General features: G+C 41.9%; 4 protein-coding genes across 7 annotated transcripts in view; 1 reads left to right on the top strand and 3 right to left on the bottom strand.

The window, feature by feature from the left end:
* The first annotated feature begins 12,680 nt into the window (after positions 1-12,680).
* LOC124139063 (caldesmon-like) lies at positions 12,681-19,520 on the top strand. The gene is made up of 4 exons (XM_046506040.2): positions 12,681-12,798; positions 15,046-16,840; positions 18,177-18,460; positions 19,377-19,520. The coding sequence occupies exons 1-4, from the start codon at positions 12,750-12,752 to the stop codon at positions 19,379-19,381; spliced, it is 2,133 nt and encodes a 710-aa protein (XP_046361996.2). The 5' UTR covers positions 12,681-12,749; the 3' UTR covers positions 19,382-19,520.
* Positions 19,521-27,838: 8,318 nt separating this feature from the next.
* LOC124139062 (repetin-like) lies at positions 27,839-45,782 on the bottom strand. 2 transcript variants are annotated; one of them, XM_048394756.1, is made up of 9 exons: positions 45,687-45,782; positions 45,314-45,384; positions 40,789-40,932; positions 39,943-40,017; positions 38,775-38,843; positions 37,569-38,208; positions 37,453-37,496; positions 28,241-28,406; positions 27,839-27,955 (listed from the first exon to the last, which is right to left on the bottom strand). In XM_048394756.1, the coding sequence occupies exons 2-8, from the start codon at positions 45,372-45,374 to the stop codon at positions 28,258-28,260; spliced, it is 1,182 nt and encodes a 393-aa protein (XP_048250713.1). In that variant the 5' UTR covers positions 45,375-45,384; positions 45,687-45,782; the 3' UTR covers positions 27,839-27,955; positions 28,241-28,257. The 2 variants fall into 2 exon arrangements, with proteins under 2 accessions (XP_048250713.1, XP_046361995.2); XM_046506039.2 differs by having other exon boundaries at positions 37,453-38,208.
* Positions 45,783-48,788: 3,006 nt separating this feature from the next.
* Positions 48,789-61,774, bottom strand: LOC124139149 (putative protein TPRXL). The gene is made up of 9 exons (XM_046506181.2): positions 61,755-61,774; positions 60,561-60,660; positions 57,677-57,742; positions 56,767-56,808; positions 55,600-55,680; positions 54,446-54,547; positions 52,693-52,812; positions 50,860-51,144; positions 48,789-49,643 (listed from the first exon to the last, which is right to left on the bottom strand). Exons 2-9 carry the CDS (start codon positions 60,652-60,654, stop codon positions 49,447-49,449), a joined length of 987 nt encoding a protein of 328 aa, XP_046362137.2. The 5' UTR covers positions 60,655-60,660; positions 61,755-61,774; the 3' UTR covers positions 48,789-49,446.
* Positions 61,775-70,797: 9,023 nt separating this feature from the next.
* Positions 70,798-72,089, bottom strand: part of LOC124139148 (loricrin-like) — a 4,925-nt gene continuing 3,633 nt past the window's right edge. For 2 of the 3 annotated variants that reach the window (XM_048394753.1, XM_048394754.1), the window contains 2 exons: positions 71,137-72,031; positions 70,798-70,872 (listed from right to left, as the gene is read on the bottom strand). In XM_048394753.1, the coding sequence (XP_048250710.1) occupies positions 71,154-72,031 (878 nt within the window). In that variant the 3' untranslated portion in view covers positions 70,798-70,872; positions 71,137-71,153. The remainder of the gene's footprint in view (positions 70,873-71,136; positions 72,032-72,089) is intronic. The other variant, XM_048394755.1, reaches the window with a different exon arrangement.

Here is a 72,089-nt window from a genome sequence, read left to right as displayed (position 1 = left end):
CAGCTTGAGGTAGATCTTCAGGCGGAATGGCGGGCAATACCAAGGGCAACCACGCGCAAGTTGATCAACAGTACGCCATCAAGGCGTCCTGCATGTATTGCCCAACATGGTGGACACACCAGATATTGATCTACAAGCCTGAAATGTATTTTACAGACATCTATCGTATTACACCCTCACTATCATTTCATCATTCCCATATATTTTTAAAACACAAGAACGAGACAGATATGTCCAGTGCGAACTCTAATGAGTGAATCAAACATTCAGTCAAAATGCATTTTAATATTTAATAAATGTAAATATGAATTTCAGAAAAAATGTTATACGACGTCACGTTGCATTGTACATTTCACCAGCTTGGCCCTATCAGAGTGAGTGAGTGAGTATGGTTTTACGCCGCTTTTAGCAATATTCCAGCAATGTCACGGCGGGGGTCACCAGAAATGGGCTTCACACATTGTACCCATGTCGGGAATCGAACCCGGATCTTCGGCGTGACGAGCGAACGCTTTAACCACTAGGCTACCCGAACGCCCCTGGGCCTATCAGAGACAAAGTATGAAGATTGATGGCTCGAGAAGCAGATTATCGTGGTGAAATATCCAGGTGTTAATAGCAAGATCATATGGTTACAGCTAACATATAACCAAAGCAAGTAAAGTTCTCACACCCTGCAGCCAATTGCAATATATCCCCATACAAGTAACATATTTTAAAATGTGTTTTTTTTGTCATCTATATAATTTTATTGATATTCATTGTACTTTCAGTTTATTTACATCAACAAACCAAACAATACAATATTAACAACATTAAATAACATTGATATTGCCATGGTTTCAGGAACATATATAGATCGTAGCTTACATTCATATTCATCTTGAAGACTAATCTCATGATACAGTTTGCAGATCATTCGTCCTAGTAAAATACGAGGGGTAGCTGTAACTACGAGTGAGTGAGTGAGTGAGTTAGTGAGAGTGAGTGAGTGAGTGAGTGAGTGAGTTGGGTTTAATGCCGCTTTTAAGGGTATTACAGTTATATCGCCGCGTGTCAGCTGTGGGAGGAAACGCCGAAGTTATGCAGGTCTCAGACGTTTACCACTTAGGTGAAACCCACGAGCACGGGTTTGGTGCTGACAAACCTAGAAACATAATCGGGGCGAACCGGGATTCGAACCCACAATCATAGGTTTCTGGCGTGCCCAAGGGACGCAACTCTGAACAGCGAATCGCGGCGCCTTAGACGACTGGGCCACCCGTGCCCCCCGCCTGACTACGAAGGCGTATTTAGTTCGATACTTTCCATGCTTACATCCTAAAAGACGACTGACGCGATCGGATGGTCAGGCTCGGTGACTTGGTTGATGAAGTCATCGTATCCCAATTGAGTGAATCGATGCACATGATATCGATCACTGGATTGTCTGGTCCAGACTCGATTATTTACAGACTACCGTCATGCAGCTGGGATATTGCTGTTTGTTCTGTTTGTTTGTTTGTTGTTTAACGTCGCACTCAGCAATATTCCAGCTGTATGACGGCGGTCTGTAAATAATCGAGTCTGGACCAGACAATCCAGTGATTGACATCATGAGCATCGTCATACAGCTGGGATATAGACGTTTAATAGTCTCTATCACTTCTTAGTGTGAACCTAAGAAATGCGAAACTATATAATATGCAGTGCAGGATGTTTTCTTGGCATGTTGAAATTGATGGCAATCTTATTTATAAATCACCATGTGAATGTTGTGCACTTCTCTGTGCAACCCTTTATCAAGATGTGGACTCTGTAATCATGAAGTTGGCATATCACATTATCTTGTAATGAAGCTCTGGATGCATGAGTTGGTTAGTTTTCTCATGGAAAACTCCTAATGTATTTCAAGTGATATAATAACAACGTAGATTGTTTAGGGTCGGCAGGGGGATGTAATTTGGTATCACGTGGACAGCAACAGCCATGTCATCACGAGGATGTTTAGGATTGTGTTACGCACTATTTGACCCTTAACTGCAAATACTTCCCGAAATGTTTTTCGACTGTTTCTTTTGTCACGTGATATCAACAGGGGAATATTTGGGAGAGATAGATATAAATATGTCGTTCGGTTTGGATACAGTTCACATGAAATACATGATGTTGGTGGACACGCGGGGACTTTAGGAACAGCAAAATTAGCCATGTTCACAGTTTGGACCTTTGTGTAAACTTGGTTTACAAATCTGCAGACTCAACAAGGATAATGTGAAAAAAAAGAAGTATATTCCGAAGACAAGAAATACGTAACATGTAAAAAACAATAACACTCTTTCACTGTCGTTATCAATACAAAAAATATTTAAAATAATTAAATTAAATCTCTTTAAGAGTTATCTTAATACTTCAAAACACAACGAATTATGACGAATCCATATTCCCCCTGCACCTACCTTTTCCTCTGAAATTTTGAGGGAATACAAAAAAAATTTGATGTTGGAATTTAAAGAAAACCTTCCGACCTAATTTGGGGGACAGAAGTCTGTAAACACAAAAAGAGAGTCTGACCTTTTGGGGACATTGTTGCAATAATAAATAATTGCTGAATAAATGTTTCTCGTTATCCTTATATTCGATCACATGAATGACGTTTGGAAGTTTATTCAAAATGAAAACTCACATGAAATGAGTGCAAGATTCAACATCACGTCTCCGTGGGCTAGTGCAGAGAGCATCTACACGGAGACTAGAAGGTCGGTGTTTGGACCTTCTGGTCGCGTCAAACCAATATATGTTAAAAGATGGTACTTATTGTTTCCCCTTCTGGCGCTCGGCATTAAGTGGATGAAACATGGACTGGTCGGCTCGGAGTTATGTTATCATGTTAAACTGTGGAATGGTATCTCAGTTAGCTAGCACTGTAGAACCGGCAGAAGTCCACACTAGCTTGTATAAGCAGGCGCATACACGTGCATTCAAGGCGCTATGTACGTGAGCTAATCTTGATGGAGACGTAAAACCCTAATTTACTTGACCTGACCTTCAACATCACAAGGACTTCGCATTATCTAAATACAGTTCTTTACAATGTCTACACGCTGATAAAATCAGACTGAATTATTTTCCAGATTAACATGTTCAAACTTGGTATATATGTCAACAGATATCAAACTGTTTTATTCTCTATCTTTCAAGGCAAAATGGGCATTTCACTTCGTACAGAAAACTACATGATTATTAAAACCAGGCTAAGATCGATATTGTTATGTAGGGTTGCGACCGGGTACGAAAACTGAACTCGAGTACCCGGCAGACAATACCCGAACCGGACTCGAGTACCCGTAGTTCAATGTTGTCCCACTTGTTTGTAATGTTTTTGCTAATAAAAGGTCATCAAACATCTATTGATCTATTCTGAGGTATTATTCATCGGCTTAAGATTATGCAATCCAAACGCCCCTTGCGTTTAAGTTGATTGTTTCTTGGCTTTCGTGCTGTCGCTGCCGGCAAGAGAAATGCTCTTGTGTTTAAAACTTAGATGCTTTTTCATGGAACTCGTCGAACTACCTGCGTAGCTGATACATATGCCACAGAGACGGCATTTGGTCTTTTTCTTTGTGTCATCAAGGTCAAAATACGACCACACATTTGAACGTTTGTCCGCTTTGTCGTCCATTTTGAAGTGACTTACGAGTTACGAAAGGCAATTAGAGTTATCTCCCCTGAACGGGTACTCGAGTCCTGAAAATTGGACTAGAGTCCTAAGCTACCCGACCCGTTATCGGGTACTCGAGTACCCGTCGCAACCCTATTGTTATGTAAGCCTGACTACTTATTATTCTTAAGAACTGAGACTTCAATAAAGTTAGATCGATGATAGTGTCGTCAACGCACTCTACCACCTCAGCGCCATCACAAGACCATGACGTCGAGCATGATTTCACCAACAAGCCACGTCTCATGGCGTGATGACCACTTTGTAAATAGGAGCAGTCATGCGTCCATTGATCGTCCTGTCATCTTCAGAATTTCAGTTATCGTGATCTAACACTCCCTCGAGTGTGGCACACATTGCGCTTTTATGGAAATGAAAGGCTTTCGTGATTTAACAGTATGACTTTGTAGCAAAATTCATAAGGGATCGCCGATATGTCATAGGACATGTTGTTGTTAAAAAGGAAAATTGCTTCTACCTTGGTTAAGGTCGAAGTACGTTCATTGTCAAATTCAGAGGGAGCTGGATTTGGTGTATAGTCTGTGTGAGGTACAATGCAAACGTCAACATATCGCCTGTTCGGCTTTTCTCGCTCTCACGATAAACATTCGTGGGTGCATCAGGACTTAACACGGCAAAGCAAGGCGTTGTTTCTTTCCCAACTAGAATGCGCACAATCATTACTTCAGTTATGTTAGATTGCCTTGTTGCAATTCACACGACACTGTTTTGTTTGGCTATAAACACTGGGACCATGGTGACTGTACGTCCTCCGTGTCATGTAATATGAACAGAATGCGACTGATTAATAAGATCATAAAATTGCACATAAGATTATCTTGTACTTCTAAAAAAACCACTGTTATATACTCCAGGAAGATAATTTATGGATGTCATCTTCTTTATAATGAGGAACACAACGTTTTAATTTTGTACTTTTTAAAAACAACAACTGTTATTTACTTAAGGAAGAGAAGTTATGGATGTCAATTTCTTTATAATGAGGAACACAACGTTTTAATCTTATACTTTAAAAAAAACCCTGTTATTTACTTAAGGAAGAGAAGTTATGGATGTCAATTTCTTGATAACGAGGAACACAACGTTTTAATCTTGTACTTTTTAAAAAACAAACCCAACTGTTATTAACCTAAGGAAGAGAAGTTATGGATGTCAATTTCTTGATAACGAGGAACACAACGTTTTAATCTTGTACTTTTTAAAAAAAACCAACCAACTGTTATTAACTTAAGGAAGAGAAGTTATCGATGTCAATTTCTTGATAACGAGGAACACAACGTTTTAATCTAGTACTTTTAAAAAAACAATCCAACTGTTATTAACTTAAGGAAGAGAAGTTATCGATGTCAATTTCTTGATAACGAGGAACACAACGTTTTAATCTTGTACTTTTTAAAAAAACCAACCAACTGTTATTAACTTAAGGAAGAGAAGTTATCGATGTCAATTTCTTGATAACGAGGAACACAACGTTTTAATCTAGTACTTTTAAAAAAACAATCCAACTGTTATTAACTTAAGGAAGAGAAGTTATGGATGTCAATTTCTTGATAACGAGGAACACAACGTTTCGGAGTAAAGACTTACTCCTTCATCGAGGAGACTCAAAGGCTACTGGTGAGAACTGATACGCTTGTCAATATTGTGAAGTTTTGCTATGAACAGTATTCGGGGTTTCGATAAAGTTATTTATTCTTCGTTCCATCGTGAGTGAAGCAATTTCATAATATTACCATCAATGAACCATTTAATACAATAAGTATCTATAAACATTTGGTAAATAGACAATATCGCGAAAACTGATTATTTCAATTCACAAACATACATGCTTACATATTTTACAAAATTACAAGAACAGTCAGTATTGTATGAAATGCAACGTCGACAATCCGATCCTTGAGTCAATCAACAATGAGGGTACCGATGTTTACACGGCATCAGATGCTGATCTAGATCATCCTTGTTACGTTACGCGTGGAATGTGTACACAATACTAAGTATCTAGTATGACCTGTTACCAACGTCAAGCATGGTTGTAGTCAATAGGAAGACTGAAGCAACTCCCTGTGTATAAATGGCCTAGTCACAAGGCTATTTCTAAGCAAATGATCAGAAATGTATTCAGTCCGTTGACATTTGCTTCGCTTTTTGGGACAAAATAATTACTTTCTAGGGAGAAAGTCTTATGGTGTATACATGGGCAACCGGAAAAAAACTCATCGTTTGAGAGTTTGTAGATATACAAATAAAAAGCGATTAAAACGTTTTCATAAAATTAATCATAAGAAGTCTTATAAATCTACAAAAACGAGTGAGTGAGTTAAGTTTAAAGCCGCTTTTAACAGTATTCCAGTTATATCACGGCGTGTCAGCTCAATGTGGGAGGAAAGCCGAACTCACAAGCACGGTGCTGACAAACCTAGAAGCGAATTGCGGCGCCTCAGACGACTGGGCCACCCGTGCCCCCTCTACTATAACGAGAGTCCATTGTACGATTCCGTCCATATCATGAACATGTGCTTATGAATCAAATAATAATGATACAAGGTGTTCGCGGAAAAATGAGCGTATCCTGTCCCACCGGTGGCACCCATCACAAACACGTGCAAAGGCAAATGGTCAACACAAATGTAACACGCCGTGTCAACGCAACTTGTGACACCAGAGGCTCTGTGCAGCGTTAACACTCGATGTCAAAAGCAATTCGGACGTTTAATGCAATGTTCAATGCAATGGTGTTCATTTTTTGTTTTGTGTTTAACGCCACACTCAGCAATATTCCAGCGGTCCATAAATAATCGAGTCTGGGCCAGACAATCCAGTGATTGATATCATGAGCATCGATCCACGCAATTGGGATAGGATGACATGCATCAACCAAATCAGCAAGCCTGACCACCCGATCCCATTTGTCGCCTCTTACGACAAGTATTTTTGAAATTTGCATTTGTAGCCAACGTCACTGATATCGGGTAATACGAGCACGAATTCTAGGCATACATCAATAGGACAGCGATTTAAGAAAATAATTCGGTTCAAGGAGACTTAGTTTGAGTTTGACTTTAAATGATTCGGGCAGATGTAAGCATCACATAATTGTCTTTGATTTTCTGTTCCAATCCTAAGTATATTTGCAAACATTTACAAATATCTAGGGGCGGTCGGGTAGCCTAGTGGTTAAAGCGTTCGCTCGTCACGCCGAAGACCCGGGTTCGATTAATGCTAATCTGACACGCTGTGATATAAGTGGAATACTGTTTAAAGAGGCGTTAAACCCAACTCACCCGCTCATACGACTTGATTTGCGTAACGATTCAAAATGACAAAATATGTCCACAAGTCTGTTTAACAAGAGGGATGACTCAGCCTCTTAATAGCCAACGATCCTTTATGTTCCATCAGCTCCAGCCTGTGGTGCCTACATTTCACAACTATTAAGATAAAATAGAACATCTTCTTTCTGTGAAGATTTCAAAGAGCGTGATACTGATATTTAAAAGTTGTTTGCTCAGTGTGATCACATTCAAGGCATTAGGGAAGCATTCAAGAAGTTGTATGGGAGCCATGAATATGATATTTTAACGCTTCAGTGACAAAATGTTTGTCTGATGCATTTCCCTATTTCAACTTGTAACATATGTTCCTGTGTTTATATTATATTAACTGACTTGCCTTTGCATGTGTTTTTGACAGGTGCCATCACCGGTGCAGATTGCGCTCCCCTTTTCGCAAACACCTGCCTGGTATGTTCACTATGTGATGGAGATTCCAAATATAATATATATTATGATATAATCGGAATCGTACAGTCTCTTTTCTTTTGCATATACATCTTTAATCATAGAAGGACCGCCTCTTTGGTCTAGTGGTAGAGCGTCCGCCCGGAGAGCGGAAGGTCCGGGGTTCGATCCCCGACCGCGTCATACCAAAAGACGTTAAAAGATGGTACTTGTTGTTACCCTGTCTGGCGCTCGGCATTAAGGGGCTAAAACAAGGACTGGTCGGCTCGGAGTCAGTATACTGTGTCTGAGTGGGGTATTCATGTTAAACTGCGGCATGGTATCTCAGTGAGCTAGCACTATAAATCGGCATCAGTCCGGACTAGTACACAAGGACTGATTCACTACAGTACATATTGGGGGTTAGTTTAAACGTGTTACTGGAAAACATGTTGAAATACTTTCCCATTGTTATAGAACATGTTAAGGCTTTGACAGCATATAAATAGATGCATTGCGCAACTGAAGGCCACGCTGAAAACTTCGTCTCATGGGATAGAATGTTTTGGCATTCCTTTCACTCGCCGAGAGTCACGAGTGTCAACAAACACACATATAAAGACACGATTTCAAGACAGCTCAAACTGTTCGTCACTTGATGTGTAAGGCTCATCGTGACGAAGCACTTTAACCTCATGTGATTCAGCTCAAGTCTACTTGAATACAAAGTGATTCCTATAAAGGTTCTGACGATTAATCATCCTAGGTCGCCCGCACTCTTATAAAATAAAAGATACAAGTTATTTTAAGATTTATAACAAACAGGTGTTGATTGAAATGTAATTCCTTTTTTTTTTTTAATGAAGAAATTCATGTAAACGGTGTTACACCAAAGCTTAAGTTGAATTCCTACTCGATCCTCAGTAGATTCGCTTTGACGGACACGAATTCAAAGTTAAAACAATAGTTAAACGTAATCATAAGAAATATCTGCCAATAGCAGTCTATTGTACGACTGTACATATAACATCTGAATCACTATCAAATAGTGATGAAACCAGGTGTTCGCGAAAAGGTGAACACAACCTGGCATTCTAGCAACACATAAACGTGAATACACAACGCCAGGGGTCCAAATATAACAAATATCCTATTTGTGATAACACTTTCACAGTAAAGTATAGAACCTAGTACTGAGAAAATATGGATCGTTAATACAGGTTTATACTTAACATTGAGGTACATTAAGGTACATTCAGCAAATTACTTTCTTTAGTGAGTGAGTGAGTGAGTATGGTTTTACGCCGCTTTTAGCAATATTCCAGCAATATCACGGCGGGAGACACCAGACATGGGCTTTACACATTGTACCCATGTCGGGAATCGAACCCGGGTCTTCTGCGTGACGAGCGAACGCTTTAACCACTAGGCTACCCGACCGCCCCTACTTTCTTTAAACAGTAAGTGCAGAGATGACCAGAAGGAAAGAAACTTTTTCATTTTCTCGACGAGAAAAATATATAGATTTAGCAAGGTCATAATATCTAATAATCTCTCTTTTTATGTGTGCAACATTTGGTATATTCTTGTTTATGCTAGATCTATAAATAACTTTCTTAACCAATAATGTGATTGCATTAATAGGATTGTTGTTTAAACCTTTTGTGCCGAATACATTATTTCGATTTGAAAACTTATGATACTTGTATTAGGAGAAACCATTTTTCAAGCCATATATTAGAAACAATTTCACACTTATAGAATAAATGTTCAAAAGTTTAAGGTTCTTTTTTACAGAATTCGCATGAAGGTGAATCAGTATATCCTACTTTAAATAAGCAATTTCTAACGGGTAGTATACTTTGTGTGATTCTATACTATAGCCATTTGAGAGATCAATACTTTGGGTGCACTTATTTGAAATGATATTGCAAATTTTCCAATCGCTTTCAGTGTAGTGACAATCAAGTATTCGTTCCCATTTAGTATAGCAAGGTAATTTTACAAATTTGGAATTTAGAAGGTGATTGTAGAAGTATTTGATTCCCAAGATATTGTTAATGTGTATAAGATAGAAAGGATATACAGGGTCGCAAAAAAAACATACAAAAGTATTATATTTAATTGATGCCTATATTCCTTTATGGCTCTTTTAACAGAAATTTGTTGCTAAAGAATATTTTGTGGTGAATTCTTCATAAGTTAATAATGGTCCTGGTGCATAAGATCGTTAACTAAAAAACCACCTTTATCATACCAGCTACTATACGTAATTGGTCTCTGTTAATTCTTATTTCATCATTGTTCCATTAACACTTGGCTTGTAGTTATGCTTCTGTTAAGTATTCAAGTTTATTTTAAAAAATAAAGTCTGGCAAAGCTTTGAGCTTATCTTTCTAGAAAATATTTTGAAATGATGGAATCATAGTTTCATTAATTTATGAACTATCTGCAAGCCATAATAGCTTCGAATTGGCCACTCTGAGAACAAAAAAACTCCACTTTGGTTGACCATCATTTACCCTTTGCATCCATTTCAGCTTTTGAGATTGTATTATATCTTTAATATTTGGAACTTTATATCCACCATGTTCAGGATTCAATAGTATCTTCATGTTATATTTTATCGGGTCATCTCTTGCATAAAAAAAATGAAACATTTTTTGTCGATGCATCTATTTGAGATGCAGGGGGATTTGGAACGGTAGAAAATAAATAATTCAATTACGGAAGGAGTTATTTCAAAAAAGTATTTCTTCCATAAAGGAGTTGGGGACATGGGTGGCCCAGTCGTCTAAGGTGCCGCGATTCGCTGTGCAGAGTTGCGTCCCTTGGGCATGCCAGAAACCTATGATTGTGGGTTCGATCCCCGGTTCGCCCCGATTATGTTTCTAGGTTTGTCAGCACCATACCCGTGCTCGTGGTTTTCACCGAAGTGATAAACCTCTGAGACCTGCATCACTTCGGGCTTTCCTCCCACATTAAGCTGGCACGCCGCGATATAACTGGAATACTGTTTAAAGCGGCGTTAAACCCAACTCACTCACTCACCACTGAGTAATGCCAGGTCCAAAGTTAAAAAACATCAGGACATAAGTTAAAAATTGTCGGTCAACTGAATCAAATGCTTTCTCAAAATCAATCGAGCGAAGCAGCCCGGGAATTTGAACAGTTTCTGTATTTTCCATTAGATCATATATAAGTCTGCTAACTTCTCTAGTGAGTCGCCCCATAACAAAACCCTTTTGATCTTCATTTATTATATAAGGTAGTATGTTTTTAATTCTGTTGGAAATGGCTGCAGACCCGATTTTGTATGAGATATTAAGAAGTGATATTGGACGCCTTTTTTCAAATATTTTTTTGGGTCTATTTCAAGTTATCAAACCCAACTTCTGAGTAATTGACAACTACCCTTAATATAGGCATTATTTAAAGTTCGTAAAATAAAGGCCCCTATGTCTTTCCAAAAGAGAATTAGAAATTCCGCCGAAAAACCGTCTGGTCCATGACTTTTGGACCTGAAATTTGTCTGTTTTAAGGTTGTGTTAGTTCACACCCACATTCTGTGAGGGTCTGATGCCGGCCATTCGTGCCCAATTGGTTTCAAATGGTGAGTCGACGGCTTTCGATCAGTATTTATTCATAGCAATAAAGAATTGGGAGGTGTCAGGTATTGGAATTGATAGAATATTCACCCTACACAAGTTTCATGTGAACTTCTTGTGGATGATTTTCGATTTTACTTTAGAAACAGCGATACAAGGAGAGCGGTGCTGTACGGAGTTCTGTCCCTGTTTCTGACACTCGTGATATTAATTGAACTTGAAATATTTAAGCATCGACACAATGGCCTGTTATCTAGACTACCAATTATCGGACTGTCATTTATGTGGAAGCCTCAATGGCTGAGTGGGTTGGATCGCTGACTTTGTGTGCTGGCGATTAGGTGCCTCACTCTGGCTGTGTGGGTTAGAATCCCGCATGGGACTCAACCTCAAAAAGCACTAGAATCTGTACTTTACAAAGAAAGTGTTGATCGCTTTCTAAATGGCATTGTATATTCCTAGCTTTCAAACATGGGAGCCACGCCAATTTACACTTGTCGGAGGGGTACATAAAGTACGTGATCAAGACAATCGGACAATCTCTGTTTCTTTCCTAAACTATCCTATTGTTGGTTCATTTGCTTGATTGTTTCTTGTTTAACGCCGCACTCAGCAATATTCAGCTATATGTTAATAATCTGGACCAATAGTCTGAACCAGACAATCCAGTGATTGACATCATGAGCATCGATCTACGCAATTGGAATATGACGACATGCATCAACCAAGTCAGCGAGCCTGACCACTCCATCCCGTAAGTCGCCCCTTACGACAAGCATAGTCGCCACTTATGACAAGCATGGCTTTTTCCTGAAGGCCAAACCAGGATCTTCACTGGTCGGTTCACTATGAATAACATCAAAGGGGGCACCATGGACAGGCTTTAAGCATTGTACCATTGTGTGGAATTGAACACGGATGATGAGCGAAGGTTGTTACCACGAAGCTACTAGACCGCTCCTGGTGATCCTATCTCAATCTGTTGTGTTCCTTACACACCTGAGGGCGGTGGGGTAGCCTTGTGGTTAATCGTTAACTCGTCACATCGAAGGTCCGGCTCCCAACATGGGTACAATGTGTGAAGCCCATTTATGGTGTACCATAATAGTGCATGATATGCTGGAATATTGCTAAAGCGGCGTAAACCACACTCATTCACCCGCACAACTCCTTGTCAATAGTGATATCGATATGGTGGATCACATTTTGACGATTTTGTAATCATTTGAAATGAAATATATAGTACATTCATTATTAAAATAATGACATGCTAATATCAAGACAAGCTATTTGTGTTCGTTTTTAATTCATTTCAAAAGCAGTATGAACGCCTATAGAAAATGCTATGACCGTACGTATGCTCTGTTATACACATGCTAGGTATATTTGAGCAAGGCATAAAATACCCCCATTGACGTTGTCGAAATATTAAATATCAGTGCACGATACACAAATAAACATGGCCTGCCTGAAGAGGCCCCGGTTACCCTGCCCTTGTGTTCTATAGCGTCAGTGGTCCTCATGGTTGATAAAGTAGGGGACGGATTAAACGTTCCTGTCTTGCTGTGCGTTCCCTGCTGGCGTCCTAAATGGACAAGGCTTCGTCACGAAATTAAATCAGCCAATAGTTTTGCAGGTTGTCAGAACGGGTAGCCCTCGTTATATTTACCCTCGGCAAATGAGATCTCTATTTAAACTGTGATGCAACCACATTTACCAGCAGATCTGCCGAAGGGTCCCACCTCACCAGGTAAGTCTTGCTTTCGGTTGGGTAGAGTGACGTCTGTTTTATGAAAGGTGGTTATATTAATTGCATATTTTAGTTTACCCGTCGGGATGGGAACAAGATAGGAACGGACTTTGACTGCACATGAAACAATGAATTTTCAGTATCGTTTTAATGCCTTTAAGGGGAATACATGACATATATAACTTACCCATTTTTTGCCACTTTTCAAACGTTACAAAATTATATCATTGGAACTATACACAAGGAAAAATAATCACGCACTGAGCAGAAACTTTACATAAAGTTGTCGACATCTGTACACTAAATGTTTAAATAAAGCTTACAAGCTATGATCATGGTGTGTATTCTGCATGTTAAACCTTACCCGAACTAGTCTCCGTTACTAAGCATGACTTAGGCTAAATGTTAAACCTTACCCGAACTAGTCTCCGTTACTGAGCATGACTTAGGCTGAATGTTCAACGTTACCCAAGCTAGTCTCCGTTACTGAGCATGACTTAGACTGAATGTTCAACCTTACCCGAGCGAGTCTCCGTTACTAAGCATGACTTAGGCTGAACGTTCAACGTTACCCGAGCTAGTCTCCGTTACTAAGCATGACTTAGGCTGAATGTTCAACGTTACCCGAGCTAGTCTCCGTTACTGAGCATGACTTAGGCTGAATGTTCAACGTTACCCGAGCTAGTCTCCGTTACTAAGCATGACTTAGGCTGAACGTTCAACGTTACCCGAGCTAGTCTCCGTTACTAAGCATGACTTAGGCTGAACGTTCAACGTTACCCGAGCTAGTCTCCGTTACTAAGCATGACTTAGGCTAAACGTTCAACGTTACCCGAGCTAGTCTCCGTTACTAAGCATGACTTAGGCTGAATGTTCAACGTTGCTCGAGCTAGTCTCCGTTACTGAGCATGACTTAGGCTGAATGTTCAACGTTACCCGAGCTAGTCTCCGTTACTAAGCATGACTTAGGCTGAATGTTCAACGTTGCTCGAGCTAGTCTCCGTTACTGAGCATGACTTAGGCTGAATGTTCAACGTTGCCCGAGCTAGTCTCCGTTACTAAGCATGATATTGGCTGAATGTTCAACGTTGCCCGAGCTAGTCTCCGTTACTGAGCATGACATTGGCTGAATGTTCAACGTTGCCCGAGCTAGTCTCCGTTACTGAGCATGACATTGGCTGAATGTTCAACGTTGCTCGAGCTAGTATCCGTTACTGAGCATGACATTCGCTGAATGTTCAACGTTACCCGAGCTAGTCTCCGTTACTGAGCATGACATTGGCTGAATGTTCAACGTTACCCGAGCTAGTATCCGTTACTGAGCATGACATTGGCTGAATGTTCAACGTTGCTCGAGCTAGTCTCCGTTACTAAGCATGACTTAGGCTGAACGTTCAACGTTACCCGAGCTAGTCTCCGTTACTGAGCATGACATTGGCTGAATGTTCAACGTTACCCGAGCTAGTATCCGTTACTGAGCATGACATTCGCTGAATGTTCAACGTTGCTCGAGCTTGTCTCCGTTACTGAGCATGACATTGGCTGAATGTTTAACGTTGCTCGAGCTAGTCTCCGTTACTAAGCATGACATTGGCTGAATGTTCAACGTTGCTCGAGCTAGTCTCCGTTACTAAGCATGACTTAGGCTGAACGTTCAACGTTACCCGAGCTAGTATCCGTTACTGAGCATGACATTGGCTGAATGTTCAACGTTACCCGAGCTAGTATCCGTTACTGAGCATGACATTGGCTGAATGTTCAACGTTGCTCGAGCTTGTCTCCGTTACTGAGATGAATGCTCATCAGTACTTTGCATGTTACGTTTGCTTACTTTGAATGCTCAACGATATTCAAGCTCCGATTCTGTTATTGCATTTAAACTCTTTATTTTCTTCATCGTCAACGAATGATTATAATTAATCCGAACACTCCAGTCTACCAGAGAGTGCTTGGTGTTCGTTTACTAGTTCCCATTGACTTACTCTCTAATCCTCCATACAACTTTTTCTTGTTTCACTCCTATTTGTAATATTGTGACCACACTGTGTCACAGTTTATGTATAGCAAATGTTGTAATTGAAGTAAAATCATTCTAAGTTGCTGGTATATACTGAACAAAACCACTAGGGATTATGAATATTTTTGTGTGAAGACTGAGCACACAGTTTCATGAAAACATCCCACATACTATTTTTGATTCCAAACTTTTTGTTCAGTATAATAAGTGTCTATTCGTTTCTCTTCCAGATATCAAGATGTTGAAATTTTCGATATTGCTGTGTCTCTTGTCTCTGTCATTTGCTGATCCTTCATCCGGGGAAGATGAAGGCATGTCTCTTGAACAGAAGATGGAGGCATACAAGGCGTTCAAAGCATTCGGCATGTTTGCTGAGAAGGCCAAGGATCTGAAGGAAAAGAAAGAAACGGAGAAGAAGATTGAGGCCTTTAAAACCTTTGCTGCTTTCAAGAAGTTCTCAATGAAGATGGCTGGAATGAAAGGCGAAGGTGAAGGTGAAGGCAAAGGCGAAGGCGAAGGCGAACGCGAAGGCGAACGCGAAGGCGAACGCGAAGGCAGGGGCGAAATGAGCTTTGAAAAGAAGAAGGAAGCTTTTGAAACGTTTGTTAAATTCAAAATGTTCTTTGGGAAAATGAAAGAATCAAAGGAAAAAAAAGAAATGGAGGAGAAGAAAGAGGCTTTCAAGAAGTTCCTAGCCTTTGCTAAGAAGATGCATGGGGAGGATAAGGATGAGGAGGGGCAAATGGGTGAGAACAGAGGAGAGGGAGAGGAAAGGGAGATGTTGGAGAAATTCCACAAGTTCATTGCTCACATGAAGGAAAAGAAGGAGGCTGCGAAGATGGAAAAAGAACACGATGAAGAATTTGACCAAAACACAGAGGGAATGGACTTTGAGCAGAAGGCTAAGGCCTTCAAAATGTTCGTTGCTTTCAAGAGGTTTGCTGAGAAAATGAAGGAAGATAAAGAACATGAGGCATTTGAGGAAAAAAAGAAGGCTTTTGAGATGTTTTGCAGATTCGTCCAGTTCGTCAAGATGGCAAAGAAGGCAAAGGAGATGGGCGGTGAAATGGAAGAGAAGGAAATGGGACATGAAGAAAAGAAGGCTCAGTTTGAGAAGTTTGAGAAGTTTGTGAAGTTCATGAAAGCGATGAAGGCTAAAGGCATGGAAGGCGCCGAGGACATGGAATTCGAAAAGAGGACAGAGGGGATGGACTTTGAGAAGAAGGCCAAGGCTTTCAAAATATTTGTTGCTTTCAAGAAATTTGCTGAGAAAATGAAGGAGGAAAAAGAGCGTGAGGCATTTGAAGAGAAGAAGAAAGCCTTTGAGAAATTTGTAGCTTTCCATAAGTTTGTCAAGACGTCCAAAATGGGAAATAGCGGAGAACAAAAGGAAGATGATGGAGGGATGGACATGGATGAGAAGAAAGCAATGTTCTTCAAATTCGTCAAGTTCGTCAAAGCAATGAAGGCCAAGAAAGCCAACCAGGAACAAGAAGAGCAACATGACAAGGAATTGGAGAAGGATACCAAGGAACTCAGCTTTGAGCAGAAGGCAAAGGCATTCAAAATGTTCGTTTCCTTCAAGGCGTTTGCCAGCAAGATGAAGGCAGCAAAGGAAGAGGAAGAAATGCAACAGAAGAAGAAAGCGTTCATGATGTTCGCCAAGTTCGCCAAATTCGTCAAGACGATGAAGCAGATGAAGAGTCAGATGCAGGGTGAAGATAGGATGGACCAGGACAACAAGGGTATGGACTGGGAAGAAAAAGCCAAGGCCCTCGAGAAGTTCAAGAAATTCAACGAATTCATGAAGTACGCTGAGACGAAAAACTCTGATGACGAGGAGGGGCAACAGATGTATGCCATGTGGCAGAAGAAGATGGCGGTCCTCAAAGGGATGGACAAGCAGAGGAAGATGATGGAATTCGTTCAGGAATTTGAGAAGAAGAAGCACGAAGTCGCTTTCAAGATCTCTCACGAGTTCGTCCAGCTGTGCCAGTGTGCTGAAGTCAGTGACCAGATGTCCATGTAAGTTTAGCAATACGCGCGCGCGTGTACGTATGTGATCGTCAGCTTGCGTTTTTGTGTGTGTATTTGTAATGTGTGATATCTTAAAGATTAACGGGCGGTACGGTAGCCTAGTGGGTAAAGCGTTGGTCAACTCCACCGAAGGTTCGGGTTCGATTGTGTGAAGCCCATTGTTGGTGTCCCCCGCCGTGATATGGCTTGAACAATGCTAAACGTGATGCAATACAAAACTGACTGATGTACAAAGACTCAGGCATTAGATTTCTTCGCTGAAAAAAATAATTCTTTCATAGTGTAAGTTTCAAGGATGTGACTGTCTCTCGTTACTATCACCCGAACGGTATACACATAGATTGTATGACTCACCCCTATCAGGTTCTGAGATAAGCAAATCCTTTTAGAAGATACACTTTAAATTTGGATTTGACCAGAATGTTACAATCTTTATCAAAACGTCACTAGGCTGAACAGTCGCCGAAACACGACAAACGTGAGGTCGAAAACACAACTATGACATCCATGTGATATACATCGTCATCGAATAACTAATTCTTGCTTGTTTCATTTTAAGCCACCATCAAACATGCGTGTATTCTTCCTTTTGCCTTTATGTTCAGTGCCCTGTCTAGGACCGCCTCCGTGGTCTAGTGGTAGAGCGTCCGCCCGGAGAGCGGAAGGTCCGGAGTTCGATCCCGGCCGCGTCATACCAAAATACGTTAAAATATGGTACTTGTTGTTACCCTGTCTGGAGCTCGGCATTAAAGGGCTAAAACAAGGACTTGTCGGCTTGGAGTCAGTATACTGTGTCTGAGTGGGGTATTCATGTTAAACTGGGGCATGGTATCTCAGTGAGCTAGCACTATAAATCGGCATCGGCCCGGTCTAGTACAAGCAGACACACACACAGACACGTGCATGCACGTCGCTATATAAGTGCAATAATCTTGGACGCGACGTTAAACCCCATTTCACCTCACTTCAGTGCCCTGTGTTTTTGTAACATAAACCCTAGACAATTTCTGCTCGAAATTTATCTTTAACCTTTGAAAGATTACCATGTGTTGACTTGTACCATATGTTCCCGTGTTTCTTCAGATAAATAATTGACTTGCCTTTGCGTGTGTTTGTGACGGGTACCAACATTGCGGCAGGATACGCTCACCTTTTCGTGAACACCTGGTTTATTTACTGTTTCATAGTGATTCATAAACACATGCTCATTATATAGTCGGAATCGTACAATCGTCTCTGCTTTATACACAGATTTCTATCTTGTCGCTTTATCATTATTATTATTATTATTGATAATTTTTATAATCTTTGATAATATTACCAGGATGATGGGACAACAACAGAGCAACAACGTGTCTACGAACGGCACAGATTTAATGGCTGGAATGGGCAATGGGACCGACACATATGACACGGTGTTCAACAACATGGACGCAGTCAAATTAGCAGAGAAACTCAAGTCCATGAGTAAGGAACAGAAGGTGAAGGTCTTCATGGCTGGGCTCATCAAGTCTGTTTGTGGAGGAGCTAAGGTCTTTGTGGCACAGGCCAAAAGATTTCAGGAACACTACATGAGCAATGAGACTTCGTCCAGATCTCCCACCACGGGTAAGTAACACGCTATGTTCCGTGTGCCTATGCCTATTTAAAACGACAGTGACATTTTAAAAATGTATAAACTACAGTAAAGTACGGTTATAACGAACGCAAAGGGACTACTAATATAGTAAGCATTATCATTGCAAGCAAGAACACGACGAAAAGAGTATGAAATGCCAACCCTGCAGAGAACCTTCCCTATTGTTCAGATGACGTGATGTTATCAAATTGTGACTTCATTAACAATGGCTAACGTCGTCGTCATACCAAAAGACGTTAAAAGATGGTACTTGTTGTTACCCTATCTGGCGCTCGGCATTAAGGGGATAAAACAAGGACTGGTCGGCTCGGAGTCAGTATACTGTGTCTGAGTGGGGTATTCATGTTAAAACTGCGGCATGGTATCTCAGTGAGCTAGCACTATAAATCGGCATCAGTACGGACTAGTACAAGCAGCCACACAAACACATACTCGTACATGCACGTCGCTATATAAGTGCAATAATCTTGGACGCGACGTTAAACCCAATTTCACCTTACCTCACCTCAACAATGAAGTAATGTCACGTCATATCGCTTCAACTGACCAATCAGCATTGAGCATCGCTAAAATGCACGTGCAAATTTCGGACACATTATATTACACTATATAATATTAATAATATTAAGGCTATGATTAATGAATAATATGTATTCTTGAAAGTGGATTAAAGAAAACCTTAATGGTTTACATCTATCTATCTATAGATATACTACACAAAAACGTTAAAGAACGTCCGACAGATACCATGCCACAACTAAAGCAATAGGAAAGACTAAAGTGTTCTTTAACGTCTTTTGAGTGGTATATTTGGCCACGATCACATTGTGGCACTTCTAATAAGACAAAGTGGTGATTATATTTTATTGTATACTTTTCTTTCAGACTGATGGGTTTACCCAACCTCAACATCTTTTTACAACAAGACCGACGACGGTGACCCAGCTTGTCTGTTACACACACCATGCTGACGACTGTCTCGAAGATATCTTATGATGCTAATTTTTTAATAAAAAGTATACATCATCAGATGGCACTTTGGTTATTAATTTCCACTCAAATGCACACATGTTGGTTTCGTCTCATTAAGGATTAGGGGGCAGAGGTGGCCCAGTCGATTCGCTGTGCAGAGTTGCGTCCCTTGGGCACGCCAGGAACCTATGATTGTGGGTTCGAATCCCGGTTCGCCCCGATGAGCCTTGGGCACGCCAGAAATCTATGAGTTCGAATCCCGGTTCGCCCCGATTATGTTTCTAGGTTTGTCAGCACCATACCCGTGCTCGTGGGTTTCAGCGAAGGGGTAAACGTCTGAGACCTGCATCACTTAGGGCTTTCCTAACACATTAAGCTGACACGCCGTGATATAAAAGGATTATTGTTAAAAGCGGCGTTAAACCCAACTCACTCACTCATTAAGGAATGTCCAGCTACATCAATTCTCGACACTGTCGGGGTACAATCAGACAACCACTCCTTATTTTAAGCGCCTTTTACGACCAGTATGGTTTCTGGAAAACTCTTCAGATAAGACAATTCTCACAATGATAAGAAGCTTGAAAAAACACGTAACGCGGTATGGTAATGACACAACGGAAATGGATAAATGAAGGTGAGGTGAGGTGAAATTGGGTTGAAAGTGGCATCCATGATTATTGCGCTATAAAGCGACGTGCATGCTGTTCTAGTCCGGACTGATGCCTATTTATAGTGCTAGCCCACTGAGATTCCATGCCGCAGTTTAACATGAGCACCCCACTCAGACACAGAAAACTGATTCCGAGCCGACCAGTCCTTGTTTTTAGCCCCTTAATGCCGAGTGCCAGGTCGGGTAACAACAATTACAATTTTTCAACGTCTTTTCGTATGACGCGGCCCGGGATTGAACCCGGGGCCTTCCGCTCTCCAGGCGGACGCTCTACCAATAGACCTTGGAGGCGGTCAATGAATGAATGAGAATAATAAAACTGTATTTATTTATCCCCGTTGGTGTATCTACCTCATACTTGTTACATATACACATGTAACCCATCAAAAGACATTTACATATACATTCATTATTTTTCTAGCTTTTGTAGAAGTTTGGTACAGTTACCCTTTCCTTGAGATAACTTGAAACTCTTTAGTGAGTGAGTGAGTATGGTTTTACGCCGCTTTTAGCAACATTCCAGCAATATCACAGGGGGACACCAGAAATGGGTTTCACACATTGTACCCATGTCGGGAATCGAACCCGGGTCTTTGGCGTGACAAGCGAAAGCTTTAACCACTAGGCTACCCGACCGCCCCTCGAAACTCTTGAACCTCACAATAAAAACCCAGTCCCGGTTCCATTTCTTTCAACTCTTACAAACAAAGAGTCCATTATTGTGGCCTAATCTTTGTAAATTTAGTAACGGGTTTCAAAGGTACCATTGCTTTTCTCCCTAAATTTTAATAACATTACGTGGGGAGTTTCATACTAAAATCACTGTTTATAAATTTAAAAAAATGGATAACAATTTGCAACACAGAAATTACAACCATTTCGTTGTTGTCCTGTCCAGAAGATTCGCGTCATTTCTGTCTTTACTTCGGTAGTGAAGATCTACCGTGTTTGTATTTCACTTAGACGTTTAATGAACTACAGCCCGTCATGAAAAACCTTGACACGCCAGAGCAACCACTGCAGTCCTGGAACTAATTATAAACAGTTACTTAAGTCGTGTAGCTAAACATAAACAGTTACTTAAGTCGTGTAGCTAAACATGAACAGTTACTTAAGTCGTGTAGCTAAACATGAACAGTTACTTAAGTCGTGTAGCTAAACATGAACAGTTACTTAAGTCGTGTAGCTAAACATGAACAGTTACTTAAGTCATGTAACTAAACATAAACAGTTACTTAAGTCGTGTAGCTAAACATAAACAGTTACTTAAGTCGTGTAGATACATAAACAGTTACTTAAGTCGTGTAGCTAAACATGAACAGTTACTTAAGTCATGTAACTGAACATAAACAGTTACTTAAGTCGTGTAGCTAAACATAAACAGTTACTTAAGTCGTGTAGCTAAACATAAACAGTTACTTAAGTCGTGTAGATACATAAACAGTTACTTAAGTCGTGTAGCTAAACATGAACAGTTACTTAAGTCATGTAACTGAACATAAACAGTTACTTAAGTCGTGTAGCTAAACATAAACAGTTACCTAAGTCGTGTATATACATAAACAGTTACTTAAGTCATGTAGCTAAACATGAACAGTTACTTAAGTCGTGTAGCTAAACATAAACAGTTACTTAAGTCGTGGAGCTAAACATGAACAGTTACTTAAGTCGTGTAGCTAAACATGAACAGTTACTTAAGTCGTGTAGGTAAACATGAACAGTTACTTAAGTCGTGTAGCTTAACATAAACAGTTACTTAAGTCGTGTAGCTAAACATAAACAGTTACCTAAGTCGTGTAGCTAAACATAAACAGTTACTTAAGTCGTGTAGATACATAAACAGTTACTTAAGTCATGTAGCTAAACATGAACAGTTACTTAAGTCGTGTAGCTAAACATAAACAGTTACTTAAGTCGTGTTGCTAAACTTAAACAGTTACTTAAGTCGTGGAGCTAAACATGAACAGTTACTTAAGTCATGTAGCTAAACATGAACAGTTACTTAAGTCGCGGAGCTAAACATGAACAGTTACTTAAGTCGTGTAGCTAAACATGAACAGTTACTTAAGTCGTGTAGGTAAACATGAATAGTTACTTAAGTCGTGTAGCTTAACATAAACAGTTACTTAAGTCGTGTAGCTAAACATAAACAGTTACTTAAGTCGTGTAGATACATAAACAGTTACTTAAGTCATGTAGCTAAACATGAACAGTTACTTAAGTCATGTAGCTAAACATAAACAGTTACTTAAGTCGTGTTGCTAAACTTAAACAGTTACTTAAGTCGTGTTGCTAAACATGAACAGTTACTTAAGTCATGTAGCTAAACATGAACAGTTACTTAAGTCGTATAGGTAAACATAAACAGTTACTTAAGTCGTGTAGCTAAACATGAACAGTTACTTAAGTCGTGTAGCTTAACATAAACAGTTACTTAAGTCGTGTAGCTAAACATAAACAGTTACTTAAGTCGTGTAGCTTAACATAAACCGTTACTTAAGTCGTGTAACTAAACATAAACAGTTACCTTAGGTATACTCAACATAAACAGTCAAATAAGTCATGTAACTAATTATATACAGTTACTTTAGTCACGACCAAAGTTTGAACAGTTACTAAAGTCATGGGACTGATTTGTAAACAGTTACGTTAGTCATGGACTAATAATGAACAGTTACTTTAGTCACGAACTAATAATAAACATTTACTAAAGGCATGTAACCGATATTAACAGTTACTTTAGTCACGAACTAATTATTAACAGTTAGTTTATTCGCGAACTAAATATCAACATTTACTGAAGTCATGGAACTAATTATATGATTATTATGTCAGAAAACATTTTATACTACAGTATCCAGAACATATCTCCATTCTGTTATAATAACTACCCTGAGTCTATTCGCCATGACAGCTTCATCTCGAATCGAATGACAACACAAAATTAGTGTCCAATATATTGTTTCTTGGTGATTGAAACAAGCTGCGATGTCACCGTCACTACGCTCGTCTTGTCTTGTCTTGTCGAGTACAGTGGGGCCCCCTGTGTAAGGTACATACACCTCTCGTTCGGTAAATGTAGGTGTTAGGTGGATACACTTCCGAGGTTAAATAAACATTTCGCATGTGCAACAGCTACATTCCACCTGCACGACGGAGGCCTGTAAATAATAGCGATTTTAGCAATATTCAAGAAATATGACAGCGGGGGACACAAGAAATGGGGTTTGAACACACATGGGGATTCGAACCTGGGCCTCGGCGGTCTATAAATAATAGAGTCCGTAACAGACAAACTATTGACTGATATAGTGGACTACGTTCCACGCCGTCGGGCACGAAGGCACACAATCAGAAAAGTCACAGAATCTGACCATTCGATCCATTAAAACGCCTCATTCGATCAGTATAGGGTGCTGAGGACCAATTCTCACCCGGAATCACCTTTTAAGCCATGGGCCTTTTAAAATGGCATTGTGCCCTACTCAGTAACCGAGGTACTAGAACCTGGAATCCCCACGGGGCAATGTATTTATGTTTGTTTGTCTATATTGTCTATAAATCCAGACTGATATCATGAGCATCGATCCGCGCTATTAGGATCGATGACATGCATCAAACAAGTCAGCGAGGCTGACCACCCAATCTCCTAAGTCGCCTCGTGCGACAAGCATAGTCGCTTTTTACGGCAAGCATGGGTTGCGGAAGACCTATTCTACCCCGGATCTTAATGGGTCAAATGTATTTATGATTGTACAGGGAAGAGGGAGGGTAGAATTGAGTTAATTAATTTAGGTCCCACAAAAGTAATATAGTTGTCACTGTAATCACCATCCCCACCCCTCCTCCTACAACAAAAAAGAAAATAGAGAGAAAACATAAAATAGTTAAAAGTTAAAATACATGTAAAAATTGATAAAAGAAATCACAATGATGATTAGGTAAAATAACTCTTCTCCTTGAAATATCTCCCAGCGCAAAGATTACAATATTCAGATTGCTACAAAACACACACTATGCCTGCTCAGGTTCAACCCAAGCGACAAAAAACATAATTGAAAATCCATCTACTAGCCTTAATTAAATGCAGTTGACATAATAGGATCATTGGATTCGACTGTTGTGTAACATGGACTTTGGATGTCATGACAAACAAACAACATAAAAAAACGTTGGCGAACTGCCACCTGGTACCCGACGATGCAGCCATTGTCAAGAGAAAGGACAAGGCCAAATGATACCATTGATTTGGAAGATGATGAATTTACTTCAGGAGCGATTGGATTACAACTAAATCTGAAAAAAACCGCACGTTCTTGAATGTTAAATTTGAAAATAAGGAAAGATCTTCAAACTTAACTAACATTTGATTTTCCTGTGCTAGCATCATGTCATTCAAGTTGTTCAATTATAGGAACGTATTTCAGGACGTGAACTTGGCACCTCATTACACTGCTACCAGCCTGTTAGTCATATAATCACAGGTGACTTCTCTATTGCTGAAATAAAAGCCTTGTCTGTTATTCAAATATGTCCAAAGGCATTATAAACCCACTTTCAGTAGTTGTTGTTGTTGTTGAGTATGGTTTTACGCCGCTTTTAGCAATATCACGGCGGGGGACACCAGAAATGGGCTTCACACATCGTACCCATGTCGGGAATCGAACCCGGGTCTTCGGCGTGACGAGCGAACGCTTTAACCACTAGGCTACCCGACAGCCCCCACTTTCAGTAGTTGGTTCTGCAGCACCGAAAAACCATATTACAATTTATAATATATATTTTAAAACCTTCATGAGATCATAATCTTAATAGATTATATTTTACCAACCTTTGCTGTCAATTATTACTCGAGATATCACAAACAGTATTGTGTTTCAAAATTTAAAATAATTTTACGAATTAATTATTTTCACTTGTTTTACATAGAAAACAAATCACTAAAATTAATTCAATGCCCTTCCCACCCCTACCCCATTCTTTTGTTTTAAATGAATAAATAGAAATAAATAACTTATTTTATATAGCTGTAACGTACTTTTATGACCCGCGTCCTGTGGAAATGGGTGTTTACTGGCGTAATCAGCTGTAACCGCTGTATAGGCGGCTGAGAGTGTCCCACAATGTGACCTCTTCTTCTGTCGAATGATCGCGTCAGGTGTTTGGGCGTCGTGACAGTAGTCAAAGGGATGAAATCTGAAACCTGCACATACACTGAGTCAACGCTGATCTTCTGTGTGTGGTGTTTTTCTGCTGTGAATGTCGACCCTGCAACTGGCTGGAGTCATGCTATTTCCGAGAGTGAGTGAGTGAGTGAGTGAGTGGGTGAGTTAGTGAGTGGGTGGGTGGGTGGGTGGGTGAGTGAGTGAGTGAGTGAGTGACACCGGAAAATGGGCTTCACACAATCGAACCCGGGTCTACGGCGTGACGATGTTATTTCCGAACCCGGGTTTCTCTCGGGTTTTGTTGTTCCGTTAAAGACAGTAGGCCATGTACTAAAGACAAACGAGGCTCTTGGTTTTAATTAAGAAATATATTAGTTAAAGATTGTCCTCATTACACAGACAAAACTTTGAAGTTTACAATGTGACGGACCTTTGATATTCGTATGTGTGGTATGATTGTGTCAATGTTTGTGTGTGTGTGTGTGTGAGAGAGAGAGAGAGAGAGAGAGAGAGAGAGAGAGAGAGAGAGAGAGAGAGAGAGAGAGAAGGGGGGGCGGGGGGGTTAAGGAGAGGCAATATTCCTTTTTGTCACTGGGTTAAGACATACATGTTTTTGTTCCGTTTGAAGGGGAGAGATGCATTGTTGAATGAACAGTTTCAGTTTTATATATAATGTTGTACTGCCTTAAATATAGATAAATTTTCTGTAACAGCGTGATCTGCATTGCCGTATAACAGTAGGTGTACATCAACAGGTATGTTATGAACAATATTTTTAAGGCTGTTAAACATAATTTCACGCTGATGACTAAACAATGTACATTCCATGAGATAATGATATGCATTTTCACATGTATTTGAACATGTACAGTTCGGGTGATCTTTTATACCAATTCTATATAAATAATAACTCAAATGACTGCACATGTATCTCAGTTTTGTGTGTTAGATTTTATATTTTCTTTTTCTATATGCGAAGTACGCAGGTGACGTGGGGTGGTGCTTTTGATTTAAAAAAAATTAAAACAAGAAATCGTAGAATTTGGATTTCATGACGGAATAGAGTTCCACAATCGGATAGTCGATGCCCAAGTACTTTTATTTTCAGCGTTGGCCGATTATGTAGAATCGCACAAATGTACCACTTTATATTATTCCAGGAGAGTATCAAAATGCATCTCGTGCTGTTTTCTTGCACAGTCCGAACGGTCAACCTGGTCAGCGTCTTTGCACGTCTCGTCGACACACTCTTTGATTTAGTTGACGAGTTATTACACTGTTGTACGGATGCGTTGGACAAGTCAGCCTTACCCACTTTCTGTTAAATTATTGCGGTCTAGCGGACAGAGCGTCTGCACGGAGTGTGGGAGGTCGGTGGTTCGATCCCCGGTCGAGTCATACCAAAAGAATCGCGGTATGGCTGTAACATTGCCGATGCGATGTAACATTATAACTCACTTACTCAAACCTAAAGACGTTAAAAGATGGGTCTTGTAGTTTCCCTGCCTGGAGCTCGGCATTGGGAGGATTAAACAAAGACTGGTGAACTGGAAAACAATTGTGACATCTTCAATTGTTTACTAATAATTATTGCATTTCGGGCTTACACTACTTTAGGAGCCACATTATGTTGGGTAACTTTGTTATAAATAGGAGAATGTCATTCATTTCATTCCAACGACCTCGAACGAGTTCCACGTGCATTGAGGACATTCTCCTTGACATTTTTGAAGCAACGGGTCCAGCTGATTTATCCGGATTTAAAAAAAACCCTATTTCTTTACAACCCCCACCTCCACATCCAGCAATATTCCAGCTATGTCTGTAAATAATCGAGTCTAGACCAGACAACACAGTGATTGCCATTATCAGCATCGATCCACGCAATTGGGATACGATGACATGCATCAACCAAGTCAGCGAGTCTGACCACCCGATCCCGTTTGTCGCCTCTTACGACAAACATGGGTTGCTGAAGACCAATTCTAACCACGATATTCACGGGTGGACGTTTCCGATGCTAATTGCTAATCCAGTTAAAAGGAATTGAGATATATAGCATGCAGGGCAAAAGAAAGTATACGCTTGAAAATGGGATCTCAAGAAACCTGACGTGGCAGACGCAGTGAGAAATATTCTCACGGAGCGCCTTGCCGGAAAGACAGCGAAAGAGGTGAAGGGAAATGGTGTTTAACGTCGCGTGCATGCACGTGTGTGTATGCGTGCGTGCGTGCGTGCGTGCGTGTGTTTGTGTGTGTGGCTGCTTGTACTAGTCCGGACTGATGCCAATCTATAGTGCTAGCCCACCGAGATACCATGCCACAGTTTAACATGGATACCCCACTCAGACACAATATACTGACTCCGAGCCGACCAGTCCTTGTTTTAGCCCCTTATGCCGAGCGCCAGACAGGGTAACAACAGGTTCCGCCTTTGAACGTGTTATGACGCGGCTGGGGATCGAACCCCGGACCTTCAGCTTTCCGGGCGGACGCTGTACCACTAGACCACGGAGAAAGAACAAACGCAGTGATTAGATATGCAGCATTATGTATTAACATATTCCAGGTGTCGGAAAGAAACATTTGCAACAACAGAACTCATGCATGTGACTGAGATGCTCCGCGATAGACGATAGTTCATAGTTCCCGTACCTAAAACAAAAACAGTTTAATTCTACACAGATGAAAGAAGCAGATTATATATTTTACAGTCGCGAGTTGGATAAATTTACTAAAAATGACAAATTTCGCGGACGAAGCATAAGAACTGTTTTGAATAAAAACAATGCAAAGTTATTGTAAACATATTATGCGTATTGCAATTTTTCGAAATAAATAATATTTTCAAGACCCTTCCAGAAACATTTTTTTTCTAGTAACCTTGTCCCGATAATAACTGCATGTATGATTTGTATCTAAACTGTATGAGTAATATACCTTTCCATTATTTTCTATTAGCCAAACTTTGAAAACATCCTGGGAAAGGTTCCGGAAGCTGATGTTCTTTTGGTTCCGAAAAACCCACGACCGGAACCTTTTTGGCCAAACACTGACCCGCCCATCCCGCCCATCGCATCAATCATCTTCCGAGCCATATTCGCCTCTGCAATAGACAATGAATGTTACACAAATTTCTGTGGTAGATAATGCATGTTATACCTAATCCGGTAGATAAATTGCAGAGCATGTTGTACATAAACACACGATGGACAGAGCATGCTGTACCTATACACATGTTGAACAGAGCATGTTGTACATATACGCGTTGTGGACAGAGCATGCTGTACCTATACATGCGGTGGACAGAGCATGTTGTACCTATACACATGGTGGACAGAGCATGTTGTACCTATACACACGGTGGTCAGAGCATGTTGTACCTATACACACGGTGGACAGAGCATGTTGTACCCATACACACGGAGGACAGAGCATGCTGTACCTATACACACGGTGGAGAGAGCATGTTGTACCTATACACACGGTGGACAGAGCATGTTGTACCTATACACACGGTGGAGAGAGTATGTTGTACCTATACACACGGTGGAGAGAGCATGTTGTACCTATACACACGGTGGACAGAGCATGCTGTACCTATACACACGGTGGAGAGAGCATGTTGTACCTATACACACGGTGGACAGAGCATGTTGTACCTTTACACTAGGTGGACAGAGCATGTTGTACCTATACACACGGTGGACAGAGCATGTTGTACCTATACACACGGTGGACAGAGCATGTTGTACCTATACACTCGGCGGACAGAGCATGTTGTACCTATACACACGGTGGACAGAGCATGTTGTACCTATACACACGGTGAACAGAGCATGTTGTACCTATACACACGGTGGAGAGAGCATGTTGTACCTATACACACGGTGGACAGAGCATGTTGTACCTATACACACGGTGGAGAGAGCATGTTGTACCTATACACACGGAGGACAGAGCATGTTCTACCTATACATAGGGTGGACAGAGCATGTTGTACCTACACACACAGTAGACAGAGCATGTTGTACCTATTCACACGGTGGACAGAGCATGTTGTACCTATACACACGATGGACAGAGCATGTTGTACCTATACACACGGTGGAGAGAGCATGTTGTACCTATACACACGGTGGACAGAGCATGTTGTACCTATACACACGGTGGACAGAGCATGTTGTACCTATACACACGGTGAACAGAGCATGTTGTACCTATACACACGGTGGAGAGAGCATGCTGTACCTATACACACGGTGGAGAGAGCATGTTGTACCTATACACACGGTGGACTGAGCATGCTGTACCTATACACATGGTGAACAGAGCATGTTGTACCTATACACATGGTGGACAGAGCATGTTGTACCTATACACACGGTGGACAGAGCATGTTGTACCTATACACACGGTGGACAGAGCATGTTGTACCTATACACACGGTGAACAGAGCATGTTGTACCTATACACACGATGGACAGAGCATGTTGTACCTATACACACGGTGAACAGAGCATGTTGTACCTATACACACGATGGAGAGAGCATGTTGTACCTATCAAACGGTAGAGAGCATGTTGTACCTATACACTCGGTGGACAGAGCATGTTGTACCTATACACACGGTGGACAGAGCATGTTGTACCTATACACACGGTGGACAGAGCATGTTGTACCTATATACACGGTAGAGAGCATGTTGTACCTATACACACGGTAGAGAGCATGTTGTACCTATACACACGGTGGACAGAGCATGTTGTACCTATACACACGGTGGACAGAGCATGTTGTACCTATACACACGGTGGACAGAGCATGATGTACTTATATACACGGTGGACAGAGCATGTTGTACCTATACACATGGTGGACAGAGCATGTTGTACCTATACACACGGTGGACAGAGCATGTTGTACCTATACACATGGTGAACAGAGCATGTTGTACCTATACACACGGTGGAGAGAACATGTTGTACCTATACACACGGTGGACAGAGCATGATGTACTTATATACAAGGTAGACAGAGCATGTTGTACCTATACACACGGTGGACAGAGCATGTTGTACCTATACACACGGTGGACAGAGCATGTTGTACCTATACACACGGTGGAGAGAACATGTTGTACCTACACACATGGTGGACAGAGCATGTTGTACCTATACACACGATGGACAGAGCATGTTGTACCTATACACACGGTGGACAGAGCATGTTGTACCTATACACACGATGGACAGAGCATGTTGTACCTATACACACGATGGACAGAGCATGTTGTACCTATACACACGGTGGACAGAGCATGTTGTACCTATACACACGGTGGAGAGAACATGTTGTACCTACACACATGGTGGACAGAGCATGTTGTACCTATACACACGATGGACAGAGCATGTTGTACCTATACACACGGTGGACAGAGCATGTTGTACCTATACACACGGTGGACAGAGCATGTTGTACCTATACACACGGTGGACAGAGCATGTTGTACCTATACACACGGTGGAGAGAACATGTTGTACCTACACACATGGTGGACAGAGCATGTTGTACCTATACACACGATGGACAGAGCATGTTGTACCTATACACACGGTGGACAGAGCATGTTGTACCTATACACACGGTGGACAGAGCATGTTGTACCTACACACATGGTGGACAGAGCATGTTGTACCTATACATAGGGTGGACAGAGCATGTTGTACCTATACACACGATGGACAGAGCATGTTGTACCTATACACACGGTGGACAGAGCATGTTGTACCTATACACACGGTGGTCAGAGCATGTTGTACCTATACACACGGTGGAGAGAGCATGTTGTACCTATACACACGATGGACAGAGCATGTTGTACCTATACACACGGTGGACAGAGCATGTTGTACCTATACACACGGTGGTCAGAGCATGTTGTACCTATACACACGGTGGACAGAGCATGTTGTACCTATACACACGGCGGACAGAGCATGTTGTACCTATACACACGGTGGAGAGAGCATGCTGTACCTATACACACGGTGGACAGAGCATGTTGTACCTATACACACGGTGGAGAGAGCATGTTGTACCTATACACACGGTGGACAGAGCATGTTGTACCTATACACATGGTGGACAGAGCATATTGTACCTATACACACGGTGGACAGAGCATGTTGTACCTATACACACGGTGGACAGAGCATGTTGTACCTATACACACGGTGGACAGAGCATGTTGTACCTATACACACGGTGGACAGAGCATGTTGTACCTACACACATGGTGGACAGAGCATGTTGTACCTATACACATGGTGGACAGAGCATGTTGTACCTATACACACGGTGGACAGAGCATGTTGTACCTATACACACGGTGGAGAGAGCATGCTGTACCTATACACACAGTAGACAGAGCATGTTGTACCTATACACATGGTGGACAGAGCATGTTGTACCTATACACACGGTGGACAGAGCATGTTGTACCTATACACACGGTGGAGAGAACATGTTGTACCTATACACACGGTGGAGAGAGCATGTTGTACCTATATACAAGGTGGAGAGAACATGTTGTACCTATACACACGGTGGAGAGAACATGTTGTACCTATACACACGGTGGAGAGAGCATGTTGTACCTATACACACGTTGGACAGAGCATGTTGTACCTATACACACGGTGGACAGAGCATGTTGTACCTATACACACGGTGGACAGAGCATGTTGTACCTATACACACGGTCGACAGAGCATGTTGTACCTATACACATGGTGGACAGAGCATGTTGTACCTATACACACGGTGGAGAGAGCATGTTGTACCTATACACATGGTGGAGAGAACATGTTGTACCTATACACATGGTGGACAGAGCATGTTGTACCTATACACACGGTGGACAGAGCATGTTGTACCTATACACACGGTGGAGAGAGCATGTTGTACCTATAAACACGGTGGAGAGAGCATGTTGTACCTATACACACGGTGGACAGAGCATGTTGTACCTATACACACGGTGGAGAGAGCATGTTGTACCTATACACACGGTGGACAGAGCATGTTGTACCTATACACATGGTGGAGAGAACATGTTGTACCTATACACACGGTGGACAGAGCATGTTGTACCTATACACACGGTGGACAGAGCATGTTGTACCTATACACACGGTGGAGAGAGCATGTTGTACCTATAAACAGGGTGGAGAGAGCATGTTGTACCTATACACACGGTGGACAGAGCATGTTGTACCTATACACACGGTGGAGAGAGCATGTTGTACCTATACACACGGTGGACAGAGCATGTTGTACCTATACACACGGTGGAGAGAGCATGTTGTACCTATAAACACGGTGGACAGAGCATGTTGTACCTATACACACGTTGGACAGAGCATGTTGTACCTATAAACACGGTGGACAGAGCATGTTGTACCTATTCACACGGTGGAGAGAGCATGTTGTACCTATAAACACGGTGGACAGAGCATGTTGTACCTATACACACGGTGGAGAGAGCATGTTGTACCTATACACACGGTGGACAGAGCATGTTGTACCTATACACACGGTGGAGAGAGCATGTTGTACCTATACACACGGTGGACAGAGCATGTTGTACCTATACACACGGTGGAGAGAGCATGTTGTACCTATAAACACGGTGGAGAGAGCATGTTGTACCTATACACACGGTGGACAGAGCATGTTGTACCTATACACACGGTGGAGAGAGCATGTTGTACCTATACACACGGTGGACAGAGCATGTTGTACCTATACACACGGTGGAGAGAGCATGTTGTACCTATAAACACGGTGGACAGAGCATGTTGTACCTATACACACGTTGGACAGAGCATGTTGTACCTATAAACACGGTGGACAGAGCATGTTGTACCTATTCACACGGTGGAGAGAGCATGTTGTACCTATACACACGTTGGACAGAGCATGTTGTACCTATACACACGGTGGAGAGAGCATGTTGTACCTATAAACACGGTGGACAATGCATGTTGTACCTATACACACGGTGGAGAGAGCATGTTGTACCTATACACACGGTGGACAGAGCATGTTGTACCTATAAACACGGTGGAGAGAGCATGTTGTACCTATACAAACGGTGGTCAGAGCATGTTGTACCTATACACACGGTGGAGAGAGCATGTTGTACCTATACACACGGTGGAGAGAGCATGTTGTACCTATACACACGGTGGAGAGAGCATGTTGTACCTATACACACGGTGGAGAGAGCATGTTGTACCTATACACACGGTGGAGAGAGCATGTTGTACCTATACACTAGGTGGACAGAGCATGTTGTACCTATACACTAGGTGGACATAGCATGTTGTACCTATACACACGGTGGAGAGAGCATGTTGTACCTATACACTAGGTGGACATAGCATGTTGTACCTATACACACGGTGGACAGAGCATGTTGTACCTATACACTAGGTGGACATAGCATGTTGTACCTATAAACACGGTGGACAGAGCATGTTGTACCTATTCACACGGTGGAGAGAGCATGTTGTACCTATACACACGTTGGACAGAGCATGTTGTACCTATACACACGGTGGAGAGAGCATGTTGTACCTATAAACACGGTGGACAGAGCATGTTGTACCTATACACACGGTGGAGAGAGCATGTTGTACCTATACACACGGTGGACAGAGCATGTTGTACCTATAAACACGGTGGAGAGAGCATGTTGTACCTATACAAACGGTGGTCAGAGCATGTTGTACCTATACACACGGTGGAGAGAGCATGTTGTACCTATACACACGGTGGACAGAGCATGTTGTACCTATAAACACGGTGGAGAGAGCATGTTGTACCTATACACACGGTGGAGAGAGCATGTTGTACCTATACACACGGTGGACAGAGCATGTTGTACCTATAAACACGGTGGAGAGAGCATGTTGTACCTATACAAACGGTGGTCAGAGCATGTTGTACCTATACACACGGTGGAGAGAGCATGTTGTACCTATACACACGGTGGAGAGAGCATGTTGTACCTATACACACGGTGGAGAGAGCATGTTGTACCTATACACACGGTGGAGAGAGCATGTTGTACCTATACACTAGGTGGACAGAGCATGTTGTACCTATACACACGGTGGACAGAGCATGTTGTACCTATACACTAGGTGGACAGAGCATGTTGTACCTATACACTAGGTGGACAGAGCATGTTGTACCTATACACACGGTGGACAGAGCATGTTGTACCTATACACTAGGTGGACAGAGCATGTTGTACCTATACACATGGTGGACAGAGCATGTTGTACCTATACACTAGGTGGACAGAGCATGTTGTACCTATACACATGGTGGACAGAGCATGTTGTACCTATACACACGGTGGACAGAGCATGTTGTACCTATACACATGGTGGACAGAGCATGTTGTACCTATACACATGGTGGACAGAGCATGTTGTACCTATACACACGGTGGACAGAGCATGTTGTACCTATACACACGGTGGACAGAGCATGTTGTACCTATACACTAGGTGGACAGAGCATGTTGTACCTATACACTAGGTGGACAGAGCATGTTGTACCTATACACACGGTGGACAGAGCATGTTGTACCTATACACTAGGTGGACAGAGCATGTTGTACCTATACACATGGTGGACAGAGCATGTTGTACCTATACACACGGTGGACAGAGCATGTTGTACCTATACACACGGTGGACAGAGCATGTTGTACCTATAAACACGGTGGACAGAGCATGTTGTACCTATACATAGGGTGGACAGAGCATGTTGTACCTATAAACACGGTGGACAGAGCATGTTGTACCTACACACATGGTGGACAGAGCATGTTGTACCTATACACTGGGTGGAAAGAGCATGTTGTACCTATATACAAGGTGGAGAGAGCATGTTATACCTATACACACGGTGGACAGAGCATGTTGTACCTATACACTAGGTGGACATAGCTTGTTGTACCTATACACTAGGTGGAAAGAGCATGTTGTACCTATATACAAGGTGGAGAGAGCATGTTATACCTATACACACGGTGGACAGAGCATGTTGTACCTATACACTAGGTGGAAAGAGCATGTTGTACCTATATACAAGGTGGAGAGAGCATGTTATACCTATACACACGGTGGACAGAGCATGTTGTACCTATACACTAGGTGGACAGAGCATGTTGTACCTATACACTAGGTGGACATAGCTTGTTGTACCTATACACTAGGTGGAAAGAGCATGTTGTACCTATATACAAGGTGGACAGAGCATGTTGTACCTATACACACGGTGGACAGAGCATGTTGTACCTATACACATGGTGGACAGAGCATGTTGTACCTATAAACACGGTGGACAGAGCATGTTGTACCTATACACATGGTGAACAGAGCATGTTGTACCCATATACACGGTGGAGAGAGCATGTTGTACCTATACACACGGTGGACAGAGCATGTTGTACCTATACACATGGTGGAGTGAGCATTTTGTACATATATACAAGGTAGACAGAGCATGTTGTACCTATACACACGGTGGAGAGAGCATGTTGTACCTATACATAGGGTGGACAGAGCATGTTGTACCTATACACATGGTGGAGAGAGCATTTTGTACATATATACAAGGTAGACAGAGCATGTTGTACCTATACACACGGTGGACAGAGCATGTTGTACTTATACATACACCAGACACTGCATAGAATTATTTACATTTTTGTAGCGCTTATTCAGTAAATTCGTAACTATTCAATGTTACCCATATTGTCTGTGTTTGTTTTATTGCTTAGACGCTAATATTAAATAGTCTGTGAAGTACATTTACGGCTTTGCAATTAGTCTGAGGGAGTTACGCCCCTTACACCTTACCAACACTCGATGACAGAGCGATTTAGGTTTATCTCCCCTTTGCACAGCATTTAAGTTATATCTTACTGTGTGAGCGTGATGAGTGTCATGGGTACTAGAAGTACCGCTTTGGTGAAACCCACGAGCGGACAGACCAAAATATCCGTGCCAAAGGCTAGAGAATCTTCAGATGCAGGAGAGGCTATGGGAGGCTAGTGAGGCTAGAGATGCTGGAGAGGCTAGTGAGGCTGGAGAGACTGGAGAGGCTGGAAAGGCAAGAGAGGCTGAAGAGGCTATAGAGTGAGTGAGTGAGTGAGTGAGTGAGTTGGGCTTAACGCCGCTTTTAACAGTATTACAGTTATATCACGGCATGTCAGCTTAATGTGGGAGGAAAGCCCTAAGTGATGCAGGTCTCAGACGTTTACCACCCTTGGTGAAACCCACGAGCACAGGTATGGTGCTGACAAACCTAGAAACATAATCGGGGCGAACAGGGATTCGAACCCACAATCATAGGTTTCTGGCATGCCCAAGGGACGCAACTCTACACAGCGAATCGCGGCGCCTTAGACGACTGGGCCACCCGTGCCCTCCGAGGCTATAGAGGCTAGAGAGGCTGGAGAGGCGAGAGAGGCTATTGAGGCTAGAGAATCTTCAGAAGGCTAGTGTGGCTGGAAAGGATGGAGAGGCGAGAGATGCTGGAGAGGCTAGTGAGGCTTGAGAGACTGGAGAGACTAGTGTGGCTAGGGAGGCTAGAGTGGCTAGAGAGGCGGTAGAGGCGGTAGAGGCTAGAGAGGCTGGAAAGGCCAGAGAGGCCAGAGAGGCTGGAGAGGCTGAAGAGGCTAGTTAATCTGTTTGGAACCAACCAGGAACAACTACAGTATCATGGGATAGATACACTTCCACGGATACACGTTTCATTAATTTCGTAGCATTCCACGGAACTGCCACCGACACATTGCAACAACGGTGCGATAATTTTACCGAATTTCTACTGAAATTCTCGAAAGACACGTGAGAAGGAAACTATTAACACATCAATGCTAACTCGAAGATATGGTGACAATCGAAAATGTGTCGAGGAAGTTCGAGACAAACGGAGTGCCGATTCTGCTGAAGTTCTGCTGATTTTAGTTAGTTGTTGCGATGTGCGGATCCGCAGTTTAACATTTAACACCAGAGCAGGATCAAATATTTTGAAGTTGTAACAAAGTGTATCTGTAAGACCTCCTCGACTTCCCCTGCCCTTAGCAAGACCGCGATCCGACGTTCGGGCGTGACCGCTGTACGACGTCTGTGCGTTATTTTCGGACGGCATCCGAGCGTGACCATTGGGCGCCGTTTGGGCGTAACCATCGGACAATCTCTGGGCCTGACCACTGTGCGACGTTTGGGCGTGACCATCGGACAATCTCTGGGCCTGACCACTGTACGACGTTTGGGCGTAACCATCGGACAATCTCTTGGCCTGACCACTGTACGACGTTTGGGCGTAACCATCGGACAATCTCTTGGCCTGACCACTGTGCGACGTTTGGGCGTGACTATCGGACAATCTCTGGGCCTGACCACTGTGTGACGTTTGGGCGTGACCATCGGACGTCATCTGGGCCTGACCAGCAGACGGCGTCTTGACCTGACCTCTGTGCGACGTTTGGGCGTAACCATCGGACAATCTCTGGGCCTGACCACTGTGCGACGTTTGGGCGTGACCATTGGACGGCATCTTGGCGTGACCACTGTGCGATATTTTGGCATGACCATTTGGCGGTATCTGGGCGTGATTAGCGGACGGCGTCTGGGCCTGACCACTGTGTGACATTTGGGCGTGACCATTGGGCGGTGTCTGGGTGTGACCATTGGACGATATCTGGGCGCGACCACGATGCAACTTTTGGACATGACCACTGTGCGCAAACCGAGTGTGTTTCCTGGACGGACTCTGTCCACGCTCACTGTGTGACTTTGTGACACCATTGGAATCTGAAGTGCAGACAATGTAAGGAACGAGAGAATGTTAACATTTCAATCTGAGAAGATCTACAATTTCATTAAAATTGCGAAATCTTTTCTTCACGTTTTATTAATTCACATCCGGAAGACATCTGATTCTTGCCTAATCTGGGATTATCACAGTTGTATATAACAACTGATTGAGTGAGTGAGTTGGGTTTAACGCCTATTTGAACAGGATTCCAGCTATTATATCACGGCGTATCAGGTTAATGTGGGAGGAAATCCCGAAGTGATTCAGATCTTCGACGTTTATCACTTTGGTGAAACCCACGAGCACGGGTATGGTGCTGACAAACCAAGAAACATCATCGGGGCGAACCGGGATTCGAACCCACAATCATAGGATTCTGGCGTGCCAAAGGGACGCAACTCTGCACAGCGAATCGCGGCGCCTTAGACGACTGGGCCACCTGTGCCCCCCACATAAATCAGTAAACTCAATATGACAATAGGAAATATGTTGCAGTAATCTAAATTTACCGAGGGTGGGTGGGTTGTGATGATGTTCAATGGAATAATGACAAGGTACTCACCGTCAACAGAGTGCTTGTCTGGACCACATTTGGTATTTGAAGCACCAATGGCCGACTTCATCTGGGAAACTGGGACATTGTATATCAGAGTGTTACAGGATTTAATATTTAAGCATCCGGTAACATTGAATTTCCTTTACAGACACCAAAGTGCTCCCAAACTTAATATTATAACATCCGGTAACATGTCTTCACTACGTATCAAAGTCCACTAGGACCCAACAACCGGTAACATCCCATTATTGTATAATATCAGAGCACTCCAAAACCTAATATCATAACAACCAATAACATTCCTTCACCGACAGGAATCATATTCTACCAAATGGTAACACCCCTTTCCTGGAAACCACCTTAATAGTTTGTTTTTGAAACTTTATTGATCCAAAATATCTAATTGTTTCAACACGTATACACAGCGGACAGAAAATGACTAAACTAAGAACTAAAGATATAAATGTAGCTGCGGCGAGGTGTACATTAAAACACCGTGGTGTCGCATCTGAACGAAACATCTAATCACAATGAAATGCAAGTAGAAGCTGAAGTGGGGTTGCAATGAGACCAGGGCCCACTTGCACAAAGCGATTTAGTGCTAAGATGATCTTAACTCCCATACTTTAACATAGGATTACAATAGTAATCACAGATGACAGAAAACGATGTTGGCGACGTAGCGGCGAGGTCTATGCCAGGGCAACAATTCTTAATTGTGATCATGGTGAAGACTTCGCAACTTTCTGTATGTTTAGACCTGTGAAGGTCCGGGGTAGAATAGGTCTTCCGCAACCCATGCTTGACGTAAAAGGCGACTATGCTTGTCGTAAGAGTCGAATGACGGGAACGGTTGGTCAGGCTCAATGACTTCGTTGATGCATGTAATCCTATACCAATTGTGTGGATCCATGCTCATGATGTCAATCACTGAATTGTCTGGTCCAGACTCGATTATTTACAAACCGCCGCCATATAGCTGGATTATTGCTGAGTGCGGCGTTAAACAACAAACAAACAAAAATCCTGTATGTGTAATTAACAGAGCGGAATTTATTTTCAAACGCTGCCCACCTTTTAAATTTGAAAGGCCAAATACAGTTCTTGGATACATATGTTCAGATGGTGACGATAACGTCCCTGCTTGTTACTCAAATATGTATAACAGATTTACCGTCTCTGCGGACTCCTTTCATTTCCTCAAGCAGGTGCTCCTGTTGTTTCAGTAATTTGCTCATCACTGTCTCACCTAAACAAAGTATCATACGAGAAATAACATGCAACAATGAGAATTTGCTAGCCTGTCTGTTAAATTCACATACCTGATCTTTGAAATCCTTGTTAACCATATCTCTAAACTATTTTATGTCCAAAACATATCCCATCTCATCCATGCTAAATTTGAACGATATTCTATCATACCCATGCTATATCTGAGTTATTTCCTATCTGATTCATGCGATATCTGAGCATATCCTATCTGATCTGTGATACATCTGAGCCATATCCTATCTGATGCATGCTACATCTGAGCCACATCCCATCTGATGCATGCTACATCTGAGCCATATCCCATCTGATGCATGCTACATCTGAGCCATATCCCATCTGATGCATGCTACATCTGAGCCATATCCCATCTGACGCATGCTACATCTGAGCCATATCCCATCTGATTCAAGCTACATCTGAGCCATATCCTATCTGATTCATGCTACATCTGAGCCATATCCTATCTAATCCATGCTACATCTGAGCCATATCCTATCTGATTCATGCCACAACTGAGCCATATCCTATCTGATCCATGCGATATCTGAGCCATATCCTATCTGACTGATAATTTATCTGAATCATATCCCACGCATGCTTTATGAAACTCTTATGTACATTCTCACTCACGTTACATGAACCACATGTTATCTGATCAATTTATCTGAATCAACATCATGGCATATTTTAATTGTGTCACATATGACTAATTGTCCTGTCTTCTGTGTTGCCAGACGTGGTTCCTCACCATCAGTTGGAGTCTGGACATCGCCTGAACTTTGCAGTTGGTCCTCGTCAGTATCTTTATCTTGCTTGTCAATGGATTCGCCTTCGTTCCATTTTAATCCCCCAGCCTTGGTCCAGGAGTACTTATCCTTCCGCGAGGATCCAGCTTTGTGCAAATATAATATTTACAAAGTTGTCAAGAAATCATCCTTTTTCAAGTCACTATCGTCAATAATGTTCTGTTGGACCAGTGGGGGGCACGGGTGGCCCAGTCGTCTTAGGCGCCGCGATTCGCTGTTCATTCAGAGTTGCGTCCCTTGGGCACGCCAGAAACCTACAATTGTGGGTTCGAATCCCGGTTCGCCCCGATATGTTTCTAGGTTTGTCAGCACCATACCCGTTCTCGTGGGTTTCACCGAAGTGGTAAACGTCTGAGACCTGCATCACTTTGAGCTTTCCTCCCACATTAAGTGACACGCCGCAATATGCCTAGAATACTGTTAAAAGCAGCGTTAAACCCAACTCTCTAACTCACTCACTTCTGTATTGGTTTAGTACTTAGTTTGCTATTCGGGGTTTCTCGGTGTTAGGAAACACACTTCGGTTATCCCCGTGGTCTCGGGGTAGAGCGTCCGCCCGGATAGCTGAAGGTGCGGGGTTTCCCGGCCGCGTCATACCAAAAGACGGTACTTGTTGGTACCCTGTCTGGCGCTCGGAATTAAGGGGGTAAAACAAGGACTGGTCGGCCCTGGGCCAGTATACTGTGTTTGAGTGGGGTATCCATTTTAAACTGCGGTATGGTATCCGAGTGGGCTAACACTATAAAATCGACATCAGTCCGGACTAATACAAGCAGCCACGCGCGCACACATACACGTGCATGCTCGTCGCTATATAAGTGCAATAATCTTGGACTCGAGGTTAAACCCCATTTCACCTCACCACACCCACGGCTGAAAGGACAGGTTGTTCTCTACGACGTCCATGCATACGGGTTATAACCTTTGGCAAAAGCATGTGTCTTCACCTCCAGGTATCGCTAGACCATTAACGTGTCACCTTGCTACTGGTTTGTTCAGGTCGAAACTGATCAAATAGTCAGGTTTCGTTAGTAAGTGGTTATGGTGCAGTTTTCCCTCGGGTACTGAGGGGCGGTATTGAGCTAAAACTTACTGGCTAGGCTTTTATATTTCCCACCCCGTTTTTCTAGTAATCCGTAGATAACCGACTTTCCGTCTAGTATAGGTCAAGTACCTATTTACTATTGGGAGGCAAGTTACACTTTTGGTCAAGTACCCTTTTCAGTGATTGTGACTAAAGTACCTTTTATTTTGGGAAGTTTAGAATTTCTTTGCCCAGTCAAAGTGACTGAGGCTTAAGTCTATAAGACCAGTTTGCTATTCAGGCGTTTTCGTCTATTTTGTTGTCCAAGAGACCTATTTTAGAGACAGACCCACTCTGTTTATTTCCCGTTATTTATTAGAGTGTCTGGTTAATTAAATCTCAAGTGTTAATTGGTTGTAGCCGACTTAGTTTGTTGTCTATGTATCTTTCAATTATCTTGTCAAAGTGTTGATTTATTTACTCTTTTTTTTTACTGTTTTACAATTGCTTAGCTTATCAGCTTTTATATTTGTTCTGGTTTAACTAATCAGTGATCGTTGTCAGGGTAATTGTTTTTAATCCTTTAAATCCTTGACAGTTCGTGTTCACCCCAAGAGGTGAAGTTAGGTGAGGTGAAATGGGGTTTAAAGTCGCGTCCAAGATTATTGCACTTATATAGCGACGTGCATGCACGTGTGTGTGTGTGTGTGTGTGTGTGTGTGTGTGTGTGTGTCTGCTTGTACTAGTCGATTTATAGTGCTAGCACACTGAGATACCATGCCGCAGTTTAACATGAATACCCCACTCAGACACAGTATACTGACTCCGAACCGACCAGTCCTTGCTTTAGCCCCTTAATACCAAGCGCCTGACAGGGTAACAACAAGTACCATATTTTAACGTCTTTTGGTACGACGCGGCCGGGGATCGAACCCCGGACCTTCCGCTCTCCGGACGGACGCTCTACCACTAGATCAAAACATGGTACTGTATATACTCAAGCAGTTTGTTTACACCGTAATACTTCACTCGAACATATGACAGGCATTGAAAGCATATAAGCACGGCAACTTGGTAAGTTAACATGGGGTGGGCAACCCTAAAGAAAACAAAACAAGCTTTGCAAGGCTTTCGCTCTACATCGTGCGTCACAATCATGACGTCATATCGCTCATTGTGACGCAACAGATATGACGTCACAGTCGTATATAGAAAGGCGCCAAAATTCCAAGCTCTCTGTTGCCTCCAAAACGTAAATACATTCCCTTTGTAGATTTCTATCGTGTTTTCTGCATGAAATGTATTGCCACACATCCTTTGAATATTGTAGTAACCGCATCTGTGCATTTTGTAACCTGTAATTGTAGATATAATTATTTATCTATGCCTACCGACAATGACTGAATGACAATAGTACTATTGTATGAATATTAGCTTCCGCGGTGATGCGGTCGTCAAACCAGCTGTTGGGGTTTATTGTGATTTAATATCCTCTGATTGACCAATCAGAATCGAGTAAATTCCAAATTAAATGGTAGAATAATACATAACACCACTCAGTCTGTCAGAAGTGACGTCATCCTATGTACTTCTTACTGCTCAAATAATGTGACCCTACACGAAAAGGTTTCCACCATATCTGTGGATTATAAAGGCGATGACTTTAATGCAAACTAGACAAAAACAAAGAACACGGTTGCCAAGTTAAAAGTTTTCACCTCAAAGAAATTACCAAATATTTACAGCAATGTTTACTTCCGTATGATATCACTTCCGGTAACCGACTTTTACAAAATGGCGTGTTCACTGACAACAGTACGCGGGATTTCCTGAGGAGGATTTTCGATGATTTAGGGATCGCATATACATAATTGTGTCACGTAAGCAATCAGAAACATTCTGACAATCTGCGTACTATCATTTGTTTGTGACGTGATTTAGCGTCAGTCATGGCGTCACACAGGACGGAAACATTTATGGTTTCTGTTGAATTTACCAAATAATTGTAATGTGTATATTTGTAATTCCATAATTAGTGCAAAGCTTAAGATACTCTTCCCATGAATATTCTCAAACGCGTGATCGAGCCAATGTATGCAACAATTAGACGTAAGTACCTCTAAAAAGGCTTTTTGATCACTTCAGCAAGTACAGTTTTCGGAGCACAGTGTTCGTTTCTACAGCTAATTTATTTCGCATGATTTCATCTGGATAATTTGCTTTGGTGACAAAGACCGTTTGTCATTTGTTTCTAATATGTATGAGGAATTCAGGGATGCATGTATAGCGGCTGAGTTGAAATATACCAGATCGAATAGGCGTCTCATAACCGGCATTTTGTGAACACAATCCAATATGGCGGAACGTACACTACAGCGGTTGTGTATCATTAGTGATTTAATACCCGTGGTCACTAATATACTATTTTTCTATTTTAATTATTCGAGTAAATATCCGATATTTAGATTGCTTAACACACAGTAAAAAACGCCGTGAATTGTGATTTGGCGAGATTTACGATGTACCAAATTTTCAGTAATTTTGCTTTGCCTAAAATAACAGTGATTGATAAACAAAAGAGGGAATTCAAAACTGTGAAGTGTATTAGTTTGCGTGATGTATTTTGAATTTTATTCGACTTCGAAGTGAGGGTTGAAGAGGGGGGACATATGTGTCGCTGCGGCATCCAGGGGGTTTACACTCTAAAAAACGATAACGTTGACTTGACGACAGACAATGTAACTGATAATAATAACAAACAAACTCCCAGACGAGGACGAGTTTGTTTATTATTATTATTATTATTATTATCATCATCATTTACACGGTCCTGTACGTGGTTCAACACAGACGTAGGTCAACATTCGACTGAAGCACGAGCAACTGATCAATGACTAAGAATCAGTCCGTCATCATCTGACCTCAGGTCATCACCATGGAGTGGCCAATCACTGGTCTGGAATTCGATCTCACACATATGTTTGATACCAGTTCTCTCAAATGGGTTTCTCACCATTTGGTGTGTAAGAAAATTACAATCTTTTCTATTTTTTGTGCATTGTTTTACATCCATTAATTAGGCCCAGTGGAGTATTAAGGAAATTAATATATTTTGAATAAAATTTCTATCTTCCTCGCGACATTTTGTTGCTATTACCGGGGAAGCCAGAACCAAAAAATAAGAATTGTGTCTCCTAAACAAAAGCGGCAAAACCTGACTATAATCGTAATATGGCCTCAACGCCAGCGAATAACCAGTCTCGATTATCCACCGAAACAGATTCCATCGAGGTTAAAAGGAAACTTTAAGATAGAAGTGAAAGAAATCTATGCTAAAAGCACAGTCCAATGTACGATTCCGACTATATCATAAGCATGTGTTTATGAATCACTACCAAATAGTGATGACACCAGGTGTTCGCGAAAATAAATGAACGACTGACCTCCTTTCGACTCCACCGCCACCGTTAACACCGTCAAGACGACGAACATCACCCGCAACATGCTGTAAACACTAGGAAGCAAAAAAAGGTTAACTGTTACTTGTTTAACAATTATATTATAATAACAGTCACTGTGTTCCGTATACGAGAAGTGAGTGCGTTAATATTAAACGTCGCAACGGCATTATTTTAGCCATGAAGAGGCCGTATCCGAAAAGACTGATAGCGCCAGTTGATAGGGGTTGATGTCGTGCAATGACCAAATCGGTTCATGAAATATAATTATGACCATCCTTCCATGGTCACCTCGTAATAGAAACGCTATAGTACAGGCATTCGGCTATAAATCCTGGACAGAGGACTAAGTACTCACCAATATGCTCCCCTGTGTTTGTGTTGTTGTTTTTTAACGCAGCACTCGGCAATATTCCAGCTGTGGTCCAAGGTGTAGATGTAAAGTACCTATATGTCATTGAGTGCTAGTAACAACATTTTGCATCTTATATATAGAACTTTGACTGCGTGGACGGAGTCATCAGAAATATGCTGACCACAGAAGTACTTGTGACAGAAGTACTTATAAACAATCACAAATTACACTGATTTGGCATGTTCTGTCATTTAAAAATATGACTGAAACGTCGGTTGCAAATGATTTTAAGTAATTACAAGGTTTATGTCTTTGGAAACAATGAAAGTCCAACATTCTCACGGCCTGTGAAGGGTTTTTGTTGTGTTAGATTGCTCGCCTTCAGACTTTAGAACACACAGGCTCAGCGTGCTTTCGATATGAGCATTGGCCATTAAAGAAATATGGTTTTCGTATGCAAGTCGCAATCAATCGTATCAGATATTGAAATATATCCAGGCATTTGGGGATTCTTAATGTACGTCAACACAGATTACTTGTTTTTCGTTTGTAGAATATAGCATAATTAGTGATTTGAATTATTTCTTGGTTCCTTTACTCAGTACTCAGAAATATAACGCTCATTTCTTTAATGGATCCCGAATATGTTTGTTTCACTCAGCAATATTCCAGCTATATGACGGCGGGTTGTAAATAATCGAGTCTGGACCAGACAATCCAGTGATTAACACCATGAGCATCGATCACATAATTGGGATCGATGACATGCATCAACCAAGTCAGCGAGCCTGACCACACGATCCCGTTAGTCACCTCTTACGACAAGCATAGTCGCCTTTTACAGCAAGCATGGGTTGCTGAAGACAAATTCTACTTAAGATACTATGTTTGTGCCAAAGCTGGGCATTAACTGACAGTGTGTTTGAGAGTCTCATTAAATTCATTGCATAATCTACATTTCATATTTACATTTTGATGCAAAATCACACATTGACAGTTTCGAGTGGGAAGTGACTGGTCCTGAGCAGCAAACAGAAAGCCTTCTGTTTTACTTTTCAGCCCAGGCGACTTCATCCAAGCGAAGGACTCTGCAGGGTTGGTGATCTTCTCAACACACTGCACATAAACTCGATGCAGTGGTCGTTCAGAAAGCCTTTCCTTGAAAAACTGAGTCTGGACCGACTTAATATGACACTTCGCTTGGTTGACACTCATTTCTGTATCGTCCAGCAGTACATATCCATCAACAAAATCAACATTAATATTGAGATTATGTCCCACATCCTTAGCTCGTTTTCGAAAACCGTGGAATGTCTTGTTTTCATCATGAGTCTTCACAAGGCGATCATCAGACAAATAAATGTGTGCAAAAGTACACAATACAATTCTAACATGAGGAGCCCCAACGTTAATCAAACCACGCCCTTCCATCATAATTGGTAAATATGAGCGGTTGAAGGGAGAGCGAGGGTTGTGGGATCTATTGTCTGACATGATTCTCCGTGTCAGGGTGTCAATACCCTGATTTCCTGTTTCGTCCAATCAACAACACCAAAAGAATACGAAAGGACGGGTACAGCATATGTATTTGTGGCTTTGACTTTATTGCGAGCGTTCAGTTCTGAACTCCAGATTTTCTTAAGTCTACATTTGTACTCTGCCCGAAGTGTTTACATGAGATATGGGCATTCGGAAGTTTGTCCCTAACCTGCATACCTAAATACGTATAGGCCTGAACTTCCACGAGATGGTCAATAACTCCTCCCCCAAGTAAACTGACTGATCCTCCCTCTTCTACCTTGCCACGTTTAAGATAAAGAATGTTGACTTTGTCGAGTCCAAAGGACATACCGATATCATTAAAAAAGGACTCGACAAGGAGAATCTGTTTTCTTAGTGTTGATCCTCCAAAGGCAGTTTATCCAACACATTGAGAGGTTGCGGTGGTAAGTTTTAGCCTCTTCAAGGATCATTTTCTGAACCAGCAAATGATCCTTATAATTACAACCCCAACATCCCTTTCTGGTTCCTTTCTGCTCCATAAAGATAATGTCATTGGAAGCGCAGTAAATACGACACCCTGTAAATATTTTGTACTGTGTTTAAACAAGTAATAGGGCGGAAGTGTTTAGGGTCAGTCAGATCACCTTTCTTCGGAAGAGTGAGTGAGTAAGTTGGGTTTAACGCCGCTTTTAACAGTATTCCAGTTATATCACGGCGTGTCAGCTTAATGTGGGAGGAAAGCCCGAAGTGATGCAGGTCTCAGACGTTTACCACTTCTGTGAAACCCACGAGCACGGGTCTGGTGCTGACAAACCTAGAAACATAATCGGGGCGAACAGGGATTCGAACCCACAATCATAGGTTTCTTGCGTGCCCAAGGGACGCAAATCTGCACAGCGAATCGCGGCGCCTTAGACGACTGGGCCACCCGTGCCCCCGCTTGGTTCAAGACGTCAGGTAAATAATGAATATGGTATACAGCACCTCGAAACAGTTAACGTCATGCAAAGAACAGTCCGCATCGTTATTTTTTTCAATATTTTTATCATTAAATGTTTGTTTGTTTAACGCCGCACTCAGCAATATTCCAGATATATGACGGCGGTCTGTGATTAATCGAGTCTGGACCAGACAATCCTGTCATTGACACCAATAGTATAAAATTGGGATACGATGACATGTATCAACCAAGTCAGCGAGCCTGACCACCGTACCTGGTGGGTAAATGTTTTCAAAAATGAAATGAAAATTAAATCAATATCAGATACATGTGGATGTGAACTTTATTCGTTTGAAGGAAACAGTTTGTTATCATATATACGACCGACAAAAAGAGAGGGAACTAATAATTTGAATGTAGCTGTCGTTGAGGTGTACATTTACAAAAACGTGGCTTTGCATCTGAACGCTGCATCTGATCACAATGCACGAACAAACGGGTGACGTTGCAATGAGTGAGTGAGTGAGTTGGGTTTAACGCCGCTTTTAACAGTATTCCAGTTATATCACGGCGTGCCAGCTTAATGTGGGAGGAAAGCCCGAAGTGATGCAGGTCTCAGACGTTTACTACTTCGGTGAAACCCACGAGCACGGGAATGGTGCTGACAAACCTAGAAACATAATCGGGGCGAACAGGGATTCGAAACCACAATCATAGGTTTCTGGCGTGCCCAAGGGACGCAACTCTGCAGAGCGAATCGCGGCGCCTTAGACGACTGGGCAACAGTTCTTGACCATGATCAGTGTGGGGGCGGAGGTGTCATGGTGGGGGGTAGTATGAAGAGAACTGATTTAGTTATTTTCATTGAATATTTGACTGGCCAGCGATATGCCAGGGACCTGTCTTTGTTTCATTATCGGCAGAAATTCTGAACTGCAAGATGACGATGCCAGGCCACTACGTTCCCCGGTCGTAACCGATTATCTCCGACAAGAAGGCATACGGACATTGAACTGGTCCGCAAAGTCCCCTGTCGTGTCCCCAAGAGATGGTAAGCCAGTACTAGAGAGACCCAGCACCCGGGAAGCTCTTCCGGCGGAATGGCGGGCAATACCAAGGGCAGCCATAGGCAAGTTAATCAACAGTATGCCATCAAGATGTCGTTCACTATCATTTCATCAGTCCCCGTATTTTTTGTCGGTAATATATGTTGATTTTAACTCTGTGACGTCCATTTTATTTCAGTCGAGTGATGAGGCTTTAAAACTTGTATAGCTGAGGCCACTGTCCAAACCTTGACCACTCGCTGCAGCCGCGGAGTTATGACTGCTTATAATCGTCGCCTGTATCAGGTGACGTCTGTCCAGCTGTACCCTCAGTTTGTGTCTGGACATCGCCTGAACTTGGCAGTTGGTACGCGTCAGTATCTTCATCTTTTTTGTCAACGGGTTCCCCTGTTGTCGATTTTAACCCCCCTTCCAATGTCCAGGTGAAATGATCCTTCCGTGTGGATCCAGCTTTGAGAAAATAAAACTACATCGTTATGTCAAGGAACCATCGACTTTCAAGTCACTATTCACGAGGATTATATTTCTCAGGCTCCCTTATAACCCATTTCATATTAGAGTGAGTGAGTGAGTTGTGTTTAACGCCGCTTTTAACAGTATTCCAGTTATATCACGGCGTGTCAGCTTAATTTGAGAGGAAAGCCCGAAGTGATGCAGGTCTCAGATGTTTACCACTTCGGTGAAACCCACCAGCACGGGTTTGGTGCTGACAAACCTAGAAATATGATCGGGGAGAAGCGGGATTCGAACCAACAATCATAGGTTTCTGGCGTGTTTCAAGGCCACCCGTGACCCCCCCCCCCCCCCCCCCCCCCCGCCCCCCCCCGCCCCCCGCCACACACACACACATACTACATATTGGAGCTTAACCTCGTGATATTATGGGAGGGGGTCAGAATATTGTTTCACTGCCTCAAGTCATACAAATGCAGCCGAACAGTGTTTTTTCCCCAGAGAATAAATATTCGTATAACACATCTAAGGCAAAATTATGTTTTTCGAGTATTTTATCGAGCAAATGATTCTTTTGAAAACGTATCCATACGAAGTAGGCGGATGTGTACGTTTAAAACTATGTCATTGAATAAAAATATGCCATGTAAAAAGAGGTGAGGTGAAATGGGGTTTAACGTCGTGTTGAAGATAATTGCACTTGTTTTGCGACGTGCATGCACACTGATGCATGGATACCCCACTCAGTATGCTCATTCAAGGTCCAGTCCTTGTTATTTGCCGTGCGCCAGACAGGGCAACAACAAGTCCCTTCCCTTAGAGTCTTTTGGTATGACGCTGTTGGGAATGGGAACACCGACCTTCCGCTCTCCGCGCAGCCGCGCTATCCACAAGTCCACGGAGGCGATCGGGAATTAACAACAAAATGGAAGCGACGCATTTAAGGACACATACTCCTTCACGACTGTAAAAGTGATCTACATTAATAAAAGACCCGTGAAGATCCGGGTAAGAATAGGTCTTCAGCAACCCATGCTTGCCGTAAAAGGCGACAATGCTTGTGGTAAGAGGCGACTAACGGGATCGGGTGGTCAGGCTCGCTGACTTGGTGGATGCATGTCGTGGGCGCGTTACACACTAAGCTACCCCACCGACCCTTCTAAGTCGACATTGAAAATGAAGACCCAAGATTGTGATTGAAATAACGATATACCGGATTGGCTGTGACTTTGGCGCATGTTTGTCCCCATTTCATCGTCAGACAAGTCTGAGGATGTGCTTGGTTGGCTGTTATGGCGCATGCTTGCTCCCATTTCATCGTCAGAGAAGTCCGAGGATGTGCTTGGTTGGCTGTTATGGCGCATGCTTGCTCCCATTTCATCGTCAGAGAAGTCCGAGGATGTGCTTGGTTGGCTGTTATGGCGCATGCTTGCTCCCATTTCATCGTCAGAGAGGTCCGAGGATTCGTTTGTCGATCCATCGCTTCGAGGCCTCGAATCTTCGAATCAAATAATTAACAAACATTTACATTTTTATGAAAACTGTATGAGTGACATTTGATACAAGTAGAACAGGACAATTACATTTCCATTCCCTTTTTCATGAACACCTGGTTTCATCACTGATTTTCAGTGATCCATTCACATCATTTACATCACCCTTTTGCCTTTGACGCTCACTGGAATCTGTTTCTGTAGATCTGTGGTGCTGACGTTTTAAACATGTAGAATTAACCAGCTTGCAGAGACACTAGGGCCATTACTACAACTACAATCCCACGTGGTAGAAATGGGTCTCAAATAGCTTATTTTCTGGCGTTGGTGTTTTATATTTAGATAACCGTATCACAATGGGATACACCCCTTGTAAACAATAAAAGTGGTCGTTACTCAACAATCACGGGAAACACACACCTATTGCACCACGCCACCAATATTATTATGATGTGTGTCATTAGCGACGTTGTCACCTAATAACAGTTCGAGGTCTTCAAAGGTCAGATGGTCATGGAATGGGGGCCCGGCTTAATCCGCTTGGGTCACGGGACCATATATTGTCCCTAACAGGGTAACCCTTGGTGCCACGGGACAGAAGGAAACGCCTCTTTTCAAATGTGAATTAGAATTAAGATTTGCACAACTTAATAACATCATCATCCAAAGTGTCTGTGCTTAAACATCGTGTCATTCATGTCTTGTAGTGCTGTGGATTGCGAGAAATTGTCGACCTTTTGCTGCCATATTTGAATTTCAAGCGATTGACGCAAATTTGATTATGCAACCATGTCCCGAACACGTAAATATTTTATCATTGGGCAACCAATTTGAGAGAAGTTTCTGACCACCATGGTCAGCAAGATTTATTTCCCCCCACTGTGCAGGTATCAGCGTGAGACTTTATCTCGTCCTAAACGAGCCGGGTTCTGCCTAGTATTGCCTATTTAAATCGAATGTTTGCAATGGCGATTTAGCACGCGCTGGAGACGAAACGACACTGAGGATTGTCCTTTTGCTTATGAAGATTAACGACAGAAACTATTCAAATGTAAGTTCTGGAAATACAGCTATGAATGTTAATATTAATGTGATTACATTTATAGGCATGATCGACACTCACGGGTAAGCACCATCTTCCCGAGTCAAGGAAGTTAACTGACTATAAAAGTCCAATTTACACCTTTGCTTAACTTGACTTCAATTTCTGGGCTCGATCGTAGCGCCACCAGTAGCTAATAAGAGTGATGTCCCTTCTATGTTCCTCCTGTTGATCAATCAGATTCCACCTCTCATATCCCTTGCATTTGGTTCCAGCAAAATGGCGGCACCCAGTCAAGGTGATCCGACCGATAATCAATGCTCTTGAATTTCACATACATTACATTTTCGAAACGGTCTTATTTCGTCACACAGTGTAAACAAATTGTACTACATTTAATTTAAGATTATTGTCTTTCAAACAGTTTCTACATTCTCAGTTATGAAAAATATATTCCCATAAAGCTGTTAAAGGTTGTCATATTACAGCCTTGGGCTGCCATGAACCTGACCTGCAGCTTGCATGACACCTTGTTGTTTCATGGCTTGTGCAAATAGTTGGCTGAACATGTTAAGACCTGACGTCCCACTAGACTGGCCAGCACTCTGCATCGACATTCCTTTGTTAGGATCTGAAGTGGATGAAGAAATGCTATGTTGAGTGAATGAGTGAATGAGTAGCGTTTTAAAGCGCTTTTAGCAATATTCCAGCAATATTACGGCGGGGAACATCAGAATTGTGCTTTACGCATAGATACCGGGGCTTCGGCGTGACGAGCGAACGCTTAAACCACTGGGCTATCCCATTGTGCCTATCTGTGTTGAAGTGAGGTGAAGTGGGGTTTAACGTCGCGTCCAAGACTATAGCACTTATACAGCGACGTGCATGCACGTGTGAGGCTGCATGTACTAGTCCGGACTGATGCCGATTTATAGTGCTAGCTCACTGAGATACCATGCCGCAGTTTAACATGAATACCCCATTCAGGCACGGTATACTGACTCCGAGCCGACCAGCCCTTGTTTTAGCCCCTTAATGCCGAGCGCCAGACAGGGTAACAACACGTACCAACTTTTAACGTCTTTAGGTATGACGCGGCCTTCCGCTCTCCGGGCGGAGGCTCTACCACTAGATCACGGAGGCGGTCCTATCTAAGTTGAAACCCTTTACACTAACAGGTAGATTTTTGTTTGATGTCAATGATAGATTGATGGATTCATGACGGATGTTTGGAAAGGGTCAGGGGCACGGTAATATTAGTTTCAGGTAGATATTATATAGATAAGGGCTGGGGTCATGATAGAATTGTGAAATAGCTACAAGTTCCGCAAACACGATAGATATTAACTAGAACTTCGTCAAACATGAAATTTGGGTCATGATAGTAGACAGAAGATCGACAAAATAGGATTAGGGTAAGGAAAGTTGATTGAAGTTCTACAAATAAGAACTGCGGTCAGTATTGGTGACAGAAGTTCGACAAACAAGGACTGAAGTCAGTATAGTTGACAGAGAAGTTCGACAAACAAGGACTGAAGTCAGTATAGTTGGCAGAGAAGTTCGACAAACAAGGACTGAAGTCAGAATAGTTGGCAGAGAAGTTCGACAAACAAGGACTGAAGTCAGAATAGTTGACAGAGAAGTTCGACAAACAAGGACTGAAGTCAGTATAGTTGACAGATAAGTTCGACAAACAAGGACTGAAGTCAGTATAGTTGACAGATAAGTTCGACAAACAAGGACTGAAGTCAGTATAGTTGGCAGAAGAGTTCGACAAACAAGGACTGAAGTCAGTATAGTTGACAGATAAGTTCGACAAACAAGGACTGAAGTCAGTATAGTTGACAGATAAGTTCGACAAACAAGGACTTGGGTTAATATAGATGATGGAAGTTCGACAACCAAGGATTGGGGTTCGTATAGTTGATGGAAGTCCGACAAATAAAGACTGAAGTCAGTATAGTTGACAGATAAGTTCGACAAACAAGGACTGAAGTCAGTATAGTTGGCAGAGAAGTTCGACAAACAAGGATTGGAGTTAGTTTAGTTGATGGAAGTTCGACAAATAAGGGTTGGGGTCAGTATAGTTGATAGAGGTTTGACAAACAAGGATTTGGGTTCGTACAGTTGATGGAAGTTTGATAAACAAGGGTTTTGGTCGTGATTGAAAGGTAAATGATAATATGGACATTTGACAAAAAAGGTTTGGTTCTTGACAACGCATTAAAGATGACGAAATTAGAAGGAATGATCAAACAATAAACCTGGTTGTCTGTGACTTGGACGCATGCTTGTTCCCATTTCGTCGTCAGAGATGTCTGTGGACTCATGTGTAGATCCATCGCTGTTTGTTTCTGTTTGCGATTCTGAGAATCAAATAAAACCCACCTGGTTGCAGAGACACTATTGAAGGTACTACTACAGTATCAAACCTAGCGATATCAATATATTTTTATAATAGGAAGCATAGTTTTATGCCGCTATACAAGCAATATCACGGCTAGCGACAAAGATTTGGCATCACACACTGCACCCATGTCGGAACTGAAGCGGTTTCCTTTGCATGCCTTTGTGGCGGGTGCCACTGGTGGGGCATGACATGCAAACCCTTTCGCGGACACCTGGTATCATCACTAGTTAATGGTGATTCATAAAAATATATATTGTTAATGCAAGAGAATAACTAGTGTAGATTATCCGCCGAAACAGATTCCATTTGGCGTGAAGGGCAAAATAATACTGTAAACATGATATGAATGTACCACTGAAAGTCAGTGAAGACACAAGGTGTTCGCGAAAAGGGTAAGCATGTCCTGCCCCACCGGAAGCACTCGGCATTCACACAAAGCAAGTAATTATTGCCTGACGCTGCACAACAGTACTCCTGCCATGCGAAGACTGCCTTTAAACAAACCAGACAATCATGTGATCGATGAACCAGAAAACCCAGTGACATGATAAACACGTGTTTATGAAATACCCGGAATCGTAAAATGGACATTGCTTTTAGCAAAGATTTCTAGCAATTATAGACATGGTTTTGTCAATTTGTTGATGATAAAGCTGTCCAGATCACTACACGTATAAAACAGGCTTTTTAACAATTTAACCACACAGTTGTCTCAGGCGTCTAAGGCGCCGAAATTCGCTGTGCAGTTGCGTCCCTTGGGCACGCCAGAAACCAATGATTGTGGGATCGAATCCCGGTTCGCCCCGATTATGTTTCTAGGTTTGTCAGCACCATACCCGTGCTCGTGGGTTTCACCGAAGTGGTAAACGTCTGAGACCTGCATCACCTCGGGCTTTCCTCCCACATTAAGCAGTCACGCCGTGATATAACTGGAATACTGTAACAGCGGCGTTAAACCCAACTCACTCACTCACTCACTTTTCAAGTTCAAACTTTCATAATACTGACTGAGTTGTCCTGTGTTCACAGCTCCTGCAAGTAGCTGGTTAATCATGTTAATACTGGTTACTGCCTCGTCCGTTTTAGAAGCTAACAAAAGAAAGACTTAGTATTTACTGTCATCATCCATTTAACCCAAATATACAGCGAAAAAAGGTACAGGTCTAGCATTATACGTACACATCCATTTTAACACATCTATTTGAACAGCTAAAGATACAGCTCTGTTTACACAAATTATGTTTAAGCATCTTCAAGGAGTGAAACTTTCGTGGTAAAGGTAGAAACAGGCATCACATGATCAATACAGCGTTGGGAACTGTAGTCATATATCCAAAAGTTACGATACAGTAACACATAGCTACATGTGTCAGCCTTTTCATCAAGGGAAAATTCAATATGTCAGCGTTTACCTGTAGCTGAAGTTAAGTATGTCAGCGTTTACCTGTAGCTAAGGTTAAGCATATCAGCGTTTACATGTAGCTAAAGTTAAGTATGTCAGCGTTTACCTGCAGCTAAAGCTAAGTATGTTAGCGTTTACCTGTAGCTAAAGTTAAGTATGTCAGCGTTTACCTGTAGCTAAAGTCAAATATGTCAGCGTTTAGATGTAGCTCAAGTTAAATATGTCAGCATTTACCTGTAGCAAAAGTTAAGTATGTTAGCGTTTACCTGTAGCTAAAGTCAAATATGTCAGCGTTTAGATGTAGCAAAAGTTCAGTATGTCAGCGTTTACCTGTAGCTAAAGTAAAGTATGTCAACGTTTACATGTAGCTAAAGTTCAGTATGTCATCGTTTACCTGTAGCTAAAGTTAAGTATGTCAACGTTTACATGTAGCTAAAGTTCAGTATGTCATCGTTTACCTGTAGCTAAAGTTAAGTATGTCAACGTTTACATGTAGCTAAAGTCAAATATGTCAGCGTTTAGATGTAGCTAAAGTTAAATATGTCAACGTTTACATGTAGCTAAAGTTAAATATATCAACGTTTACATGTAGCTAAAGTAAGGTAAATTAAAAGCCGTTACTTATGCCAGCGTTTACGCTTAAACATAGTCAGAATCGTACAATGGACCCTGCTTTTAGTAACTATGTTTTGCGATTAAGGTCATGGTGTTGTCACTTGCAACCTACCCGTGTCAACAATACCACGGCTTACCCGAACAATGGAACGCCATACCTTTCTTTAAGAGAGTCTTCATGTCCAACTTCAGTTTTGTTACTGGAATGATATGATGTTTGTACTGCAATGAAAATATCCAAAAATATGTGTGTGTGTGTGTGTGTGTGTGTGTGTGTGTGTGTGTGTGTGTGTGTGTGTGTGTGTGTGTAAAATTTGATATACATGTATGTCGTCAGTCAGAAGAAACTATAGATACACGTTTACTTCTGTCGTTCAATATTTCTTTACAATATAGAATTTGTTATACAATAAATTAGGATATAAACATCACGTATTTCCAGATTTGCTGGTGTTATTCAAAGTTTATAAAGAAACATTTTCAAGAGAATAACAAACGAAAAGAAGAGATATTAAATACATAAAGGCTCATCTGTCTTTAGCTGGCCTTGTCAATGTGGAACTAACGTAAAAAGGAAGTCAATAGTTTGTGTCCAGGCCAGACACTTGCGATAAAAGGAGACAATTTGCAAGGAGGCAGCTCTTGTATGACAATAGTTCCGTCAAAGTGTAATGTTATAACTGCAGTGAAATATCAAGTGTTATGTTCACTGCAATGAAAATATCACTTTTCTCAACTTCAGAAAACTCAGTCTTTCACACTGAAGTACATAATAAAAGTAACTACTGCTGAGAGATCACATCAAACTTGGTAATAACAGATGCTTGTTTTATTTGATTTTATTCGTTATATCCGTATATATTTTAATAAATAGTAATCTTGTCAAATGCGAAACGAACTGTACTATCGCATAAAAAATGTTACACTTGTTAGTTTGTTGTCTGACGCTGTTCACAATCGAGTCTGGGCCAGACAAACCAGAGATTAATATTATGAACACCGTCGAACGCGGTCGGGGCACCATGACACCTGATCGGAGATCTATGGGTACAGGTTGAAGCACATTACCTGCATTGTGAATTGTTTCAATTTCGCCAACCATCTTCTGCTGTTGCTTCTCCAGTCCAGCCAAACCTTAATGTGCGTCGACAACACAGAACACATATGTTTTACACTAGAAAATTGCTAATACAAGGGCTAATGAATCAGAAACGGGGGGATTAGTACGTTTGAGCATGGAGGTTATGTTTTGACGGAAAAAAATGTTTTTCAATACTAATTATTATACATAAGGCCTCGATAATAAATGTCAAATATTTATATACACCCCCAGCGTGTACAAGGCCTTAAAATCGATAAGTGGGACAAGTATGTTCAAAAAGATTGTGGGATGAGCTGGACAGACGTCCACGTCAACCAAGGCCACAGAATCTGCAGCAATTACGCCAGGCTTTTCAGGAAGAACATATTATTGAATCTTGGCTTGACGATTTTCAAATTCTTTTCGTGAACTGAGTGATTTGTAAAAACGGCATGCGTAATAGCTTGCTCAAGAAACCTATGATAAATTCAAAGACTTGCACGTGAAAACTGCTTTTCATTTTTCCAAGAAACCGAATCCTGAGATGTCATCAATATTAAGCATATCAAAGACAATAATATTGTTTTGTGACACTTTATAGTGTGTGAGTGTGTGAGTTTGATTTTACGCCGTTTTTAGCAATATTCCAGCAATATCACGGATGATACTTTATATGTTAAAACAGAACATGTAGACTTTATTTGGTGTTGCAGTTCAACATGGAATGCTTTCCGTCCACGAAATATATATTCGAAATATTGTTACCATCTATTCGTTTCTGTTTTCGGCTTTCATAGGATATAAGTATAATTAAGTTTAAAACTTTCACAGAATTATTCATGTTAATTAGAAAAAGCTAATCGTATGATTATTAATGTTCTTTTATACCTTGGTAAAAGCTTCCATATGGTTATAAGCGTATTTTTCTAAAATAAATAATAATTCTTCCTAAATGTTTTAAGTGTGCTTTAGTAATAGCTTCCGGTTAGGGCGCCGTGGTAGGCCTGAGGTGACGGAGTTCGCTCGTCACGTCGAAGACCCGGGTTCGATTCCCCTAATGCCTTAACAGTGTCTCAAGCCCACTTCTGGTGTCTTTCGTCATGTTATGAATATTTCTAAAAGCGGTGTAAATACTTACGTACAATACTTATTCAATCAAAAATTTAAAGAAATATTCATATGGTTATCAATGTATTTTAGATATAACTTTCAGATGATTTTACGCGTACTTCAGCGACAGTGAATGAGTATGGTTTAACTCCGCTTTTAGAAATGATCACACAGCTTCATCGACAGCTTTGATTTGGTCATGAGCGTACATTTGTTATGGCTTTCGCGGCTTTTAAGTGTTTTTCATGTAATGGAATTAATATGATTATAGTAGCGCTTCAACGCGGACAGGGACAATGGTTTTTCACCACGTTTCGTCTTGTTCATAACAAGGCTTCGTTGTGGTGTTGTGTTGCTCACGGTCACTGGATATTGTTTACTTAAAAAAACATTGACACATAAATGAGAAATGCAAAAGTACACAAATATGAAATATCGGAATGTTCAATATTTTACCCCCGGTAACACATTTCACAGATTATTCGTAAGAGACGCGTCACATTCTATATGCATGAGAAAAGCGTAAGATACTATACGTATGAGACACATGTAACAGACTCTACATATGAGACACACGTCACATACTATACATATGAGAAATACATCCATAGCCTATAGACTGCACAAATGAGACACACGTCACATACTATACATATGAGACATACGTCCACAGGCTATAGGCTGCACAAATGAGACACACGTCACATACTTTTCATATGACACATTCTTCCACAGGCCATACGGCTACACATATGAGACACACGTCACATACTATACATATGAGACATACATCCATAGGCTATAGGCTGCACAAATGTGACACACGTCACATACAATACATATGAGACATACGTCCACAGGCTATACATATGAGACATACGTCCACAGGCTATACGGCTGCACATATGAGACACACGTCACAAACTATACATATGAGACATACATCCATAGCCTATAGGCTGCACAAATGAGACACACGTCACATACAATACATATGAGACATACGTCCACAGGCTATACATATGAGACATACGTCCACAGGCTATACGGCTGCACATATGAGACACACGTCACAAACTATACATATGAGACATACATCCATAGCCTATAGGCTGCACAAATGAGACACACGTCACATACAATACATATGAGACATACGTCCACAGGCTATACATATGAGACATACGTCCACAGGCTATAGGCTGCACAAATGAGACACACGTCACATACTTTTCATATGACACATTCTTCCACAGGCCATACGGCTACACATATGAGACACACGTCACATACTATACATATGAGACATACATCCATAGGCTATAGGCTGCACAAATGAGACACACGTCACATACTATACATATGACACATTCTTCCACAGGCCATACGGCTACACATATGAGACACACGTCACATACTATACATATGAGACATACATCCATAGGCTATAGGCTACACATATGAGACACACGTCACAAACTATACATATGAGACATACGTCCACAGGCTATACATATGAGACATACGTCCACAGGCCATACGGCTGCACAAATGAGACACACGTCACATACAATACATATGAGACATACGTCACATACTATACATATGAGACATACGTATACAGGCTATACGGCTACACATATGAGACACACGTCACAAACCATACATATGAGACAGACGTCAGAGGCAATGTAAACTGCACATGCATAATCGGTTCTTATAGCTCAGAAATGGTTATCTGACGTCTTCTGTTTGACTTACCTGTCTCCTCCATCGCGCCGCCGTTTTTCTTCGCCGAAATGCAGGCGATCAATAGGAACGACACACACGCCAATACCAACAGCCGTGCCATCATGTCCGCCTGCATAGGAAAGCCACCTCATTACTAAAACATCACGTTTGTCAAAATTTGATGCATCAGTGACCGAAATGTGTGTTGATGCAATTTTTTGTTTTGGCTTAAACCATTATGTTCCCGTGTTTTTTCAGTTGAAAAACTGTCTAAAAAGATTGGATTTGCTTTTGGAGGGTGCCACCGTTTGGGCAGGATACGCGAAAACCTGGTATCATCACTATCAGATAGTGATTCACAAACACATGTTTATGACATACTCAGAATCGTACAATGGACTTTGATTTAGGCAAAGATTTCATATTTCCGTCAAATGGAATCTGTTTTGTGGGATAATCGAGACTGGTTCTTCTATGGTGTTGACGTTTTGTATTTATGATTATGGAAAGAAAACACTTTTAGTTTCACTTCCTGTCTGATACTTAACGACGGCGATATTACCATGTTTGTCTATTTCATTCATAACCATCCTTCCATTCATGCCAAAGTCATGCGCTTTAACCACAAGGCTACCCGACCGCCCCTTGTTTTCAAGACCCTTACACAATTATATATGTTCATAATAACCATTCCTTTCATGTAGGTTTTATATTGAAAAACGTGCAACTCAATGACCGTCAATTTTGATGTGAACCTTACAATGCCTCTCCTTAGCCTAACAACCTCTCTCTCTCTCTCTCTCTCTCTCTCTCTCTCTCTCTCTTTCTTTCTCTCTCTCTCTCTCTCTCTCTCTCTCTCTCTCTCTCTACGGGTCTTTGTCCAACTTGGGGTCACGGGTGACCTAGTTGTCTCAGGCGCCGCAATTCGCTGTGCAGAGTTACGCCCCTTGGGCACGCCAGAAACCTATGATTGTGGGCTCGCTCGAATCCCGGTTCGTCCCGATTATGTTTCTAGGTTTGTCAGCCCCATACCCGTGCTCGTGGGTTTCACCGAAGTGGTAAACGTCTGAGACCTGCATCACTTCGGGCTTTCCTCCCACATTAAGCTGACACGCCGTGATAGGACTGGAATACTGTTAAAATCGGCGTTAAACCCAACTCACTCACTCTCTCACTTTGTCCACCTTATCATTCATAAGTAAGCAGGAATACGACACTACTCACCGTTGTAGACTGTGAAGAAGGTGATTCCAATATGCATCAGTAATAATAATATCTTTATTATATACAGATGCATGAGAATATCCGATTTGCGTTAGTTGAAACCCGTGTAATGATCAGGAGACTTCAAAGCTTCTTTGAGCACGATACAAGTTCTGTTGCTTTTGATTCGTGGTATTTGCAAGAGATTAATTTAGATATTCATCTGTATCATGCCATATGTTTCTTTTCTACATCAAACAACATGATCATGGTAGGGATTTGCTCAAGTAAAACTGTGAAATGTATTGCGGTTCTAAGGTTTCGATGTTGTCACGGCATGACTACTTGCCATCTTTTACCAAACATGAAAGTGTAAGTGTACAACCTTCCGACAATTGTCCCACGCCCTTATCATTCACCAATCGTTCCTGCTGTTCAAAGCCGTGCTCGTATCAGTTAATTTTTTGCATCACTTCCATAAAGGCGCGTGTGATCAAGGGGACAAGTAATGAAGCAAAGAACAATGTAATAGTATGATTCATGTCAAGTTGCAGGATATGTCATTTGACTCAAAAGTTGTTTGATCAGGGTTTGATCCAGGCCTCAGAAAGCTGTATGGTAGACAGGTGCAATTCATTTCCAAATCTGACGCCTCAGTGACAAAAATGATGTTAGACGCAACCTACTATTTTGACATGTACCATATGTTCCCATGTTTTTTTCAACGTGAAAAACTGACATGTCTTTGTATGTGTTTGTGACGGGTGTCATCGGACGGGCAGGGAACGCTCACCTTTACGCGAACACCTGGTATCATCACTATTTATTTGTGATTCACAAAACATGCTCATGATATTGTCCCAATCGTACAATGGACTCACATGTCCCCTTTTACGCCAAATGGAATAAGATTGTTTGAGTAAAACACGTCCTATTTTAATTCTAGAAACCCATTTGTCCAGAATCTCTCGACGCTGTCGCCAGTCTCGGACAAATTTATTTACAAAATTCAGCATGTTATTTTCATGGGTATGTACTAAGGAAGAAAAATTAAAAAAACTAATGCTTCGAAAACTCAAAATTAAAAACTATGTCGCCCATGGGAGATCAGTCGAGAGTATTTTCCTTTGCTCAAAACTAATGTTTTTGTTTTGGAAAATACGTAAAGTTGTGTCTACAAGTATCACGACACATATTTCAACTCATTTTAACCTAATTCAACTAATTCATAGCGTTATTAAAACATTCCACCTTTGGGGGAAAATAATTGGTCCATGGGCGAGAATATGATCCTGTGCTCAAAACTCATGTTTTTGCTTTTGTTGTTTTTGGAAAATATATACAGGTATGTCTACAAGTATCATGACACATATTTCAACTCATTTTAATTTAATTCAACTTATTAATAGCTTTATCCCGCCCATTGGCGAAAATATGTTCCTTTGCTCAAAATTCATGTTTTGGTGTGTTTTTGCAAAGACATAAAGGTATGTCTTCAAGCATCCTGACACATTTTAACTTAATTCAACTTATTTTTAACCTTATTTAAACATTTGGCCCATGGTTATGCCAAAACACAAATGTCTAACTTATTATATCCTGACACAATTCAAACATATTTAAAACTTAATTCCTCTTATTTGTAGCATTATTAAAACAAATCGCACATGGTTAAACAGTTTGACTACATTATCACCACACGAAAAACCGCCTCAGTGGTTGAGCGCCAGTCCGGAGAGCGGAAGGTCCGTGGTTTGACCCGGTCGCGTTACACCAAAAAAAAGTTAAAAGATGATACTTGTTGTTACGGTGCCTGGTGCTCGGCATTAAGGGAATAAAACAAGGTCTGTATAGTATACTGTGTCGGAGTGGGGTTAAACTGCCTCATCGTATTTCAGTGGCCAAACACGATAAAACATGTACATTTTGTTTGTTTTCCAAAAGCACAAAGGTGTACAACAAGAATGATGACACATAATTCAACTTAGTTTTAACGTAATTAATTTATTTGCAGCGTTATTTAAACACATGGTCCAAGGGCCAGCGAGTTTTCCTTTCCTCAAAAATCATTTCCTTGTTTTCAACAAATGTGCAACTACTATACTGAACAACAAAAGTTCCCGTGACAATGAATAAGATTTTATGCAAAGTTAAATTTTTTACCAAATCTGAAACAATTTCGGTTTGCAACAGATAAAAGACTCCTGTAAGTGTTTCAATGGTTTAATTTGCCATACTGACTTAAGAAAATGCGTGATTTCATAAAAAAAACCATGAACATGCCAACATGTCAATTTACAAATCAAAAGCGTGTGTGTCCACCTCTGGTTGCGATGCAAGCAACACATCTTCGTCTCATGGAATGGACCAGGCGTCGCACAAAGTCCTGTGGGATATCTGTCCATATCTGCTGGAGCATGTTTCGAAGTTCCTGGAGTGGTTGACGTCGAAGGCGCCGATCCATCTCATCCCACATGTGCTCGATTGGTGAGAGATCAGGGGAGCGAGCCGGCCAGGGGTTGACATTCACGTTGTTTTGTTGTAAGAAGAATCCTGAAAAAGTCGAGCAATATGAGGCCAGGCGTTTTCATCTTGAAAGGTAATGCCTGGGCCATGACGACGCAAAAACGCACGGGTGGCCCAGTCGTCTAAGGCGCCGCATTTCGCTGTGCAGAGTTGCGTCCCTTGGGCACGCCAGAAACCTATGATTGTGGGTTCGAATCCCGATTCACCCTAATTATGTTTCTACGATTGTCAGCACCATACCCGTGCTCGTGGGTTTCACCGAAGTCGTAAACGTCTGCATCACCTTGGGCTTTCCTCCCACATTAAGCTGACATGCCGCGATATAACTGGAATACTGTTAAAAGCGGCGTTAAACCCACCTCACTCACTCACTCACTTATATACCCAATGAAGCGTGGTGATTGGTAACTCAGTATGTAATTAAAGTGAACGGGGGATGGGAGGGTAGGGTGCTCACCTGTTGGTGATAGCTCGACGTCTCGTTTTACTAGGCGATGAAGAGGAGGGGTCGCCGGTTCGCGGACATTGCCACAACATGAGTAAATAAATGAACCTGACTCTGAACATGGGGTGTACTTGACCTGCTCATGCGCCGGTAAACATTGGATGCGCCGCAATCTAAGATGGTTGGTGTTCTCTAACATACACTCTCCTCGTGAATATTGAATGCTATTTGATAAAAGAAGACACAGAAAGAGAATTTCGCGACGGATATCCTGACAATTGATTTCTGTGAATTTGTGATAACTAATATCTCGCAGTGATGCGAGAGAGAGAGAATTCGCCTCGTATCTGTACAAACTAAGGCATCTTTTGATATATATCTTCTAGTGAAAATCTGTCATAATTTAGGTATCTGAATTTGATAAACTGTGTGTAATTGTAAATATGTTATGCCTTTTTATTGTGTTAACTGCGTGTAATTGAATATATTTTCATTGTAATCTTCGGAATGACATCTGGAGGAAATAAAGAATCTCTCTCTCTCTCTCTCTCTCCCTCTCCCATAACATTCTCGAATTAGATTTTTTTTAAATATGTACATCTGGATAAATAACACGGACTATTCTTTTTAAATGAGATGGCATAGTTTTGTATCTCATTTAAATCAGAATTAGTGTTCGCTACGGTTACACAATCACCTGAAGACATCCCATTACAGGTAAATCAGAAAGACATTTTGCGAACTTTGATCGACGGATGAAATGCCAAACAGGAAGTCGACTTTAGCTAATCACAAAGCAGCTTTCTCGAGCATTACGGTACTAGTTTCAAAGCGGCGACTTCCATTTCGGACTAAGCTTTGAAAAATATTTTGACAATGTTCTCGATTCACTAAAAAGTTAAAAATGAACAAAAGAAATGAAATGGCTATTGGTAGCCGACATTGTATGGTAGTACTTTCCATGATGAGTTGGCTCTTCCGTTTTAAATGTCATATCCATGTCAAGCATTCGGAATCAGTCGTACAGCCCGTAACTGTCGCTCAGAATGTACCTTGGTAACCTTTTCTATGCTGCAGGAATCGCGATAGTGAACTAAGATCTGATTTTAATGATATGGCATAGTGTTTCACATATACCTATATGTAATTAATTTCATGTCTCACCTCATACAAAATAAAAAATATATACAGGTCACGTGATAAAATACATGTGATGAGCCATCCCGTATGGGATTATGAGAGACTATAGAACGTAAAATGATACACAGACATAAAATATGGAATAAATATATATACGTTAGTAAAAAGGGTAAATAGCATAAAATATTTATAAAAGTTTAAGATGTATATAAAAGTAATTTTCTAACATCTAAGACATCCATGCAGGTTTTGGAGGTAACTTTAAAAATATATGGGCATGACATAATAAAAGCTAACTGATCAACACCAGAAATTGGCATACAACATTGAACATAAAACTAACATATTTTTAGTTACATTTTTATATAGGGGCAGTGTAAAAGTACATGTGCTTCATTTTCCACAACATCTTTACAATTAAAACATACTCTCTCTTCAAGGGGTGTATTATTATATCGCCCTGTCTCCACATGTAAGGGGGCTACTCCACATTGGAACAACGACAGGGCTCTTCTGTGGCGTCGTGGTATTCTCTCTGTAATGGGGGGCACGGGTGGCCCAGTCGTCTAAGGCGCCGCGATTCGCTGTGCAGAGTTGCGTCCCTTGGGCACGCCAGAAACCTATGATTGTGGGTTCGAATCCCTGTTCGCCCCGATTATGTTTCTAGGTTTGTCAGCACCATACCCGTGCTCGTGGGTTTCACCGAAGTCGTAAACGTCTGCATCACCTTGGGCTTTCCTCCCACATTAAGCTGACATGCCGCGATATAACTGGAATACTGTTAAAAGCGGCGTTAAACCCAACTCACTCACTCACTCACTCACTCTCTCTGTAATGTATGGCTCAGCAGTAAACTCGGTCTTGAAAGTAGAGTAGTGTCTAAGTTTGTTACCGCCCTTGCCAGTCTTACTGTGAGTACAAGCTATAGTTTGCTTCCAGTCCCGCATGTGTTGGTCGTAAACTGCTTCCCTGACCCTGGCGACATTCTGTTTAACGTAGGTGCCGTTTGAAACTTTTCAATCCTGACTGGCTTGGCCTGACATGTCTCCTCTGACTGCATTTGATTTGCATGCAAGACACCATCATCCAAATGCACAAACATCAAAGGTTTTATAAACATAACAGCTGCCATGCGTTAACAGTACATAGTTTTTGTCAAGTAATCTAAGTGGTACTAGCACTAGCACTAATGACATCCTCAGTAAAGTCATAAGCTGAGCATCACGTGAATGACGACACACAAGGATATAGAGTAATACCCCGGAATCTATATAAGAGGAAGTGGGCACTCCGCTAATTTTCGCAAAACCGTTTGAAAACTGTATGGGTGATCGAGTGAGTGAGTGAGTGAGTGAGTGAGTGAGTGAGTTGGGTTTAACGCCGCTTTTAACAGTATTACAGTTATATCGCGGCGTGTTAGCTTAATGTGGGAGGAAAGCCCGAAGTGATGCAGGTCTCAGACGTTTACCACTTCGGTGAAACGGGCATGGTGCTGACAAACCTAGAATCATTATCGGGGCAAACCGGGATTCGAACCGACAATCATAGGTTTCTGGCGTGCGAATCGCGGCGCCTTAGACGACCGGGCCACCCGTGCCCCCCGCGCGCGTCAGATGACAGATAGAGTGACAGGTTATGGAAGGGGGCGCGTGGTGGTGTTACAATTTTATCATTCGGGCCACACTGACCAAGACACTAGTCCAATGCTCTTTTAAAAATCTTATGTGGAAAAAATATACCTCAAAGTAAAGGCCTCCCCTCTACTGCTTTCCAGTTAAATAAATATAAGACCATGCATAATCTTTGGTGAACCCTCTAAATGTGCAGCCCATGATCCTCTAAACTTGGAGCCCATACGTTCATGAAAAATATCGTTGTACAGGTTCATATTCTGAAGACGTCTCTGTGTTAAGAAACACTTTCTGTTTTCACTTCTCTTTCAGACTGAAATTAACATGTTGCTTCCTGGCTTTCCTTGGCACCTAACATGTCGGGTATAGAGGTGTATCAGAAAACAAAAACAAAAAATTTGCAAAGCTAAATTCTGTTAACAAGAACTGACACTTAATACAAGGAGGCTCTAGACCATTGATATGTTATTTCCGATAAAACAGTTGACAGCAATAAACAGATTATCAGGCATGTGCACATCGATTTCTTTTATGGAAGTCGGCTATTTAATCTGGATAATAAATACATTGAATTGTTTGATAGGCATAACTTAGAAGTTGACGCATTCGCCTTGTGAGAAACACCCAAGCCATGGCTACGCTGATCTGTGATAGCTTTTTGCTTGTGCAATTAACCCAGGAAATGGACAAGACACAAGCAGCATGATCAGTATAAAAGACAATTGTACTCCATGCAGATATACAATGAGGAGTTGAATGAAAAGTATGCGTGGGCAATCACTGTATATTCACAAAGCATCTGAAAAGTGGCCAGCATGTCGACGGTTGCGTCCCTTATATACTACTCAAAAGAAGTTAAGGATCACCTGATTCTTTCATATTACTATAGTTAATCTCTCATGTCATGACAGATGAACTTTACCATTATGAAAGAATCGGGTGATCCTTAACTTCTTTTGAGTAGTATATATGTTTACTTCTGTGCTCACGAGGCCGCGGAGAGTCCATTTTAGCTTGTATGAAATCTATAAATTATGAAAGATCCAACGTTCTGGTGTTACTAATCATTTTGAGTGCTTAACATCTGCTTTTAACGCCGCACTCAGCAATATTCCAGCTATATGACGGCGATCTCGAAATAATCGTGTCTGGACAAGACACTCTAGTGATTGACATCATGTGCATCAATCTTCGCAATTGGGATACGATGACAAGCATCAACCAAGTCTGACCACCCGTTCCCGTTAGCAGCCTCTTACGATAAACATGGGATGCAGAAGACCAATTCTAGTCCGGAATCTTCACGGGACCAATGGACAAGACAAAACATAGATATATCCAACTAATGGCAGCGCCATTCGGATTAAGGTTGTAAGTGACTGGGTAGGGCTTCTCGAGGCAAAAGAGTCAACTGACAATACAAGTCCAGTTCCACCCTTGCCGAACAAGGCTGGAATTTCTGGGCTCGACTGTAGCGCCCCCAGTGGCTATTAGGAGTTATGCTCCTTCTCTGTCCCTCCTTTTTGACAATTCCGATTCCAACTCCAATATCACTTGCGATTATTTCCAACAAAATGGCAACGCCTAGTCAAGATTATCTGATCAAGTTAATTGAAGAAAGGTTTCACATTCCCTGCCTCACAGACACCCAATGCATGTGGGTCGTGAGCACATTGATTAAAAATATGAAAGAATGCAAAATATTTCTCCGTTCCCAGTTGATGGCACACAAGCGTTTCAAATCCTGCAATCGACCGGAACCTTCACGACAGCCGCTATGTCGTTTATGAACAGAATGTTGATGTCGTTACGCCATTTTGACTATGAATAGACTTGTCGGTCCAGCCAAAACGTATCCAAGACGAGTCCGCAAAGTCTAAACTGGACCGTTATAGTTAGTTAATTCCCTAGCCCCAGGAAGATAGGCTTAGGTGTTCAAGGCGGTGGGAACCGATATGTGTGATACTATAGGGATGGGGGTGGGAAATGGTCACATCAGTGGGGTTGTATCAACCAGTGACGGAGGGGCGGTTAGTTGTCCATGGTACACCAGTTGTGTAGGGTGGAAAGTGGTACACCAGTGAGGAAAAAATGGTGTGGTTACATCAGTGGGCTGAGAAGGGATAGGGATAGGATGGTTGAACCATTGGCGATACATCCCTTGGATAGGGATAGGATGGTTGAACCATTGGCGATACACCCCTTGGGTAGTGATAGAGTGATTAAATCAGTGGCGATACACCCCTTGGGTAGGGACAGGATGGTTGAACCATTGGCGATACACCCCATGGGTAGGGATAGGATGGTTGAACCATTGGCGATACACCCCTTTGGTTGTGATAGAGTGATTAAACTAGTGGCGATACATCCCGTGGATAGGGATAGGATGGTTGAACCATTGGCGATACACCCCTTGGGTAGGGATAGGATGGTTTGAACCATTGGCGATACACCCCTTTGGTAGGGATAGGATGGTTGAACCATTGGCGATACACCCCTTGGGTAGGGATAGGATGGTTTGAACCATTGGCGATACACCCCTTTGGTAGGGATAGGGTAGTCACATCAGTGAGGTAGGAGTTGGAAGTGGTACATCTTAATGGAAGGCATGGGGTGTTTAAAAAGTGAGGTAGCCGTGTGAACTAGTATACCTTCACCTTACTCGTTGGAGACCTAGGTTATGAAAAGCAAGTGCCAAGGCAAGGATGCACTTCACATCGTACCAACTCGAGCACAATTATCAGTCACCTGAATATTACCGTTCTTTCAACAAATTACACGTTATGTTAATGCGTAGAATAAACCCCAAAATAAAACAAAGATTTTCCCATTAATAAACGGATGAACAATAATCTAGATTTTTTGCGAACATTTAATTTAATTACCAAAGAAAATAGCTTCTATGTCAGTGTGTCAGCACTGTCCCCATTAAATGGGCAATAAGTAAATGTCTGGGTTGAAACGCATGAAAGGTGTTGTAATGGTTTAAGTAAGGTTAAATGAGGACTTGAATGTCAATAACAGTACCTTGGTTTTACCGTGATATGACTGAACTACTTTTCAGAGCGGCGTTAAGCAAACCCATTCACTTTCACAAAGCCCAAAACACTTTCTTAGCACTAAAACAATTGTAACACCCGTACAGGCAAACGTTATCGCCGGTATTAACCTTGAAACCACATTACTCGAAGAGAAAGAATATTGAGCTTCGCCTTATGTATGCATTATTAGAATCGAAACTGGGTCTTCAGCTTATCAAGCTAACTCTCTGTATATGCCATGGGCACAACCCATTGCCCTGTTAGTTTGAACAAAGCCGTTGTTATCATATACTTTCTTTTATTTCATGAAAGATGCATTTTAATTGATCTGTATGTTCAACGCCAGAAAAGACCATCTGCAAAAAATAAAAACAACATTTTTAATACAATTTATTATTTTATTATCATTGTTAATTGGGGAAAACGTGGCCCTGTCGTCTAAGGCGCCGCAATTAGCTGAGCAGAGTCTTGCAGGCGCGCCAGAAACCCGGGATGGGTTAGAATTCAATACTCGCCCTCATTCTGTTTCTAGGTATTATCACTCTCTCTCGCTGGCTCTAACGCCCGCCCCCTACCTCCCTCACTCACTCATTCACTCACTCATTGTGTTGAATAATTACCAATTAAACCTTGGCAGCTAGCCGAAGAAGACCAAACTCCTGACGAGGTCATTTTTATCACTGCTGGTCTTTGCACCTCCCTTTCCGGACTCTTCAATTCCGCTTAAAAAACTGCTAAACATTCCAGACATCCCACCTCCCATTCCGGACATCCCACCTCCCATTTTGGACATCCCACCTCCCGTTCCAGACATCCCACCTCCCATTCCGGACATCCCGCCTCCCATTCCGCTATACATTCTGGAAATTCCAGACTTCCCGCTCGAAATCCTAGACTTTCCGCCACCCATTTTGGACATCCCGCTTCCCATTCCGGACATCCCACCTCCCATTCCGCTATACATTCCGGAAATTCCAGACTTCCCGCTCGAAATGCTAGACTTTCCGCCACCCATTCCGGACATCCCACCTCCCATTCCGGACATCCCAACTCCCATTCCGCTAAACATTCCGGAAATTCCAGACTTCCCGCTCGAAATCCTAGACTTTCCACCACCCATTCCGGACATCATGCCTCCCATTCCGGACATCCCAACTCCCATTCCGGACATCCCAACTCCCATTCCGGACATCCCACCTCCCATTTCGCTAAACATTCCGGAAATTCCAGACTTCCCGCTCGAAATCCTAGACTTTCCGCCACCCATTCCGGACATCATGCCTCCCATTCCGGACATCCCACCTCCCATTCCGGACATCCCACCTCCCATTCCGCTATACATTCCGGAAATTCCAGACATTCCGCTCCCTATTCCGGACATCTCGCCTCCCATTCCTGACATTCCCCCTATTCCCCGTGATCCAGTCTTTCCGACATGTCTTTCAAATATGTCGGCTCCCGGGACGTTCTTGCTTGTGTCCATGCTGGTCATTGACCTGGTCAGGTCGACTCCTTCTGGAAAATGGGAATTGGTGTTACTTCTACAGGTTTATAATATGTATTATTACTTATT

Source organism: Haliotis rufescens, unplaced genomic scaffold (assembly GCF_023055435.1).
Source record: "Haliotis rufescens isolate VD_foot unplaced genomic scaffold, xgHalRufe1.0.p SCAF_13, whole genome shotgun sequence".
Taxonomy (NCBI): domain Eukaryota; kingdom Metazoa; phylum Mollusca; class Gastropoda; order Lepetellida; family Haliotidae; genus Haliotis; species Haliotis rufescens.
Note: the sequence above shows the minus strand (reverse complement) of the source record. Positions and strands in the feature narration are given on the sequence as shown.

Bases quoted from the DNA above. Each gene is read 5' to 3' on its own strand.
- LOC124139063 (XM_046506040.2), top strand. From the start codon at position 12,750: ATGCAACCACATTTACCAGCAGATCTGCCGAAGGGTCCCACCTCACCA. The intron at 12,799-15,045 runs GTAAGTCTTGCT...TTTCTCTTCCAG, and splicing joins GAAGGGTCCCACCTCACCAG to ATATCAAGATGTTGAAATTT. The intron at 16,841-18,176 runs GTAAGTTTAGCA...TAATATTACCAG, and splicing joins GTCAGTGACCAGATGTCCAT to GATGATGGGACAACAACAGA.
- LOC124139062 (XM_046506039.2), bottom strand. From the start codon at position 45,374: ATGTTGCGGGTGATGTTCGTCGTCTTGACGGTGTTAACGGTGGCGGTG. The intron at 40,933-45,313 runs GTCAGTCGTTCA...ATTTGCACAAAG, and splicing joins GGCGGTGGAGTCGAAAGGAG to CTGGATCCTCGCGGAAGGAT. The intron at 40,018-40,788 runs GTGAGGAACCAC...TACTTTGTTTAG, and splicing joins TGTCCAGACTCCAACTGATG to GTGAGACAGTGATGAGCAAA.
- LOC124139149 (XM_046506181.2), bottom strand. From the start codon at position 60,654: ATGATGGCACGGCTGTTGGTATTGGCGTGTGTGTCGTTCCTATTGATC. The intron at 54,548-55,599 runs GTCAGTATTATG...TTTGATTCTCAG, and splicing joins TGTGAACACAGGACAACTCA to AATCGCAAACAGAAACAAAC. The intron at 49,644-50,859 runs GTATATCGTTAT...ATTTTCTCAAAG, and splicing joins CCAAAGTCACAGCCAATCCG to CTGGATCCACACGGAAGGAT.